This window comes from Megascapheus bottae, chromosome 25 (genome assembly GCF_031878675.1).
Source record: "Megascapheus bottae isolate mThoBot1 chromosome 25, mThoBot2.hap1, whole genome shotgun sequence".
NCBI lineage: Eukaryota > Metazoa > Chordata > Mammalia > Rodentia > Geomyidae > Megascapheus > Megascapheus bottae.
Window position 1 is genome coordinate 5,648,571 of NC_143533.1, and position 71,183 is coordinate 5,719,753.

The 71,183-nt window shown below is 48.9% G+C and overlaps 1 protein-coding gene across 5 annotated transcripts; it reads left to right on the forward strand.

The window, feature by feature from the left end:
* Window positions 1-29,670: 29,670 nt before the first annotated feature.
* Window positions 29,671-49,721, forward strand: Gprc5b (G protein-coupled receptor class C group 5 member B). 5 transcript variants are annotated; one of them, XM_090358089.1, is made up of 5 exons: window positions 29,708-29,791; window positions 38,404-38,462; window positions 38,725-39,755; window positions 45,087-45,274; window positions 48,495-49,721. In XM_090358089.1, the coding sequence occupies exons 2-5, from the start codon at window positions 38,452-38,454 to the stop codon at window positions 48,540-48,542; spliced, it is 1,278 nt and encodes a 425-aa protein (XP_090214215.1). In that variant the 5' UTR covers window positions 29,708-29,791; window positions 38,404-38,451; the 3' UTR covers window positions 48,543-49,721. The 5 variants fall into 5 exon arrangements, with proteins under 5 accessions (XP_090214218.1, XP_090214215.1, XP_090214216.1 ...); XM_090358090.1 differs by lacking the exon at window positions 29,708-29,791 and adding an exon at window positions 37,032-37,796; XM_090358092.1 differs by lacking the exon at window positions 38,404-38,462 and having other exon boundaries at window positions 29,671-29,791.
* Window positions 49,722-71,183: the final 21,462 nt, after the last annotated feature.

The window sequence follows — 71,183 nt, forward strand, 5'->3', positions numbered from 1 at the left end:
TGCTGGCAAATGCTGGCCCGTCCAATGCAAAATGACCCACCAAGGGCAGAGTTCTTAGGGAAGCTATTTAACCCAGACCCTTTGCAAGATGATTTAAAAAAATGTATACGTGTATATTTATTCTTCCTTTGCCTATCCAAGGTAAGAAGAGTTCTAATATGTAATTCATAATAGAGTTGTCCCTGGGAATTCTCATTCATGTGACACACACACACACACACACACACACACACACACACACACACATCTGCATATAGGATTGCGCTCTGTGCCCTGTGAGATGTGTGTTGAAAGGGAAATCTCTGCTGAAGCTCCCTTGTGTTCTGAATTTTGTATTTACCAGTTCCTCCGATTCCCAGTAGTTGAACATATTCCCAGTTTGGGAAGAAATATTCTAAAATGATTTGAGAGTAGCTGCATGCTATTGCCAGGTCCCCAAGCAAACCAACAACAACGAAGCAGACAGCCCACCTGGAACGCTTGCTTCCTTAGGCTGAAATGTTATTACATTTGGTCTCTAAATTGGATGCCATGTCTCTACCTTTTTTTAAAGAATGTTTGCGACAAATGAATGGAGGGGAAATAAAGGAGCCCAGCAAACACAAACCCAAAGTTAAATGCAGCTTTGAGCCACTCCAAGTTTCTACTCTTTTTCTTTTTGTTTTTACGTTGTGCCAGTCCTGGGGCTTGGACTCAAGGCCTAGGTGCTGTCCCTGAGCTTTTTCACTCAAGGCTAGCACTCTACCATTTGAACCACACCTCCATTTCTGGCATTTGGATGGTTCACTGGGGGTAAGAGTCTCATAGGCTTCCCTACCTGGGCTGCCTGAGAACCACGATCCTCAAACCTCAGCTTCCTGAGTAGCTACAACTTCTTACTTCATTGACGTGATTAGAATGGAGAATTGTGAGACCCAAGGATTTGATTCTCAAGTGAAGCAAAAGAGACTATGTGATCAAGCCCAAAGTTCCTCGTGCAAAATCTTCAGGAAGGAGGACCCCCCCCCCGAAAAACCTGAGACAGCATCAAATCTTTCCCCAGCATCAGAACAACTGGCTGATTCTTGAGATGAAGATGAGACACAATGAGCTTGTGTTTAGGTATGGCCTCCTGTGAGGGCAACAGCTCTGAGCCTCTTAGAAGGGCCCTGGTGCAGCACGAAGCCACCACTCACAAGCATAAAGAAGTTTCTGGACTGATGGATGCTCACAATTCCAACCTCCCATCTCATTGGCTCCCTAGACCACAAGTCCAAGGAGACCTCATTCCCCCACAGCCTTCAACCACACTTCTTTCTTTCTCTTCTATTTGTTTTCTGCCAAGCATGTGTGATACAATATATGTTCATTAACTATGTGCTTGGCACAATGCCACCTCATTCCCTTATGAATGAACACTGACCAAAGGCTACTTATTCCGAATATATATATATATATACACACATATATATTTATTTGTTATTTATTTATTTATGTATTAAGACACACACACAGCTCTGAAAAAAAGAAGACAAGTTGGAGCTAGATGTGAAACGAAGCTAAGTGCAATATCTTCGTGTGTGTGTGTGTGTGTGTGTGTGTGTGTGTGTGTGTGTGTGTGTGTGTCTGTGTGTGTGAGACGTGGGGCTTGAGCTCAGGGCCAAGACCTTGTCTCTGAGCTTTTTTGCTCAAGTTTAGCACTTTACCACTTGAGCCTCTAGCTCCACTTCTAGCTTTTTTGATAGTTCATTGGAGATAAGTATCTCGTGGACTTTCCTTGTCTGGACTGGCTTCACATCGTGATCCTCAAACCTCAGCCTCCTGAATAATCGGGATTGCAGGCATAAGCCACTGGCGTCAGGGTTCTATGCAAATATCTTTAAAGGTTGAATCATTCCTCTTTGAGGATGTTTGGAAGATGGAAAAATTAAGTCTGAATTTCAATGCTCTCAGTTCTGTGTCTTGAATTGTACGTTAAAAAAGTAAGGACTGGTGTTCAGAAGGGGAAAAAAAAGAAGTCTTTCTTCAGACATTAATGAGTTCTCTCAAAGGGTAAGGGTAGTAATTCCATCTTTTTCTTTCTGACTATATTTTCTATCTTACAACATAATCTTTAAAAAAAAATGTTCAATTACTGTCCTTGACAGAAAAAATACACGTGAATGTGTACCACATGACATGAATATATGTCTCCTAAAACGTATCTCAGATTGTATCAAGACCTTTAATTTATGATTTATTATTATGCGTATGTGTGTGTGTGCATGTGTGTGCATGTGTGTGCCAGTACTGGAGCTTGAACTCAGGGCCTGGGCATTGTCCTTTTGCTGTCTAGCTCATGGCTGGCACTCTACCACTGGAGCCATATTTCCACTTCTGGCTTTTTGGTGGCTAACTGGAGAGAAGGGTCTCACGGATTTTCCTAGCTGGACTAGCTTTGAACTGGGATCCTCAGATCTCAGCTTTCAGAGCAGCTAGTATTACAAGCATAAGCCACGGGCACTCATCTAATTTATTATTATTTATAGTCATAATTATGAACTGTAATGAAAAGTTGGGTTTTGTTTGTTTGTTTGGGTTTGATCTCAGGGCCTGGGAGCCTTCCCTGAGCTCTTTATTTGGTCAAGGCTACTATTCTACCACTTTGAGCCACAGCTCCACTTGGGGTTTGTTTTGTTTTGAACTTCACATATTTGTAGGCCTTTTCTTTTAGGCCAGTTTTAGAATTGAAGCGAAAACAGCTGCTACTAAGGTCGTGCAGTTACCTTAGCCTGGGTTTCTGTGGTGCCTCCGTGAAAGACTGCTCAGCGACGTCTTCCTTTCTGTGTGGTCTGTGTCCTTGGTTTGCACAATGCAGTGATTCTCACGTGTGTGCTAGGCCTATTTGCTTGAACCACTCCAAGGCTGGTCTCCTGAGGAAGTGAAGGAGAGGATGACAGACTATGGGCCATGAGAAGGCAGGGGAATAGATTGCCAAACACTTCACAACTGGGAAAGATACTTCATCCAGCAAGGGGAGTCTATGTGAAGTAAATCAGTGGCTATGTTAGCTCTTGCAGCTGTAAGGATGGAATAGAAGGACACCACTGAACATTAGTAAATGTTCCTATTTTCTTAAGTAGACCATATATTGTGTTTGTGGACTTGTTTGTATTATAATAAAATCTAATATGGTGCGTACTGGTGTTTGGTTTGTGCATATACATATACATATATATCTGTGTGTGTATATATGTATATATGTATATTCAAGCAATCGCAGACTGCTGACTTTTTTATGAATATTATTTTTAATTGAACAGTTACAATTGTGTACATTTGCAGGGTGCAATGTCATGTTTTGATATATGTACTTAATGTGGAATGATTAAATCAAGATAATTAACCTACTACCACCTCACCAATCATTTATTTGCGATGGAACATTTGGAATTGATTTTCTTGGTTGTTTTGCCATTTACAATATTATTGACCTGTCACTCCACCACACAACCAACTGTAAAACATATCCTCTCATCTGACTGAATCTTTATCCCCTTGGACAGCTGTTCCTGACACCTTCCCTGCCTGTCTTCCTGAGCCTCTCACACCAGGATTCTATATCCTACTTCGATGAGTTCAAAAGTTTTAGATTCTAGCTGGATGCCGGTGGCTCATGCCTGTAATCTTAGCTGCTAGGGTTTGAAGACAGCCTGGGCAAAATAGTCCATGAGACAAAGACAGAAGTGGAGTTGTGACTCAAATGATAGAGTGCTAGCCTTGAGCAAAAAAGAGCTCAAGAACAGTGTCCAGTCCCTGAGTTCAAGCCCCAGTACACACACTCATTTTAGATTCTACATATTATTTAGATCAGGTATGTCTGTCTGTACCTGTCTTGTCACACTTTATAGAATTTCCTCTAAATTTCAGAACACTTTAAAACTCATAAATGGTTTTTCCAATGGGCATTACACTTAACACATTAAGCTGAGAGTTAGAATGAAATCAGAGAACCACCTGCCTCCTGTTTTACCAACTCCATTTTCAAATTTAAGAGCACAGAGCTCTACCTCCTGAAATCCTAAACAGCACCATTCATAGGTACACATGTGGCTTCTCCTCTGATCTGATCCCCTGTACATCTCTGAGACGGTGGGCAGCTGTAATCACAAAGAGAAATCTAGTATCTGCTTGGACTTGGGTGTCCGATTGTCAGTGGTTCAAATTCCAGCATATCCACTGTGATTATGTGTCCTTGAACACGTCCTGGAAGATTTCTGAAGGATTGTCTTCATCTAGAACATTCTGCAAATTCTATTTCTTTCCCCCAGTTACCTGCAAGACAAATAGGTGCCCTCGTGGTCAAATACTGAAGATATTGGCTCCGAGTGTAAGCTGTGTCACCTTTGGAAAGTCTCTTTTTTTATTTTACTTAAAGTAGTTGTATAAAGGGGGTTTCTGCTCAACATGTAAGATTATGAGATACTTGCTAGTATCACCCTCTTAGAATCCTCTCCAATCCCACGCATCCCCTCAAGTTACCTGGCTCCATTTTCACATATTGACAGTGAATCAGTGACTGCATGTGTCCACCCTCAACGTTCTTCATTCCCGAGTTTCAACTTCCACAAAATAGACTGCACGATCATTTCTGTAGGAAACTGGGTGATGACCGGTGGCAGAACTTTTCAAAGCCTCCAACAGTTCCCTGGATATACAGTAAGGATACTGAGTCCAAAGACATGAATGAGTTGTATCCAAAATGAAGCTAAAAATCACTCAACACCTCTCCCTCTCCAACACTTTATTCTACCTCCTCACCAGTTCTGCAAGAGTCTGAGTCATTCTCCAAAAGATCACATTATTTTTATGTCTTTTTAAGAGTTGGGAATAGTGCATCGCTTTGCAACTTTTCAAACCTAGGTCATCCAAGCATGAGATAGATTATAGCAGCATCATAATTAAAACAGTCTGCTTGACCTTTCTCTGTAAGGTAGAACTTTTTTTTTAGTGGGTTCACTCAAACTCACTGTGCGTTTTCCCACACAAGCCATCATCAATCCTGACAGCCACCCACAAACTATCCGTCACAACCCAACCTGGCATCGACTCAGAGACAGAAAGTGACTTGTACATCTAGGGGAAGTACAGAAAAGTAAAGGCATTGCTGAGAGGGTCACAGAGAAGCTGCTGGTCAGGGCCATGAGAATCTTCATTCAGGAAAGACCAGAATTGCTGAGTCCTTGTGACCCAGCAAAACAAGAAAGGGCAGAGCAGGCCAAAGCCAAATGGCATAAAGCTTTGTCAACACTCCTTCACAGCTTGGAGAGAAAGCTTTAGATGTGTCTCAACTAAGGAGCTGGTGAGTTCTCCTTCCCATCTAACTCGTGCCAGCATGTCTGGAAGGAAAGCTGGTGCCTCTGCTTTTCAGATGAGAACACTGAGGGTCATTGGAGAGTCAACTAAACTTGCTCCAGGTAGCCAGGGAAATGACTGATCTTTCATTTAAGCCCAGGGTCACTTCAGCAGATGCCTTCTCTAGGTGTTTATTCGCGTCTCACACAATCTCACCTGAATCAGGAGCTTGGTCCTGGAGCTTTTTCTTTTTTGGTCATCCAAGGTGGATGTTTAGGTTAAAGTCATCCTTTAATTCCATTAATGAGGAATCCAAAATCATCCTGAAGCTGGCTAGACTAGGGGAAACTGAGGCATGGTCAGCAAACAACAAATACAAGAGCTCTTCTGCATGTACTTCCCTTAAGATGAAGGGACCAAGGTCATTTAGGGGAAAAATGAAACATGATAACTTAAGGAAACTGAGGCTTGGTTCAGGCAACTTGGAAATATGGTATTTAGAAACACAGAAGTGCTGTCTTTGTTTCAAAGAGAAACAACAGAATGCATTCCTTCTTGAGGGGTACATTCCTCACCCCAAGAATTAACACTTATCTGACGGGATCCCCACATTTAAAGGGGAACTTCACTAAACCTCACCTCCATCTAGTGACAATCCTGGCATAATATTGCATGGCTCTACTTCAGGACCCAATTTATTTCTTTAAAGAAATAAATTGCTGAATATCACCCAGCAAATCGTAGATCACCTAAGGCAGATTCCTTCCATGAGGTAAATATTTTTCTAAAACTCTCCTACATGAGAGTCATCAAAAATGACTTTAGTGCCATCATTTTGCAAATGCTTTCCTAACACCGAATTGATTCTTGGTCTTTCTTCAGTTTAGGCACTGGCTCTTTAAACACTAGGATCTGTGCCTCTGTCCAAGGTCCTGAAACCATTAGCCCGTGACTTTGATTGAGATCGATCTGTCCTTTCAAAAAAGGTTGTATGTGGACACACAAACTTTGGCTCCTCCTTCCCATAAAAGAAGGATTCAGGTGGCATTGTTTATTGTATAGGAGACTTTGGACAGGCTTTATCACAGAATCAAGTTCTACTGGAATTTTGCATCTCAAATCATAATCAGTGATCAGCAGTTGCCTTACGTATAGATCCCAGCTCCCAATTGACCTCAGTTAAACTTTCTAAAACAATTATCTGTGTTAACCACATCTAGATGAGTTGTTCATCTGTTGAAGTTTGAGTAACTCCCATTGGTGGTTCACTTTAAATGAGCAATTTTGCAGCCTGGGAGAGTGTTATCAATTCTCCAGCCAGTAATTCTCTTTAGCTCCTCTCAAATGATTCCAGTAGACTTGCAAGCTAGAGAATTGTTTATTTCTTCATGTATATCACGCCTATATGTGGGAAGCCAGTTATCTCCCATAGATAGACAGACCAAAGACTGCCATAATTTCTACCACAGACTGTGTCTGAATCTGCTCTCTATTCCTTCTTGATGAAAACAGAATTTGGCAGGCCAGAAGCAGTGGCTTGTGCCTGGAATCCCAGTTGCTTGGGAAATAAATGTTACCAGGTAGAATGTTATTAAGATCTCATCTCAACCACCAAGCCTATTATTGCCTATAATTCCAGCTACACAGGAGGTGAAGGGAGGGTTGGAGTGTAAGACAAGCCCTAATGCCAAAGCCAATTCAGGCAAAAAAAAAGTGAATTAAAAAAAACCCACAAGAAAATAACTAGAGCAAAGAACTAAGAATGTGGCTCAGGGCTGGGAATGTAACTTAATGGTAGACTGCTTGCCTAGCATGCATGAAACTGTGGGTTCGATTCCTCACCACATACACAGAAAAAGGATTCATGGGTTTGAGCCATTATCACACACTGTGTCCTCCAGGACTTCTCTGAGGACCTCGGTCAACTTGTAGTTGATGATGGAGAAGGCCCATCATGCATTGCGGTCTGTCAGTGACAGTCTCTTGAAAAAAATTAAAAGAGCATTCCATCCCCATACTCCATGTTAATACTATGAAATACGGCTCCCAGCTTCCTCCATTCCTTCTCTCAACTAATTTCCATCCATGGCTCCTCTCTAGGCCTGGGAAGGAAATGAGGGACAGTACAGACATTCTGTTGGGGTTACTGTCACCTGGCCACTGTGATCATTATCATTAAAAGAAAGAAAAGAGCCCTGTCAGTGGGTGGGTGTTCCTACAGGTCGTCTGCCTTTACAGGGTCCAGTGCCCCCCCCCCCAGGCTCTGAGACATGGCAGACATATTCCTCAGCTGGAGACAAAGGCTCTTTGTTACTATAAATTGTTCTTAGGAATATCTGGTTTCCAAGAGGCTATAGGATATGTGTGCTTTGTGTGTGGGCCTCTGAGTACATCAGATTGTCTAGGACATCAGGATGATAAGCTGTGACATGTCTTAGGAAGGCCACCATCATGAGGAGAAGGTGCAGCCTCCCCCCCTGTCCAGCAGTTCCATCTGCCTTAAAATTGTGTTTGTTGATATCCAGCTCTGGTCTCAACCTTTAGTCAAGTCCTGTTGAAATAAGTCTACCTTGAACAGACAAGTAAAGGATGTATCCCTCAACTGGGGCTATAGCTCTAGTCCCTCCAATGGGAGAGAGCAGGGTGAAGTTGGATGGGTGTAACCCTTCCTTCAACTACGTGGGCCAGCACTCCCAAACCCACTGGAAGGGACTCTGCTGTAGCTAGCCCGGAACACAAACCTGCTCCTTACACTCATCTTTGATGGCATATTTGTTTTGATGCCACAAGTTAAGCTTTGCCCATGTATCATTTTATGAACGATGCCATGGACTTTGCAAAGGCAATTACTATTGTATTTTATGAAAAGAATAGCATTTCTCCCACCCATAGTCTACATGTTTTACTTTTCTATTCTGGACATTGAACACGTTTTGTTTGTGATTATTTTTTCTTTAAAAAAAATCCTTTCAAAGGCTGTTCAGACAATTAACTAAATTCAGGAAACTGGTTGGTTACTGTGGGAAATCAGTGATGTTTTCTTGAAGGTTTTGGTATTTGGGGAGAGGGGAAAAAATACTCAGTGGGGAGCTTATGAAGTTCCAAAACGTTGTGTTGTTTCCAGAGTGCATAAAAACTTGACTTTTTCAGAGAGTTTTAGGATGAATTATGTCTTCGAGGAACTTCTGCTGGGGGCATTTTCAGAGAGAGATTCCTGACAGCATAAAATACAATGTGGGCATCCACCTCGCTTTGTCACTGCCCTGGGGTCCCAGATATCTGCTCACTGCTTCTTCCTGAAAACTCTGTCCTCTGCCATCAAGCCCTGTCCCCTTCTTGTCACACAGCCCTTGACTTTCCAGTTTGTAACTTCAATAGTGCTGGTCTCACTAATAGAAATTAGGAGGCAGGCACAGTGGTCCCTGAGTGGAATCCCAGCACTCAAGGAACTGAGGCAGGAAAGCTGAATTCTAGGAGAGCTTGGGCTACATGGTGAGATATTTTCTGAGAAAACAAAACAAAGAAAGAGAGAAGGAGAGGAAGGAAGGAGGGGAAAGGAAAGGGGAAAAAGGGAAGGAGGGATATATTTTGTGTGTGTGGCAGTCCCAGGTCTTGAACTCAGGACCTGAGCCACTGTCTTTGGGCTTTCTCAAGGCTAGAGCTCTACCACTTGAGCCTCCACACCACTTCCAGCTGTTTCTATGTTTGTGGTACCCAGGAATTGAACCTGGATCTTTGTGCATGCTAGGCAAGCACTCTACCACTAGGCCAAACTCCAGGCTCGGGAGAGATATTTTTAACTATTAATTTCACAGCAAGAGAGAGCAGAAAAGAGGGTAGGAGGGAGAGGGTGTGGGGAGAAGTCATAATACATAATTATAGCCAGCTAGAAGCATATTTTGGTGTTCTGCTAAGTGATAGGTGGGTATAGTCTATAATAATACATATTTCAAACAGCCAGAAACAAGTATTTTTAATGTTCCTCTAGAAAGACTTGATACATTCAAGGTGATGGGCAGAAAAAAAGAAAAGGTAAGGATAACAAACCTATAAAAGCATGGTTCTTGGGCCGGGGGTTTGGCCTAGTGGTAGAGTGCTTGCCTAGCATGCACGAAAACCCGGGTTCAATTCCTCGGTACCACATACGTAGCAAAAAGCCAGAAGTGGTTCTGTGGCTCAAGTGGTAGAGCTCTAGCCTTGAGAACATCCAGGGACAGTGCTCAGGCCCTGAGCCCAAACCCAAGACTGGCAAAAAAAAAAAAAAAGCATGGTTCTTGTGTGATGTGTGTTGTGTGTTGTTTCACACACCCAGTGTGCAAGTGTGAGGGAAGTGTGTGTTGCCAGTTATGCTACGTGAAACCATGGAAATTCAGGAGGGAAATTAGCGAGAGCTATTCTCATCTTCAAATGTGTACACTCAACATTTGACTCAGCATTCATCTTTCTATAATTGTCGGTGGACCCACAAAGATAGCTCGGCCTTATTTGGTAATGACAAAGTATCATCACTCTCCTGAATTCCTATCAGGTACTTGCTAAACAAGTTATTGTAACCTCTATAAAATAGAATATTGGGCTGGGAGTTTGGCCTAGTGATTAAAGTGCTTGCCTGGCATGCATGAAGACCCGGGTTCGATTCCTCGGTACCACATATAGAAAAAAGCCAGAAGTGGTGCTGAGGCTCCAGTGGTAGAGCTCTAACCTTGAGAAAGTCCAAGGACAGTGCTCAGGCCCTGAGCTCAAGCCCAGGACTGGCAAAAAAAATAGAATATTGCACAGCCAATAGAAAAATGATGAGTTACTTCTCACAGACATGATCATAACTACATTATATAGCATATGTAATATAATCCCATCTTACTTTTAAGGAAAAAATGCAGTGTGTGTGTGTGTGTGTGTGTGTGTGTGTCTGTGTGTGTGTCTGTGTGTGTGTGTGTCTGTGTGTGTCTGTGTGTGTGTGTCTGTGTGTGTGTCTGTGTGTGTGTGTCTGTGTGTGTGTCTCTGTGTGTGTGTGTCTGTGTGTGTGTCTGTGTGTGTCTGTGTGTGTGTCTGTGTGTCTGTGTGTGTGTGTCTGTGTGTGTGTCTGTGTGTGTCTGTGTGTGTGTGTCTGTGTCTGTGTGTGTCTGTGTGTGTGTGTCTGTGTGTGTGTGTCTGTGTGTGTGTGTCTGTGTGTGTGTCTGTGTGTGTGTGTCTGTGTGTCTCTGTGTGTGTGTCTGTGTGTGTGTCTGTGTGTCTGTGTGTGTGTGTCTGTGTGTGTGTCTGTGTGTCTGTGTCTGTGTGTGTGTCTGTGTGTCTGTGTGTGTGTCTGTGTGTGTCTGTGTCTGTGTGTCTGTGTGTGTGTCTGTGTGTGTGTCTGTGTGTGTGTGTCTGTGTGTGTGTCTGTGTGTGTGTGTCTGTGTGTCTGTGTGTGTGTGTCTGTGTGTGTGTCTGTGTGTCTGTGTGTGTGTGTCTGTGTGTGTGTCTGTCTGTGTGTCTGTGTGTGTGTGTCTGTGTGTGTGTGTGTAGGTGGATAGATGCCTACAAACATAATCTCGAAAGAAAACATGAGAAAGTAAAATTATAAAATGTGCTGGTGACTTTCACTATATAAGTCATAAATATCCGAGTTGGTTCATGCGTTTTTCAGTGGTAATGCATCCATTTTATTACCCAAACAACTACACTTACAGTGTGGTTGCTATTTGTTTTTTTAAATATTTTCTTCTGGTTGATTTATGAGTAAGCACAGCTCCTCTTGCCTCTTTTCTTTTCCCAAGGTCTTCCTGGGAAGACCTGGTCTCCTACTCATGTAGAATTTTTCAGGAACTTTCTGCTGCTGAGACTGACAAAGGCCACCAGGAAAAACTTACCCAGGGGATAAAAGTCACATCACATTCCACACAGAGGTGGGAAAACATTTCCTCTCTCAGATCTGGTCACCTTGGCATACAAGAAAATAGAGGGGCCAGGAGGGTAACCTAATGGTAGAATGCTTGCCTAGCATGCATGAAGCCCTGGGTTCAATTCCTTGGTACCACATACACAGAAAAGACCAAAAGTGATACATACGGTGGCTAAAGTGGTAGAGTGCTAGCCTTGAGCAAGCTCAGGCCCCTGAATTCAAGCTCAAGCCCAAGGATTAGAATATATATATGTCGTGAGTGGAAAGAGTAAAGTCATAAGAGGTGAAATCTGGGTGGTTCACACATCTTTATAGAAATAGTATACGAATCCCAATGGAGATACTAAATGCCAAACTTTTGATAGTGATCCCTTATTAGGCAAGAGACAGAAAAATAACATGAGAACAGACACATACGAACGGCAAGTCCACTGGACAGGTTTTATGATTTTAGCAGAACAAAGAAAGTATCAAGATACTATATGTAGGTGAGTGGTCTTTTATTTCTTGTGAATCTCTGTGCACTTACAAATTTTTTTTTACAAAAATGCGGCAGATATATCCTCAGGAACCCCAGAGAAATCTCATACAACAGCCCTCTGCCCCTCAAATGCACATAGAACCAATGACTAGATTGCTTTTAATGGGTGTATGGGGAACGTGTAATGATAATCAGGACAACTGACACATCCATCACCTCGGACGTTTATCATTTCAAAACCATCTCTATGAGCTATTACGAAACAAGTCAATTAGTTATTGTCAGCCATGGTGAATCCTCAGTAGCTAGAGAACATGAGCCGTTTCTCCCCATCCAGCTGCAGCTCTGTACCCATTAACCATCTCCTCTCTATCACCTCCCTCCACACCCTAGCAAGGCTCAGGCAAGTACCCTTCTAGTCTCCCTCTGTAAACTCCCATCTACCAACATTTTGCCTTCTCCATGTAAGTGGAAACGTTAAGTCGTTTGTGACTTCATTCTAACCAGTAGCACAGAGTCCAGGCAAGCATTCCCAGGGCTAGATTATGGCATTAAAGAGGAAGAAGAAGATAGGATGGCCCTCCCATGATTATTTTCTGATTTGTGATTCTCTGCCTTAACAGACTGGATGAAAGACTATTCCTGGCTTTGAAAACTAAGACACCACCTTGTAAGAGGGCCAGGATGCAGGCTACTATCTCCTACAACTTAAGAACTGTCTCCTCGTGAACAGAGGCCAGAAGCCTGGGCCTTCACCCTTATGCGAAAAAGAAATAAACTAGCTGCATCCTGGAATGAAATTTGTCCTCTGGTAAGATGGGCACATGAGAATACCACCCAGCTAAGCCTTCAGTGGCAGCCTGTGTTAGCTTCCCGCTCGTGTGGCCAAAAATAATAATAATAATAATAATAATAATAATAATAATAAATACTGGAGAAAAATTAACTGACAGAAAGAAATATTTTCTTTTGACTGGCACTTCTGGAGATTTCAGGTGGCTGACCCCTGTTTTGAGTGGGCTTCATCTCTCGGTGTCCACATCGTCACCTGGTGTGTGGATTAAAGGGAACGTTAATTCTGCCAAGGGGTGATGGGTTCAAAATGAGATTATACACACAAAGTGCTTGGCACAGTGCTTGGCACCTGGCAGAAAAAGTCCTCGAGGCATGTGACTTATGACTGAGCACAAATGAGGAGTCAGTTTGGCCCCTGTGAATCCTGATGGGGATTTTTCAAACCAGCAAGGGGTTAACCAAAATGCACAAATGCACACGTGCAGGCACAGACGTGCGCACGCGCACACACACACACACACACACACACACACACACACACAACTCAGCATGCTACCCTTTGATCCCGCAGCCAAGGCAAGAACGGAGAAGAAGCCAGCCTACTGCCAGACCCTAATTGCATTTTCTTCTGAAAAAAGGTCTGGAGCAGACGCACCTGCGGTCTCTAGCTACGTGACTGCAAGGCTGTCGCTCCCTGGAACAGCAGAGGCACTGGCAGCATGCAAACTCAGGGACTACAGGGCCTTGGGACTCTCACCCCAGAATCAGAGTCTCCTATACCAGGCTGGGAGCAGCCCAAGATCCGGAGGAGGAAAGAGAACAACACCTAGACATTTTCCTAAGGCTCTGGGAGGCAAAGGACAGGGGTGGGGGGTGTGGCATGGGGAGGGTGGAAAGGCAAAAGCCAGCATCTGAAACTAAGCTCTGATGTCAAGAAGCTGTGTGACCCGGGACAGGAACTTTGCCGTCCTTGAAAACCAGTTGTCTCAGAAGCCAGGCATTCGTGGTTCACGCCTGTCGTCCCAGCTCCTCAGGAGGTTGAGAGCTTAGGATCACTGTTCAAAGCCAGCCTGAGAAGCCAAGTCCATGAGACTCTTGTCTCCAGTGAACCACAAGGAAAACGAAAGTGGAGCTGTGGCTCAAAGTGGTACAGTGTTAGCTGTGAGTGAAAAAGTTCAAGGACAGCCCCCAGGCATTGAGTTCAAGCCACTTGATCAACCACACAAAAAAAGAAAAAGCAAGAATTGTATATTACTTTAATAAAAGATTTCACACTAGCTTCAAGTATAGTTTTTAGTCTTTTATGGCATATGTTTCTGGTCCAAATAATCATGGCATTAATTCTTAACATTGCACGTTACTCAGATTTTATTTGATTACATAGAGCAAAAAATAAAAATAAATAAATAATGATGGGGCTGGGAGTTTGGCCTAGTGGTTAAAGTGCTTGCCTAGCATGCATGAAGGCCCAGGTTCAATTCCTCGGTACCACATACATAGAAAAAAGCTGGAAGTGGTGCTGTGGCTCAAGTGGTAGCGCTCTAGCCTTGAGAAAAGTCCAAAGACAGTGCTCAGGCCCTGAGTTCAAGCCCCGCAACTGGCAAAAAAAAAAAAAAATAATGATGATAGTTTGGATGTACTGGCTGTGTTCTGAGAGAGGGTCTCACTTCCTTTTGCCATATGTGCCTGAACCACAATCTGTATATTTGCATCGGAGCTGGGATGGCTGCAGACACCACCGCACCCTGCTTCTTCTTCTATGGAGTCTGACAGAGCCCTGGCTGGCCTTGAGCCACAGTCCTCTGTATGCCAATCTCCCATGCAACGAAGGTGACAGATGTGTACCTCTAGCACCCAGTTCTGGATTGGGGGGGGGGGAGTGTTCACTTTGAAAAGAAGCCATGACACCAACCATTCCCAGTATCTTAAGCCAGAAAAACTATCTGCCATCTTTTCCATGGGAGATGGCACTTCTCAATAGCAATCAGTCATGACCTCACCTTCCTCTATGGTCCCTAAGTCTGAAACATGAAGTCAAATCATTTGCCATAACATTGATCTTACTTCCCCTCTTCAGTGAGGTGGTTTATGTCCTCCATGGAGACATACTCAAGTCCTAAAACCAAGAACCTGTGACCACGGCCTGCAAAGATTCTGTTTACGAAGATATAAGATAGTGAGGACGGGAAAGCCCGCAACCCAATCGCTTCTGCCACAGGCATGGAAAGAGGGCCCTGCCCACATGAATACAGCAACAGAGATTCATCACAGGCCAGGGAAAGCCAACAATACCAGGCAGCCTCTTCCAAAAGACCCAAAGATGCCTTGATTTAAAGCTCCTAGGCTCCAGAGTTGGGGAAAGATAAATTTCCACTGTTGCGTTGACTGCCAAGTTTGTGGTAGGTAATTTATTACAACAATCCAAGGACGTTATTATCCCACCCCAACAGCCCAGCCACTGTGGGGACCCAAACCACTCACCACCACCACACACTGCTGCCTCTGCTTAGTTCAGGGCGAGGGATGACACGATTCTCATTTCAAAGGTCGAGCGAGCTTTAGGTACTCAGGTCTACACTGGAGTAGAAATTCAGAGGAAGGAAGAAAGGGCTCAATACGAGGAAAAGGAGCCAGGAATTGGTGGTGGCTCTTGCCCCAAATCCTTGCTACTCAAGAGGCTGAGATCTGAGGATCATGGTAAGAAGCCAGCCCAGGCAGGAGTCCCTGAGACTCATCTCCAGTGAACCACCAGAAAACCAGAAGTGGAGCCATGGCTCAAGGTGCCAGAATGCGAGCCTTGAGCAAAAGAACTCAGGGACAACACTCAGAGTTCAAGCCCTAGAACTGACAAAAGAATGTGTTGGGGGGGAGAAGGAGGGAGGGAGGGAGGGAGGGAGGGAGGGAGAGAGAGAGAGAGAGAGAGAGAGAGAGAGAGAGAGAGAGAGAGAGAGAGAGAGAGAGAGAGAGAGAGAGAGAGAGAGTTCTTAAAGGCAGAAAGTCAAGAACTGAGCGGCATTTTGAGATGATGTAGCTGACTTAGCATAGAAGATGCTTAGAGAGAAGAGAGGGCAAATGGGAACCAGGAGACAGATTAGGAGTCACCAGTCATCCAAGCCCCAGGACACACACCCCCACGTCTAAAGGGACATCTTTGGCCATGTAATTGAAGACAGTGGGTTCATGTCCCTCAAATGCTAAGGGCAAGCCCAGACCCCCAGTTTCCCCTGTCCTTGAGAGCTGAAGGCTGGTAGCCCATTAAGGGATGGGAGGGGGTTGCCAATGCAGTGCCCAGAAAGCTTCCAGCAGGACAGAGACGCCCTCAATCACCCCCTACCCCATCCCCCATCCTGGCAAGAGATTATCTTGAGTAATGTCCTAGCCACTTCCACCCCCAGCTCGGCTTGCAGGAATCCTGCAGAGAGCCAAACAGCATGGCTTCCCATCCTGAGTCACCCCTGCAGGAGACAGCTATTTTCCCCAGGAGACAGAGGAGTCAGGCTGCAGTGTGTCCTAGCCAAGCAGGACACCAGTAGAGAAACTGCCAGGAGCTACCAGCCATGGCAAAAGATGAAACAAATGCCCACATCCACCCGTGCCTCTCCTTGCTCACTTCCGCAGTGGCTGAGTGGCGGGTCTGTATCCGAGATGAGATATCCAAGGATACTGACCAGACCAGAGGCAAGAAGATTCAGGGAGCCGTCTTAGGAGTGAGGGCTGGCAAATGAGACAGCTCTTTGCTGAGCCCAGACTCCAGGCTAAAAGCTGCATGGACCACTTTTTATCTTCATCTTCTGCCTAGGGTATTTTAGAGCTATTATCTCACTTAATCAACTACCATGAAACCCTGAGTTCAAGTCCCAGGACCAGTGCCTCTTCTCTGCTAGCTAAGGATCTTAAGACTGTCATCTGTTGGTTTTTAAGTTTAGAAGAAGAAAGCCACCATTCTACATCCTCACACTTTGCACCACCTGACCCTGAGCTCACCCTCCTCCGGCTCCAGGCTTGAGCTCCTTGCCCTGGCTGGGGATTCCTCACCACAAGAGAGTTGACTCAGCCCACAGCAGCGCCTGCTGTGCTGGGGGTTTGTGGGACTGCACCGAAACGCAATTTGAGGAGATGATCCAGGCAGCCTGACCACGGGGAATGGAGTGTTGAGCATCAGACCACAGCTACCTGTCTTCTGTCCCACCCCCAGCCCCATGAGAGCAGGTCCAGCCCAACCCTTTAAAGGTCCCCAAAAGAAGACTTCTGTTCCTCTCTCTGCATGCAACCTCACCTGTTTATGGGCAACTGACAACCACAGGGAAAACTTCACACTCAATCATTTTTCACATCTGTCTGTTTGGCTGCCTGGCCTTTGTCCATTCTGCTCCCTCTACCTGTAATGTCTTGCCATGAAGAGATTGTTTTTTTAACTGAACAATGACACTGTTCTTGCGACAGAATAGAATGCAGCCACCACAGATGATGACAGAAAGCTGAGTGTTGGTGACACACACCTGTGATTCCGGCCACACAGGAGGCAGAGGCAGAAGGGACCCTGAGTTCAAGGCTAGCCTGGACAAAGCTAATGAAGTGCTCAACCTCAAAAACAAAGCAAAAGTGAAGGCCTTGGTACCCTACAGTCATCCATTCTACCAGCGATGCTGCGACTAACGCTGTACCTGTAATCGACTCTACCAAAGGAACCCTTTGGTCAGATTTAATTGTGGAGAAAATGCTTGCTGTAAAGATCGGGACAGAGTTGCATCATGTGGACAGGACCATCCAAATGAAAGAAATCCAAGCTTGTTGTGAGCATATGCAAAGTCATGAAAATTATGCAAATGTATGCACATAACTGTGCCACTCTATCTAAAGGACAGTGCCCCGGAAAGCAGAGAGGGGTCAGCTTTTCTGAAGGCAATCACTGAGCTGGACTTAACAGTCCTTGGAATTGGGGTCACCAAGGAACAAAAGGGGAGTGAAGGCAGCAAGTAAAAGACTTGAGAGGGGAGAGGCTCAGCTCCATTCAATAAATGAGAACGAAGCTGTAAAGAACACTCTTGTTTGCAAACAAGGGCCCAAATTCTTGCCCCAATCAATTAGCAAAAGCTGATTTGGAAACCTATCTTTCCAGCAGCGCACTCTTTCTCCATGTTGGTTGTATGCTAGACTCACCCAGCAACTTTATTTAAAAGCCAGGCTTTGCTGATCCCTCAGAAGGAGGGCAGTGGGAGTCAACCAGGCTAGAAATCTGCTTTTAAAAAAAAAAAAAAAAAAAAAAATATATATATATATATATATATATATATATATATATATATTGGCCGGGAGTTTGGCCTAGTGGTAGAGTGCTTGCCTAGCATTCACAAAGACCCAGGTTCAATTCCTCAGTACCACATACGTTTAAAAAAAGATAGAAATGATACTATGGCTCAAGTGGCAGAGTGCTAGCCTTAAGGAAAAAGCCCAAGGACAGTGCTCTGGCCCTGAGTTCAAGCCTCAGGACCGGCAAAAAAAAAAAAAATATATATATATATATATATATATTGAGATGCTTCTGCAAACTGTCGCTCTAAAAGGGCAATATCTGAGCCAGGTATGGTTGGCTCCTGCCTATATAATCCTAGCTATGCTGGAGGCTGAGATCTGAGAACTAAGGTTCAGAGCCAGCCCTGGCATACAAGTCCAAGAGACTCTTTAATTAACTAGCAAAAACCCAGAAGTGCAGCTGTGGTTCAGATGGAAGAGTGCCAGCCTTGAGCAAAAAAAAAAAAAAAAGCTCAGAGACAGTGCCTGGGTACTGAGTTCAAGTCCCACTCAGATAACCTGTGGTATTATGGGTATTATGATGATCATTCCTAAATGGGTCTCGCTCACCCAGGGTCCAGGATGGCCTGTAAAGCACAGACTTGTGCTGTGGGTAGATAGGTAAGCCTTCCCCTCTCCTCGCTCCTCCCACTGGCACCGCCCCTTGAGAGCTAAATAGTGGATTTGATTGACAGGTTTGCAAGAGTCTGGACCTCATTGCTCCCCTATTTCCTTCTGGTGGAGTTAAGATGTTAGGTCCTTCCCTTCCTTGCTGGTCCTCCCTCCCCCCTCCCCTCTTTTTTCTCTTCTCTCTTCTTCCTCCCTACCTCTCTTCTAAGGAGCACTTCACATTTACAGCAAGGAGGAAATATTGAAGGTCATTAGGGCAAAAAGGCCCAGCCCAGATTGAGCAGCAATTGATTGACTTGCTGTGTCGTTTACTATCTGACTTCTGTGTTTATTCATTTTTCAACTGGGCCAAAACCCAAACAAAAAGAACAAAAGATCTGATCATTTGCTTAATATCCCCCCTACACACACACATACACACACACACACACACACACACACACACACACACACACACACACACACACACACGCTCCTAGAGTATGCCTCAGTGTGTCTGTCCTCACCCCAGAGGACAAATTCCCTCATCACCATTGTCTTACTTGGCCCATTCCCACTGCGGCCAATTATTCGGTCCCGATTAACCGTAACAACCGTACTCACACCCTCATTTCACGGCTGTCAGAGCTTCCTTTCAGGCAGCATCCGGTAGTTGCTTGAAATGTGACTTTTCCTTTTCCCCAACAAATCTTAATCAAGTGGGTGAGTGTGTTTAAAATCAACCAACACAGGACAGCCATCACAAATGACACTTCAGAACAAGGAGCCCCGGTCAGCTCATTAACAATTAATAAGAGGGCTTGGAAGGAGCTTTCAACCATTCCCAATGAAAAGAGCCAGGGCAGGCCGTGTACCCAGTGCCAGGTGTACTTTGTCTTCCGTAATCATGGCATTCCATCCTCACAAAGGACCCATTTGTGGAGGGGACAGCCAGCAGTCACCCAGCCAGGATTTCAACATAGTGGGTTCGCAGAAGATTGTGTCCTTGGGGACCGTATTATGACAAGGGGTCTGCTCCATTCTACTTCCTGTCCACTATGATGTGAGCTGCTCCATATCCTGGTTCTGCTCCACTCTACTTCCTGTCCACTATGATGTGAGCTGCTCCACATCGTGGTTCTGCTCCACTCTACTTCCTGTCCACTATGATGTGAGCTGCTCCACATCCTGGTTCTGCCTCACTCTGCTGCCTAGCCCTCCCAGCCCACCAGGATGGAGTAATATCTCTCAAAATATGGGCAAAATAAATCGTTCTTCTCTTACGTTGTTTCTGTCAGGTCACTACAACGAAGACTCTGAATAGTGTATTCCCTTCTCTTTCCTCCATGCCATGAGCCCCTTGTATTTGAGAACCTGGCTAGTCAGATCCTAACATCTGACTGGTCCTTCTTACTCAAACTCTTAAATTAATCACTGTGCCATCCTCTTGGTTCTTCTGACTGGCTATGCATCCCTGGGTAAGACCTAGGGACCCTGCCTCTCAACAGGGGGGGGTCATAGTTCTTGTCCTAATTATCTTACGGTAATTCCCTGATTTGGGAAATTCCCTGATGCAGTAACTGTGAACACTAAAGCAATGCTATTGTTGTGGTTAGGGCTGTTTTCCAAATGGGTGTACATCTGTGCCAATAAAACTTTATTTAAAAGCAGTCAATAGACAGTATTTGACCTATGACCAACCTTATCGTGGCAGACAGAGGCCATATCTCTCTACTGTACACTACACTTCTCTGAAAAAAGCTGGCGAAAGATGGGAGTGGCAGAAATGTGGCAGTTCAAGAAGAGAGGGAGGCTGTGGGAAAGGCCAGAGTTGTTACCTCATCACAGACTCTGTGTGTGTGTGTGTGTGTGTGTGTGTGTCTGTGTGTGCGCGCGCGCGCGTGTGCGCGCGTGCGCACGAGCCAGTACCAGAGCTTGAATTCATGGGCTTTTGTGCTCAATCAGCTGGCTCACTCATGGCTGGTGCTTTACCACTTGAGTCATGCCTCCTACCTAGCATTGTGTTGGTAAACTGAAGATAGACTCTCATGGAGAGTCTTTGCTGATCCCTCAGAAGTAGGGCAGTGAGAGTCAACCGGGTTGGCTTTGAACTTTGATCCTCCGGGTCTCATACTCATGAGAAGTTAGAATACAGTCATGAGACACCCGAGGCAAGCTGTCTTCCTCTTCAAATAAATATCCATTCAGCAAAGTCTTTGCTATGTGTTTAGGGGACAGGGCCTGGCTGTGCACAACAACAGCCCCTGCCATCTCTGAACACGAGTGTATAAATGCGGTGATATTTATGCTTGGGGCACACCTATCTATAGGGGCTGGGTGTGACAATACCACGAAGAATAGACTGAGATTTGCTTCTTGTTCCTAGGAAGGTAACAGCCCCAGCTGTAGAAAAGGACATGAAATAATAATCACACCGATGAATATTTCATCACAACTTGGGATAAATGCCATGCAGGAAAGAACATGGTGCTGTGAGGGAGAATAACACAGGAGGGAAAAGTCATTTCAATTGGACTAAATCATTTAAAGGCGAGGACTGGTCAAGAAAGAACAGTCTGAACAAATGCTACGTGTCCAGCCAGGAGCAGAGGCTGCTCACCGCTGAGGAGAGGCTCTGACACATGATTTCCACTCGGAAGGATGAGTGGAAAGGTATGAAAAGTCTGGTAACTGGCTCACCCTGGACCGCTGGCTGGGCTGTGTATTGCATAACACCAGGGGATATTTTCCAATAGGCCCAGGGGAATGGCACACTGCAGCATTGCAGACTTGGACACCTGTCTGTGACAACTCTGTGTTGGGAGGGGAAGCTGGTAATGGTTAGAAGCCCTTTAACCTCCCTGACTTAAGTCTCTGTCTGTATCGACACCAATCCAGTGTGTCCACCATGCTTGTCCCGGTGGCTAGGATAACCTGTATGACTGTGTTTTCATTTTACTGCTGGAAAAGCCCATTGACCCATCCCTCTGTATTCTAAGTTCCATTCCCCATCTCCACTGACCGGATGCCAATCACTGCCTGCCATGAGATATTCTAAACCAAGATCCAAACACCTGCGCAGGGATTCAGATAGTTGTGGCAGTGACAGAGCTGGCCTTAGAGAGTGACTATCCTAACTCCATCTCCTGGGATTCAAGGTGTGAATCACTACACCCGCTTGCACCTTGGACCATGATCTTCCTATTTCTATCTCCTGGCTAGCTGGAATTATAAGCGTGATACATCTTGCTCAACCCATATTGCTTTAGCTTTTAACTTGATTTTATCAGATACCGATCCAAGCACTTTTTACACATTGATCCATTAAATCTGAGCCAATGATGCGGTATTATTATTATTATTATTATCTCTTATAGATCTGAAAATGAAGGCATGAAGTGGAGAATTCATCTACGTTCTCTTTGAGCGTACATAGCCAGGCCGGGATTTGAACCCAGGTATCCTGACGCCCAAACTCTCAGCCTAACTGTGGTGTTCTGCTCATCTACCCTCACCCCCGCTGACCTCACCAGGTTGGACAAGTAAGACGTAAGTAAAGCCTGAGCTCTGTGGAGAAAATGGAAAAATCCATATATAAGGTGTAGTTCTGCCCATCTAAAGTCCACCCTCTCTCCTGCGGAAACTCAGGGTGGCTGTACGTGTTCCTGCCTCGGTCAGATACTTATGCCCCAGCATGGAGACAGAATGCCAATTCTTCAAACAACTCCAAACATGCCTGGTCATATTTTTGGGGGGGGGGCTGGGGCATCTATGGGCCAGGCCTGAGTTAAAGGACCGTGCAAGGCGGCCCTACCACTCTGTGAACAGTGTGGACATGGGCTGAATTCACCACACAGCACAGGGGTCTGCGGGCCCCTCCCAGGTGCCAAGTGTACTTAGCATTGTATGCAGGGTGTGTGTGTGTGTGTGTGTGTGTGTGTGTGAAATCAATCCCACCAGCCGTACTGGGCAGATAATGCTGTCATCTGTTACTCTTATCTGATAGATGAGGAAACTGAGGCACAGGGTTCCAAGTGTGGGCCTGACATCACCCAAATGGATCTGCTGCCAGATACAGTGACTCCGGGCTCATGCTGTGTCTCCAGAGACCCCAAGGTTCAGGGCCACGATCCCCTCTCTCACCCCCTTCCCCTCCCAGCTCTTCCCAGGACACCCCACTGCGTCCCCAAAGAGTGGGGGTCTCTGAGCAGGACCAGGCCCAGGCCAACCTCCTTTGCAAGCCAATCCAGCCATTTATTCCCAATTTGTAGCACAGGCTGTCGTCTCTCTGATTTCAAAGAAGACAAATGCCTCGGTCAAATTGGATTAAAAAATTTAATTGAATAAGACAGAAGCAGACAGCTTGATGGAAGACTTTGATGGGATGAAGGGAAAGGAACAGTGTGGTTAGGGCCTCACGCCACCAGGGGGGCTGTCTGGACCTGTCTGGCCTCTTCCCTGGGGCAGAGAGACTGGCTTTGCCAATTAGAGGAAAGGCACCCCGGGACAAGCTGGGAGAAAGAAGCTTCCTGGCGTTTCCCTGAACACTTCACCCCCAAAATGGACCAGCAGTCACCCCATGTCTGCCCATCCCCACCTCCAGCGAACCCTGTCCAACTTCCAGCCTTGAACATCTCCAGAAGGAGATGACAGACAGACAGACCGGGGGGTGCGGGTGGGGGGACATGAAACTAACTACCCACAGGGAAATCCAGGCTAGAGACCTATTCATGTACACTTTCTTTACTGAGGAGTGGAACTCCCTTCTTTTACTTTATTTTGTGTTTTTGTTTATTTTCTTGCTGTGTTCACTTTTGGAGGTGCTGAGGTTTGAACTCGGGACTCCCGCTTGTGAAGCCAGCACAACATGGCTGAGCCACATCCTTTGTTTTCTCAGTGATTATTTTCACCACCGAGTATCCCTTCCCAGGCCAGGCAGAGCTCTGGAAATTTGATCAGCCCGCTCTGGGGATTTCCCTTGTGGCTGAGATGACAGCCTTGAGCCACCATGCCCTGTTCCCTTTTATTGAGATGGAGTCTTTCAGATTTTTCATCCTGAGCTTCTCCGGGCCTGGACCCAGAATTCTCCTGGTTTCAGCCTCCCATAAAGCTGGGGGTGACAGACACTTGGCATTGCACCCAACAGTGGGCTAACAGCTTTGCTCATGAACTTTTCTGTCCAGATGGGCCTAGAGCTTGGATCCTCCTGTTCTGGGCCTCCAGAGTAGGTAAGATGATTTGTTTTCTCCAAAATTCTTTTGAAATGCATATGGTATGGTCACAGAAATGAGGCTAGTGTTTGCGGGAGAACCTTCTAGAGTGCTGTGGCTGATGTATATCAAAGTCAGCATGGCAGACACTCAGGTGTACATTTGTTAAAGCCACGTGGGGCTTGGCATCACTGAGGAGGCCGCCTGGGCAATGGCATCTCAAAAACCAAAAGTGGGGCCCGGGAGTTTGGCCTAGTGGTAGACTGCTTGTCTAGCATGCACGAAGGCCCAGGTTTGATTCCTCGGTAGCACATACATAGAAAAAAGCCGGAAGTGGTGCTGAGGCTCAAGTGGTAGAGCTCTAGCCTTGAGAAAGTCCAAGGACAGTGCTCAGGCCCTGAGCTTAAGCCCAGGACTGGCAAAAAAAAAAAAAGTGAAGTGCACAAGGGGCTTCATATACAAACATGCAGAAGCGAAGCAGGACTGTGAGACCTGCTGAAATCGCTTCAAGTTTAACACGTAAACCACTATTTCTTCAGTGTTGTTCTTAAGGATGCTCAGAAAACAGAAGGAAGGGAGGGAGGGAGAGAGGTTGGTTTGCCTGTCTGTATTCTTACGATGTGTGCAGTTGGGAGAGGGAAGGTGGCGAGCACTCACTGCCCAGACTTATAAGAAACAACACACAGCTCAGCTGGCTGGGCTCTCCAGCTGCACTTACCCAGGACTGGGGACATAGGGCCCTCTCCCCCCCTCCTTCCCCTCCCTCCCCTCCCCCCTCCTCTCTTCCCTACCTCCTCTCCCTCCCCCTCCTCTCTTTCCTCTCCCCTCTCTTCCCAGTCCTTCTCTCCCTTCCTCTTTCCTGCCCTCCTCCTTTCTCCTCCCCCTCCCCTTCCCCCTCCCCTCCTTTGCCCTTCCCTCCTCCCCCTGCCCTCTTCCTGGCCCAGATGAGCTCCAAGCCCCATCCCCCAAGATCTATAAACCTCACTCATGTTCTGCTCTGGCCCCACACTGCCTGCTCCACCCTCCCTCCTCCCCCCCACTCTTCTCTCCCCTCCCTTTTTGTCCCACCCATAGGCGGTGGTGATGAGCAGCTGCTCGCTCTAGGTCATGAGGATCTTCCTCTAACCTCCAGCCTGCCATGGATGCCACAAATCTTTCACCCTGAAATCTGTCTCCACAGGGCTGCGTGATGCCCGTGGACTCTGACTGTGTTAGGGCGAACGTGGCCCAGGGACTCCCTGGAGAATGCAAAGCCAAGAGCCTGGGGCCTGAGAATCTTCGTATCCCAGGGAGGCAGAGGTGCAGACGATCACGGTTTGAGGCCAGCCAGGGCCGAAAGGTTCAAAAGATTCCATGTCCCGAATAACCAACAGCAACTGCAACACCGAAACAGGGGCACAGGGTGGCAGCAAAAAACACCAGGTAGGGGCTGAATGGCAGAATGGCTTTCAGCAGTAATGGTGACGGATCTTGTTTTCTTGACTCAAGCTTTCGACTGGAAATGAGTAATCTTATAGAATAAGCTTTCATTTTGATGGTCGCCTGCCCCCTACACAGTGCTCTGTCCCCCCACACCCCCTTGTGGACCCTCGCGGTGATCACAAGACCGTCAAGAACAGCCAGGGGTCTTGGGGCACACGTCTAACCCCAGCAAAACTGGTGAGGCTGGGACGGGAGGATTGTGAGCTCTAGACACCACCGGCGCTGCATAGGAAGATGGGGAGGGGAAGGGAGGAGAAGGGAAAGGAGTTAAGGATAGCAGCCAGCTCACCAATTCCTCCTTCACCCCTGGGGTGGAAACTGAACACCAGATGACAATAACAAGAAACTCAGACTTTTCTAAAAAGGGCAAAACTAGCCGGGCGCCCGCTGGCTCACACCTGCCATCTCAGCTACTCAGGAGGCGGAGATCTCAACGCCAGGCCAGGCAGGAGAGGCTAGGAGACTCCATGAACCACCAAAATGCTGGATGTGGTGCTGTGGCACAAGTGGAAGAGCACCAGCCTTGAGCAAAAGGAGCTCAAGGACAGTGCCCAGGCCTTGAGTTTAAGCCCCAAGGCTGGCACCAAAAACAAAAGTTAACAATAGGGTCTCTCCCCCCACTTTCTCTCTCTCCCTCCCTTCCTCTCCCTACTCCCTCTCCCCACCCCCGTCTTTTGCCCAGGTCATGGACACTCAGCTGGGCCAGCTCCAAAGCCCACGGGGCAGTAACTTTAATAAAACCACACCAGCCACTGTGTGATCACTGCCATTTATTTATGTCTGCATCGATTTCCCAAGCCTATTTTTATGACCCCTCTTCCCGGCGGCGAGGGTTAGGGTATTTTGAGCTGCATTCCCTCATAAATAAATAAATAACCTGTAGGTAACTAGAAGGAAGAGCTGACGTGTAGCTACTGCCTGGCATGGCACCGTGGATGGTACCCAGGGGGCTCAGCTTCTGTGGTTTTTCCTTCCCAGCCCCCAGCCCAAAGAGGCAGCCCAGGCCCTGGACCTTGTCCAAGTCAGAGAAAAGGAAAGGGGAGCCATTGACTCTTAGGGGGTTTCTTAAGGGGATCCATTTAAATGCTCTGGCATTAACCTCTCTTGGGCCCCAAACTCCAAGGTTTACCACCACTTGGTGAAGTGGGGGGAGCCCCCGAGGTCCCCACCACAGGACCCTCATATGCAAAAAAAAAGAAAAGGCCCTGACACCCCCAAAGCCAGTGCAGCACCTCAGAGCCACACGTGCAGACACTGCCACCGTGTGGCCACTCCGCCCTACTACAGGCACCTTAGACCTCCCCCGCCCCCTGTCCCCCCTGCACATCACTGTAGTGGCTTAGAGCCCGGGCTAGCGTGGGGATGCTGCCACCGTGTGGCCACCCTGCCCCACTACAGGCACTTTAGACCCCACCCCAGCCCCCATGGTCCCTGCACCTCACTGAAGCAGCTTAGACCCGAGGCCAGTTCACTGCAGAAGCCTCGAGGACCTCAGTGAGGCCTTGTCCCAGCCTGGGAGGCCTCTCCACAAAGCCAGCTGGTGCCTCCCTCACCCCTCAATCCAGTGTGTGTGTTTATGCCCATCCTGGGGCTTGAACTCCTAGCCTGGGCACTGTCCCTTAGCTTTTTCCTTCTGGCTTCTTGGTGGTTCACTGGAGATAAGAGTCTCACAGACTTCCCAACTGATTTCCAACTTCGGTCCTCCAGATCTCAGCCTCCTGAGTAGCCAGGATGACAGGCATGAGCCACTGATGGCTCGAGACAGTCTCTTCTTTTGACTCTGAATTCAGAGCCTCACACTTGCTGAGCAGGTGCTCTACCACTTGAGCCACGCACTCAGCCTTGTTTTATGCGGGTTATTTTTAATATAGGTTTGGGGAATTCACCAGGATCTGTCAACATTATACTTCCTGCCAAGCTGGGGTGGTGGGCACATGCCACTGCATCTGGCATCCCTCTATGGAGATGAGATTGCACTGGCTGACCTAGAACTATGATCCTGCCAAAATAAGCTCCCCGTGTGGCTGGGGATGAAAACTGCACCGGGCCACACACAGCTATGGGCGGACGCAGGGTTTTGATTTCTCAGATGCTTCTGCTGTGGCTGGCCTGGAGCCTTCCATCTTCTGCCTCTCATTGGTGTACAATTTTGACCCACAATGAGGATGTTTCTGCTCTGGTTCTCTCAGACCATTCCCTACCCAGCAGCTGGAGCAATTTCCTTACCACAAAGATCACACTGAGCTGGGATCTGCTGCAAGTCCTCAGGTCCCCTTCAGACCCAACCACATCCCAGCCTGACAAGCTCCAACTTGGGCTGCAGTCTATAGCCTTTCTGGCTTTCTTTCTATTTCTCAACCAGGTGAAGCTTATTCCTACCCCAGGGCCTTTGTGCTTGCCATGTGACTCGCATCAGCCAGTGAGACAGCGTTGAGCAGTCCTCGAGGGACAGTCCTCAGTGGTCAGCCGGCAGTCCCAGCCTGGCTCTGTCAGACGCTTCCTCTCTCAGAACCCAGCCAGGGAACCCAGCCTCACACAGATGAGGACAGCCAGTGCCATGTGGAGAGACCTCATCTCAAAATACAAGCAAAAGAGCTGGGGAGTAGCTTGCGTGGTCTGGCCTGGCACAGTCCTGCAACCCTGGGTTGGCTCTCCAGTGCCTCTTCCTGAATAAGGGCCACCTGGCACTCACCTTCGCTGTAAATCTGTTCTTCCTCCCCCACCCACCCATGGCTTCTCTTTCCCTGACTCTCCATCGCAGCCATCCTCACCCCATTATGCAACTGCCCTGTCCCCAGAGCCTTTATGTAACCCAGTCACCTCAGGCTCCCACCTCGGCCTTGTCAGTCCTGTGTAATCACAAGGGTGGGTTGGCTAGGCCCTCAGAGAGAAGGAGAGGGAGAGAGGAGGAAGAGGAGGAGAAGGAAGAGGACGAATAGAAGGGGGACAGAGAGGAAGAAGAGGAGGAGGGGAGGCATAGCAGCCCTAGGCCCTCCTGCTGGGAACACAGGAAGCTTCCTGGTCCTGTCCCCTGGGTCTCATGGCAATGGGGACACCTGCACTCCCCAGGGGCTGCGGGAAGGAGCAGGAGAGCTGTGCTGTTTGTAGAGAGCCTGGCAGAGCTCGAAGCCCTGGGTGTGGGTGCGGTGTCAGGGGTCAGGTGCCTGCCCAGCCAGCCCAAGGTCCCGAGTTCAAACCCCGGGACGTAGGAGGAAGGACAGGGCTTCCTGAGGCCTCTTCTGAATCCTCACCACTGCAGCTGACTCCCCACGGCGTGATGTTTCCAGAAACATCCCTGGAAGAGGAGTGGGGCGACTTCGCCAGGCTGCAGCCCGTCCTGCCCCTGAAGAAAACGACAGAACAATTAAAAGATGGGCCAAGACTTAAGAGGACATAAGAATGGCCTCCAGGCCTGGCCGCGGCGGATGGCAAACGGTGACTCCGCCTCGGGAGATCCGAGCTGCTCCGGACAGCTGTCTGGCGTGGAGTCCCCGGGGGAGAGCACTGACTTGGGAGTCTGAGGGCCCGGAGTGCGTCCTCGCCCAGCCCCACCCTCTGCGACCGGGCGGATGGGGCGGGGACCCGCGGCCCGCGCGACCCGCCGAGCCAACGCCGGTGCCGCCGGCGGCCACCAGGGGGCGGCGCGCGCCCGCCCTGCCGCTCCGCGCGCGGGCGGCGGGAAGGGGGGAGCGGCGGCCCCGACGACCGCGCCGGGGCCCCGGGCCATCTCCAAGGGGCCCGGGGAGGCGGGCCGGGGTCTCGGCGGGGCGGGCTGGACCCCCACCGACGCCGGTCACCACCCCAGAACCGAGCGGGGTCGGGTTCTCCGCCCGGGGTGCCTGCGCGTCTGAGGAACTGGGGTCCACAGGGAACGGGGGGCCCACGCCGACGCCCGCGCGACCCCGCCCCGGAGGGTTAGGATCGGAGGAGGGAGCGGCGGGGAGGCCGCCCGGGGCCCTGGGCACGCCGGCCCCTCCGTGCCCCCCGCGTCACCGCACCAGCCCCGGCACCCCGGGCTCGTGCGCAGACCCAGCGCGCGGGCCACGAGAGGGGCGCGAGGCGGGGACGAGCGCCCGGGGAGGCCGCGGAGGAGCGGGAGCGGCGGAAGGAGAGAGCGCCCGGTACCAACGCTGGAGGGGGCATTGGCGACCGCAGAGCGCGCCGCAGGACCGGGCCCGCGCGCGGAGAAGCGCCGGAGAAACCCGCGCTTAGGAGCCGCGCAGGGGCGCAATGCGGACCTGGGGGCGGACCGGCCGCGACTCCCGGACCCCCGAGGGGGCGGGGCTGGGGCGGGGCTTGGCTGGGGGCGGGGCCTGAGGGACGGGGGCGGGCCCGCCTTCGACGAGGAGGGTCTGTCGGGGAAGGGGCCTCGCTTAGGGGGGCGGGGCCTTGAGGGGCAACGCCGGCGTGCGAGGGGCGGGGCCCGAGTTGAGGGGCGTGTTTTGGAGGGGGAGGCGGGGCCTGGGTGTGAGAGCCGAGGACGTAGCGGGGGCGGGTCCGTGGGCGGGGCCTGAGCGCAGAGGGCCGGGCCTGTGGGCGGGGCGGGGCTGGCGGGGCGGAGCCTCGGGCGCTGCAGCAAGCGCGGGCCGAGCCCGGGGGCGCCTCGCGCGGCAGCTGGACGCAAGGCGATGCGCTGAGCGGGCGAGCAGAGGCCGCGGCGGCGCTGCGGGGATGTGACTCTGGCCGCGGGCCAGCAGGATCGCCGGTGCTGTGGGGCCGCGGGGGTCGGTGAGTGCGAGCTGCGGGGACACGGAGAACGGGTGCGCCGGGGACCCCAGAAACTTTTCCTGCCGTGGGCTCGGGAAGGTGGGAGGGGGCTGCTGCTTCTAGCGCTTGTCTGCGCCCCAGCCGGGAGCTGAGCTGGGGGGGCGATGTGGGGATTGGGCGTCGAGAGGAGCCGCTGGGGGCGGGACGGGAGAACCGGGGACAACGGGCCCCGACCACCGAGTGGAGACCCACGTCTTCGGCGAGGGTGTATGGAGTCACCGCAGCCGAGTCTGAGCGATCGGAGCCCGGGCAGGACGCTGGGACCGTGCGGCGGGGCGGTGCGGGGGGAGGCTGGCGCTGGACCCGGTGGGCCGAGCCGAGCGCCAGGGCCGGACGCGGGAGTCAGCCGCACCTGCCGCAGGGCCTGGGGGCCAAGCCCGCCGCGGGGCCTGGGTGTGGGCAGGGGCGGGGGGCCCGGCGAGGGCAAAGGACGGAGCGGAGATCCGAGCTGGAGGAACGGTTGGGGGTGGCAGGGGGCAGCTGCGTACACTGTGAGAGGGGGTCGTTTCCGTCCCAGATGCCGGGCACCGGAGCCAGGCTGGGGCTGAGCACTCGCCCTCGGTCCTGTTTCCCGCGGGGGGGGGGCAGAGGAGCACTGGGGAGGGAGCCTAGGCCTTCCTAGGGGCGGGGGACCTGGTTAACTCGCGGTGGCGGAGCGGGGGGGGGGGGGACCTAGGACGCCCCAGAGCCGCGAAGTTCATTCCTCTCCAGTCCTCGCTGTGTTACACCCGGGCCTCGCCGAGTCCCCTCTCCTTGTCCCCCTTTTGCTTAAGGGGGGCGGCTGCTTGGAGCGCGGGACAAAGGCCCCTGGAGCGTGGCGGGCTGCAGCATCCCCGCCCGGGGCCCCAACACACGCGCCACATTGGCTGCCGAGGGCTCCGGGATGGGGAGGGAGGGTGCCTTGCCGATCCCGGGGTGGGTGTGGGGGGGGTCCCCCAGCAAAGACGAGGAGCCGGGGGAGGGGCCTGGCACCAAACCCTGGATACTTTCTGGGCCAAGGAATGCGATGTCGAAGTTTCTCCGGCTGGGGACTCGCCGCAGGCGCGGAGTTAAACCGCATGCAAAGGAGATGTAAATGCATGCACGTCGGCGGGCGTGCTCCGGAGCCCTCCTCCCCGAGTTTCCTCCCCGACCTGCGGCGCGAAGCGGGCCTGCGCCGGCCCTGCCCGTCGCCGCGAGTCTGAAACCCAGGGTCAGCCGAGGGCGGGGAAGGAGGCGAGACGGGGGCCCAGGCTGCGAGCCGCTGAGGTTTCCTTAGAAAGAAGGGCTCAGGATCGGACACAGAAGTGGAAGATGGAGGCGGGGATGGCGGGGGGGGGGGAGAAGGTCGTCGAGGCAAGCCTTGTATACATTAGACCTCCCCTCCCCCAAACTCACACCTAGGACAAGAGATGAAAAGGGGCGGGTGGACCCAAAGATAACTGGGCGAGAAGGTAAATACCTGCCCGGATCCAGCATCTGTTTACCACAGGGTGGCCAGGCCAGAGACAGGAGGATGGCCTAGAAAGTGACCCAGAGAGCAACTGGGGGAGGGGGCGGGGAGGGTCTCCAGAGGGAGATCTGTGGCAAGAAAGGCTAGGAGGTGGGAATGAGCTTGTAGGAACAGAACAAAGGCTCTTGTGGCTGGAGCCTGTGGGCAGATTTGGCGGGGGGAGACGGCTGGGGGGGAGGCATCAGCCAGATCTTGCTGTTCTGAACCATGATAATCTAGGGTTTATTCTGCTGGGGGCAGTGATCCCTCGCAGGGCTTTGAGCGGGAAGCCACGGGAACGGATTTTTAGACGATCCTCTGACATGGAGACAAGCAGGCTCCCCTTCCATCCCCGTGAATGGTGAGGCGCCGAGAGGTCCGGCTCCTATCCAGCCCCCATGGGCACTGCTCTGAGCCTGGCCTGCCAACAGGAGAGGTGGCTTCCATCCTAAAGCCCAGTTCCCTACTCCCTGGCAGTTCTGCAGAATTACAACTCCGAAAAGGAACCTTCCACGCAGGAACAAACGGACAGCCAAGGATACAATTTGCATGTAAATGATTGCTTTTATTTACAGGATTGCAGCTGCTTTGCATATTCATGGATATTCTTAGGGTCACAGAGCTGGCATTCTTGCAGCCCTGTTTGCTAACCTAAGGAGAGTTCTTACCGTTGAGATTGGGCCAGCCCCCGTCCCCCACCCCAGGACACCAGGGTCTCAGCGTGGACACACAAAGATTAAGGGATGGAATAACTTGGGAAAGATAACCGGCTGGAGGAGGAGCTTTTCTCTAGGCTGGAAAAGAACTAGTGTCAGGAAACTTTGTAACAGCTCCACTGAGGCAGCTGTTGGGAGAATGGTGAGAATGAGCTAGGGTGGAGTGGGATACTTGGGTGCTATGATGCTCTGGACCTCACCCCAGGCTTCCCCAGGCTTCTGAGGGGGAGGGGGAGGGTTAGAACAGCTGAACTGTGGTGGGATCCACATCTGGGAAAGACAAAGTCTAGTCTCAGGGTGGCCGACGAATCCCAGGAGGCCTCTGGCCAAAGCCACTGGACCTCTCTGTCTCCACTGTCTTGCGCTTGTCTGAACAAGCAGGTAGCCCTGGCTCCTTCTGTGCCAAGCAGCACACAGAGGTCTTCTGTGGGAAGGCAGCATGGTCACTCCCACTGTTCAGGTAGAGAAACTGAGGCTCAGGGTGGTTATGTAAGTGTCACATGGTTCTGGCCTGGCTTCCCACTGCCATCTTTCAAGCCCAGGAGTCTGATGAGAGTGGAAACTGTGTCATTTATTCAGCTGGGTACTGAACGACTAAGAATGCCTGGAGCTAGGAAAGGCTAGGGAAGCTGCACTCCCCCCCCCCCCACACCACACACACAAACACAAATACACATACACACTGACATGACCCTGCTCAGTTTTTCTTCCCCTTCCATTTGCCAGTGGCTGCTGTCACTACCATCTTCAGAAGAGGTGAGGTTAAGATGCCTCTAACACTGCCTCCTGCCCCTCCCCACCCCCACCCAGTGAAGGAGTAGACAGTTCTGGGGCCCACTAGAATGGTGTGCTCACAGCCTGGTTGAGACCCTTTTTCTCCTAGCCTGTGGGTAGCTGAGGAATCCTAACAATTCAGGAGGCTGAGATCTGAGGATCAGGGTTCCAAGCCAGCCCAAGTAGAAAGGGGCCGTGAGACTCTCATCTCCAGTGAACCTCCAGAATACCAGAAGTGGTGCTGTGGCTCCAACTGGTAGAGTTCTGGCCTTGAGCAAAAGATCTCAGGGACAGTGCCTAGACCCTGAGTTCAAGGTTCCCCCCACCCCCATGTGATAGGGAATGGAGTCCCCCAGGGGATACTGCACCTCTCTGGGCCTCTCCCCTTCACACCTCAGGGACTTGTTGCCTGTGATGGGGAAGCTGAGTCATGATGACAAACACCTAGAAGAACCCACCGTGTCCATGGCAACCCCCCCTCCTAGAAAATCAGGGGTGGAAGAATGTAGTGTTTCAATGGCAGATCAGCCTTTTATTCACTTAACAGACACGTTGGCTGAGTATTTACTCTGTAAACTACTATGCAACACCAAATAGTCTTATCGAGTGATGATTGATTTTTTTTTCTTTTTTTCTTTTTTTTGAGACGCAGCTTCAGTAAGTAGACCCAGGCTAGACCTGAAACTAGAGATCTTCCTGCCTGGCTCCTAATTGTTATCCTAATTCCCACCACAAACCCATGGGGGGAGGGGGGACACTAATATCACCCCCTCCCATTTCCCAGATATGAAAACTGAGGCCAGGAAGATGAAGTCTCAGAGTGCTACCAAGTATTCTGGGACAGGTTTTCTTTGGGGTGGGAGGGACCCAGGAACTGGTGGTGACAAGGTAAGCACTAAGCACCACCCCTAATCCAGAGAGGAGGATATGAAACTGGGAAGGCATCTTGGCTAAGAGCTCAGCTGGAAGCCGGCCCTGTGTGTGGCCTCAGGCAGCTTTGCTGTCCTTCATACACAGAGATCCTCCTCTTTTTAGCTACTTCAGGCCTTGGGTAGAGAAATGGAGGGAGGAGACGCTCCACCTGCCAGCTGCTCCTGGCCCTCTGCAGAGTGACTCCATGTCTGTGTGTGTGAGAGTGTGTGTGTATGCGCGCGCGTGCTGTATATTTAAGAACCTCTAAGTGAGTCACATTTCTGGAAGCATGGCTGGCAACGGACGTAATTAGTATGTGAGCTGAGTCTTGCACATTCATTCCCATTTATTCATTATCCCTTTGACGAGCCGCCTGCCTGCATCCCGCGGGTTTGGGGTTGGGGTTTGTTGCTGGGGTGCATGCCATCGCAGGCAGGCCTGTCTCAGGAGTATTCCAAACCCCTAATCTGGTATTGTTCTTCATGGGGGCTCCTGAGGAGCAGGCTGTTGGAGGTGAGGGGACCCCAGGTGGCTGATGGTACAGGATTGGGTTTTCCTGCCCACTGGTATGCTCAAGAGGCGGGCTCTCCTGTGGTGTCATGATCCTGCAGCCTCTGTGTGCCCAATCACACTTCAACTTAAACCTCTGAGACTCTTGATTCCCTCCTCTATGAAAGGGAATGACAACATTGCCTTTCTGGATGTTGTCAGGATTAGAGACTGAATGTAGACACGTACTTCTTTAAGTTCTGGAACAAAACAGACAAGGGTGGCCCAGGCTTCATCACTCATGCCTGTAGGCCCAGCTACTTAAGAGCTGAAGATCAGAAAGAAGACTGAAGCTGTAGGTCAGCCCAGGCCATGAAGTCAGTGAGACTCCATCTCTACCAAACAAGTTGGAGGTGGCAGTACACATCTATCCTCTCAGCTACACGGATGGGGGCAGAGGTAGGAGGGATTGTGGTCTGAGGCCCATTTGGCAAAAATACTATCTGGAAAAATTACAGAAAGTAATAAGAGGCTGGAGGGGGGTGGGCATGCCTAGACTTGGGATCTAGTGGAAACAGATCAAAAGAGTAATAAAATAATGGAAAATTGTGGCACCGGCTACAAAGGCAAAGGTTCTAAACAGTGTCTGGAGGGTTGGAGGACCTGTTTTAGGCTGGCAGGTCTCTCCAAGCAATGTTCCCAGAGTGCCTGACACAGTTGTTAGCCCCTGGCTCTACCCTTTCCCAGCCTAACCTTGGACAGGCTCTGTACCACTGTAAATGGAGACAAGGCAAGGAGTTGCTTTGGGCTAATCGATATAGTCTCTCATGTTGCTGGTACAGCAGGCATCAAAGGGTACTCAGAACATAAGAAGCACTCCATGTGGAAAAAATTTGAAAGCATCTTCGTTTAGCAAGTTCTCATTGGCTTCATTCCCAATAGGGCCTGCTTGGAAGAGCAAAAGACCATACTCAATGTGTTAGGCTTCCAGTCGGCCCATTGGCTGTGTCAGCTTTATTCGCAGACAAGCGCCCCACTCTCCATGGCAAGTTGGTCCCTCTCTACTTTTAGCTTACCAGCTCCAGCAAAACCGCAAGCTGTCTTTCCAGTTATTGGGAACCAAATTCCCAGAGCTGATTCTCATAGGTCTGTTTGGGGCCAGGTGAACCAATTAGTGTGGCCTGATCTAATTGGCTATACCTGGGGTGGTTAGCTTTCTAGAGAAAAAAATCAGATGCTCTCTTTAGAAATGTGAGACTCAGAGGGTTCCACCTTGCAGGGATAAAAGCAGAGAGCCTAAGTGTATCCATTTCCTGTAAGAAAGGAGACGGGACCTAGAAGCCTGGACCCAGCTTCTGAAACTTTGGGCACCATCTTGGTGTTCTCATAACCTAAAGAGCTTGGGCGCCATTTTGGTTTTCTCGTGATGTCTATTGGGGTTGGAAAGTCTGGCGGGCAGGGTAGGAACTGTGAAGTCAGGTCCAGGAAGAGAGCTTCCCTTGAGAAAGAGAGTGATCTGGCTACAAAAGGCCAAGTTCTTGCAAGGCTGTGCCATGGGATACAAGCTCAAGGCTGCCTGGTTTCCTGGCATCAACCCCACCAGCTCTAACTTTAATGTCTAAGTCAGGCTTTTCCAGGTAACACTGTTGCCTTATTGAGCTGGATAATGCTATGTGGTGGGGACTGTCCTTCGAATGATAAAGAATAAATGCCACCCTTGGTTTCCACCCAACAGATGAGAACCTCTCTCCAACTGTGAGAACTAAAAATGTTCTTAGGGACCAGGCATAGCGGTTTATATCTATAATCCCGGCCACTTGGGAGGACTGGAGTTCAAGGTCAAACTGGGCAAAAAGTTAACAAAACCCCATTTCAATCAATAAGCTGAGTGTGGTGGTACAGTGCCTGCAATTTCAATTTTTAGGGGCAGGTAGGAGGATAGAGATCTGAGGCCAGACCCAGGAAAAACGTAAGAGGCTCTATCTATCGAATGGTTGAGTACTTGCCTGTCAAACAAAGTGCTCCTCAACATAGCTAGATATCTCCTGGTGTGAGTGTGTGTGTGTGTGTGTGTGTGTGTGTGTGTGTGTGTGTGTGTGTGTGTAAAATTGCCCTTGGTTAAAAACCACTAGCCTTAGGGTTGTTGGGTGGGAGGTGTTGGGGGTAGGGTACTGGACAAAACTCTAGAGCCCCTGGGAGACCCATGGGCTGCCTTGGGTGTGTTTGCTGAGACTGGCTCTGACACATCTCATTCCCTTCCTGATTCTAGAACTTTGTGATGACCAGTTCTATCAAGAACAACCTTCTTCAGAGGTAGCACGTGATGTGTGCCCAGTGGGTGTGCAACATGAGAGATCACAGAGTGCAGAATGAGACGTGGCAGTGGACAGATTTGGGCATGTTAGGTGTTAAGTGGGTCGATCACAAGGCCTGGCACAGCTGTCTGTGACATACAGCTTATGCGTAGACCATCGAGCCTAATCGTCCTTAACACGTAAGCTGCCTCTGCACCCTTGAGTTTGCCCGAGTAGGATGTCAGGCTCTTGCTGGAGGATCCCTGTCTTCTTGAGTATCTTACATTTCTAGCCTGCCTCCTCCGGTTTGACAGCCCCATGCCACCAGCCATCTTTTGCATTAACAATGATTTATAGTTGGCTCAGGCAGGATCTGAGACACTCATTGGAAGAACTGTGAAGCAGCCCAGTTGGGTCAATACTGAATTTACTTATGGAAGCCCCAAGGGTGCCTGCTGCTGCTGCTGCTGCTGCTGCTGCTGCTGCTGCTGCTGCTGCTGCTGCTTCGGGAGAGTAGGTGGCTTACACGCCACCAAGGGCTGAGTTAGGTGGGAAATGAGCAAGAGCCCAGCTTCCAGGGTTGTGACCTCTCTCATAAGCCAGGCATTGGTGGTGCGGGGACAAAGGCCAGTCATGATGATAACGTTTTGGAAGGATTTATAAAGCATCTATCCCATGCCACTCCATGCCACAAGAGGCATTTGATGATGTCTAGAGACATCTTGGATGAGAGAGGTGACACATCGTCCTGGCAGGCCACACGGAGGGGGCAGGGTGGCCGCTGGCACAGGGCAGGCCCAACAAATGAAGTGCCAGTCTTCCAAGGCTGAGAAAGCCTAGTCCACCGACGAGAACAGATAAGGCCTATCCTGCTTCGTCCCCCATCCCGCCATGCCTTGCAGTGGACAGGGCAGGAAGGGAGGAGAGGACAGGAAGGGGGGGAAAGAAACAGTGAGGTAGCAGAAAGCAGAACAAGCAACAATAACACCAACAACAAAAAGAAAAAATTACAGGCTTGATTAGAGTGAAGAAAGGAGACAAGAGACCGCTGTCTGGGGTGGGGACGAGGTGTTCTTGGCCAGAGTTGACGCTGATGGCCTCAGAGCCAAAGCCTGGGGGAGGAGAGACGGTAGATTTCGTAGCAATCTAGAGACTGCTGTGTCCAGGCAGAGGGGTGCTGGATGCAAAGTGAAGGCTTGGTTGAGGTGTGAGGAGAGAGCAGCTGTGTGGAGGGGCAGCTTGTCTGGGGGCCAAGAGAGGGAGAGGAAGAGAGCCTCAAGGCTGAGGTTCTCCTGGAGAAAGACCAACAGGTAGGAGGAAGAGGCAGGAGCTTCCAGAGATTTGTGGGGGAGGAAGATGGGCAATGTGAGGGAGATGCAGAAACAGGGAACCAAGGATGACGGTGTCTTTTGAACAGAGTTACTTTTCTGTGTCTTGGGGTGGCTGTTCCAGGATGGCTGGATATCCCAGTATCCTGGGTACCCGTATTTGAGGATGCTTAAATCATTTCTAGAGGCTGTTACACATAATATGTTCTAAATGCCAGGTCAATATTTATTTTCTTACTTAGAACAAGGGGAAAAGTGGATATAGTCTCCACCCTCCATCTTCTCCATGCACAGATGGCAAGATTCTACAGTGTGTGAGGTTCCCAGCGGCTGGAGAAGGTCACTTGTAGGACTCCAGGAGGTGTCACCTGAGACCCTGTACAATGGAGGTCACAATAGGACTTTGCCTCACAGGGCATTATGAGGACTGGCTGTGTCCAGTTCTGGGCCCACAGTGAGCTCTGTATAACATGTTTGCTGTTAGGGTTCGGAGATTGATGGTTGGAGGGGATATTTGTGGTGGCTCCAGACCACAGTGCCTGGCCGGTGGCTGTCCTTTTAAAACTTCCTTATTCCCTTATTTTTGAAGAGGTTGGACGTGGCCGGCGAGTATTGAATTGAAAGAATACTTAACGACATGCAGAGAAGGTGAGTTGAGTGTTTGTCTCAGCTAAGTCTCTGGCTCCTCGTGATGGTGACTCAAGAATTGTCACCGGTCCAGGCCTGGGATGCAGATGGGGAGTGAAAGGCTGGGAGAAGATGAGGCACCTTTCTAAAGGGCCAGATGGACTGTGCTTGGTTTGAAATGCAGATCTTCAAGAGGACTGGAAAAGAGGGGGATCCTCACAACGGCTGATCTTTCTCCCTAACCCTTCTCTCCACCCCGCCCCTCCCGCATCCTATTTTCTAGAACATTCCAAGTATCCAAGAGAAAGATGAGAACCCACCAGGTCCTCCCTTTCCTCGTGCTCTTGGTGATCGCCTCTGTGGCCTCTGAAAACGCCAGCACATCCCGAGGCTGTGGGCTGGATCTTCTCCCTCAGTACGTGTCTCTGTGCGACCTGGATGCCATCTGGGGAATCGTGGTGGAGGCGGTGGCCGGGGCAGGCGCCCTGATCACGCTGCTGCTGATGTTGATTCTCCTGGTCCGACTGCCCTTCATTAAGGACAAGGAGAAGAGAAGGCCAGTATGTCTGCACTTCCTCTTCCTCCTGGGAACCCTGGGCCTCTTCGGGCTGACGTTCGCCTTCATCATCCGGATGGACGAGACCATCTGCTCCATCCGCCGCTTCCTCTGGGGCGTGCTCTTCGCGCTCTGCTTCTCCTGCTTGCTGAGCCAGGCGTGGCGCGTGAGGAGGCTGGTACGCCATGGTACCAGCCCGGCGGGCTGGCAGCTGGTGGGCCTGGCGCTGTGCCTGATGCTGGTGCAGGTGATTATTGCCACCGAGTGGCTGGTACTGACCGTGCTTCGTGACACCAAGCCGGCCTGTGCCTACGAACCAATGGATTTCGTCTTGGCCCTCATCTACGACATGGTCCTGTTAGCCATCACGCTGGCCCAGGCGCTCTTCACGCTGTGCGGCAAGTTCAAGAGGTGGAAGCTGAACGGAGCCTTCATCCTCATCACTGCCTTCCTGTCTCTGCTCATCTGGGTGGCCTGGATGACCCTGTATCTCTTCGGTAACATCATGATGCGACAGGGAGATGCCTGGAGCGACGCCACGCTGGCTATCACGCTCACAGCCAGTGGCTGGGTCTTCGTGATCTTCCACGCTATCCCCGAGATCCACTGCATCCTGCTGCCACCCCTGCAGGAAAACCCACCCAACTACTTCGATACATCGCAGCCCAGGATGCGGGAGACGGCGTTCGAGGAGGACTCGCATCTGCCGAGGACCTACATGGAAAACAAGGCCTTCTCCATGGATGAGCACCATGCAGGTAAGCCGGGGAGCATGTGTGAGCGAGTCCGAAATGAAGGAAGCGGGGGATGGGAAAGCAGAGCTGATGGGGACTTTGACACACGGTGTCCCAGTACCCAGGACTGCACTTCCTTGGAGCCCAGGCCCAGACACAAGCTTTGTCGCAGGACCTCCCCGGGGGTCTGGTGCACAGCCCGGCATGTCACGTGAAGGAAGCTGGCTAGGTTCCTACACCTGACATTAAATAAGATAACCTGTCCAGGCACTGGTGGCTCACACCTATAATAACCCAAGCTATCAAGAGGCTGAGATGTGAGGATTGAGGTTCAAAGCCAGTCCGGGTAGGGAAAATTTCTGAGCCTCGTATCTCTAATGGATCACCAAAAAGATGGATGGGGAGGTGTGACAAGTTGGTAGAGTACTAGCCTTGAACACAAAGCTCATAGACGACATCTTAGGCCCTGAATTCAAGGCTCAGGACTAGAACAAAAGCAACAACAAAAAGAAATGCTGAGCAGATACGCACCTGTAACCCAGCTACTCATAAGGCAGAGTTTAGTAGGATTGTAGTCCATACCTAACCTGGGCAAAAGTATGAGATCCCCAACTTAAAAAAAAAAAAAAAGATAAAGCCGGGTGTGGTGGCTCAGGCCTGTCGTCCTTGCTACTCAGGAGTCTGAGGTCTGAGGATTAAGGTTCAAAGCCAGCCTGGGCATTAAAGAACGTGAGACTCTTTTCTCCAATTAATCACTAAAAAAATGGGAAGTGGGGCTGTGGCTCAAGGGGTAAGGAGGTAGCCTTGAGCTGAAGAGCTCGGGGACAGCCCCCAGGCCCAGAGTTCAAGCCCCATGACCAACCCTCCCGCCCCCCAAAAAAGATGAGAAGCAAAAGGATTGGGGCATGGCTCAAGTGGTAGAATGCTGCTTATCTAAGAGGCATAAGGCTTTGAGTTCAATCCAGGGCACAGGACGGGGATGAGACCAGCTAGGAGAGTTGACTGGGCATGTAAATGCACAAGAGTCACCCCAACCTTCGGAAGGCAGAGGCGGGAGGGTGGAGTGTGGGCTCAAGGGCAGCGCTGTCCCCCAGGGTGCTCGGGTCAGAGTTATGGAGGCCACGCCAAGGTCAGGAGCTGCAGGAGCTTTGGGATACTGCAGCTTCCCAGCAGGCACTAGGATTTATTTCCTGAGCTTTTGCGCAGTAAATTCTCTGCTGGCCTCCACATCCCACAGTAGCTGACGCTGTACGGAGCACGATTTGTTTCTTTTCTAGGTTTTGGTCAGTTAACTCCTTGCAGGAAAAAAGAAAGGAAATTCTTGTATCTACACTAAAATGCCTACCCTGAACCCCGGAAAGGTAGTTTTTAGAGAAGTGTGTCCCTCCTCCCTCTCCCCAAACTGGTATTCTATTTAAGTTCTCTCCTCTCCTTCTTGGGTAACCTTGGGTGTTGAACTCAGGGCCTGGGTGCTAGGCTTTAGCTGTTTCTTCTCAAGGCTGACATTCTACCACGGGAACCACAGCTCCACTTCTGGCACCCTGGTGTAGCTCATTGGAGATGTGTCTCGTGGACTTTCCTGCTCGGGCTGGACTCAAAACTCCGATCCTCAGGTCTCAGCCTCCAGCTGCTTCTTCATAGACCTCTTTGGGGGGACATTCCCAATGTATGGCCTTCACTGTGTGGCCTCTACGGTTCCCATGGAGCAGGTAGAGCGGGCGTGGGTAAGGCCCCTTCCCTCTGGAGGTCCACACACACAGAGTAAAGGTGGGAGGCCCCGATGGGCAGTCTTTATTCTAGAAACCCTTGCTTTGCTGGCACACTCTGGGCACACTCCGTTGCCACAGTAGGAACAGCTGCTGGCATCTGTGGCACTGACCTCAGCCAGTTTATATTTTAGGAACCTGGCTCTCAGGCCTTACCCCTGAACTCACACAGGCCTCAGCCTGGGAGTTGAACTTGATCCTGTTTCTCTGGCGTCGGAAACTTCCGGCCAGCCTTTTGGCCTTTCTCCTTGAAGAGTGTGTCTGAGATGAGGGGCAGGGCTGTGGTATGGTGACAGAGGCAAGCCCAAATCTCCCTTCCCCTGCTGGGACCCCAGAAAACTCCTGCTGCACCAGTCTGCTACTTATTAAAAAGAATCCCCAAGGTATGTAATAAAAGATTAAAATACGCCTCAGATCACATGTTAGGAGACATTAACAAGCCAGGTTAAATTTTCACCTTTTAAAGGCTGAAAAAGAACCTTTTAAGGAGCAAGACAATGTGTATTTGAGGCTTTGTGTTTTAAAGATCTCATTAGAAGCCTGGTTGCTCACACCTTAATCCTAGCTACTCGGAAGGCTGAGTTCTGAGGATCACAGTTCAAAGCCAGCCCAAGGGCCAGGAGGATAGCCTAGTGGTAACGTGCTCGCCCAGCATGCATGAAGCCCTGGGTTCGATTCCCCAGAGCCACATGCACAGAAAAAGCTAGAGTAGTGCTGTGGCTCAAGTGGCAGAGTGCTAGTCTTGAGCAAAAAAAGTGTCCAAGGACAGTGCCCAAGCCCTGAGTTCAAGCCCTAGGATTGGCAAAAAAAAAAAAAAAGCCCAAGCAGGAAAGTCTATGAGCCTCTTATGTCGAATTAACGAGCAAAAAACTAGACGTAGAGGTGAGGTTCAAGTGGTAGAGTGCTAGCCTTGATCAAAAAAAGTTAAGGAACAGTGCCCGGGCCCTGAGTTCAAGAACCAGCACACACACACACACACACACACAAGCATAAGCACATGAGATTTCATTAGGGCCAAAGGCTGTTTAGAATTCCAGTCTGAATAGATTAGCATTAAAAAGACAAACAGCAACCTTCCCCCGTCCCCAAAAGGTACGAGGCAGCAGGCTTCAGGAAGGATTAGATCCAGGAAACTCAGGTTACATCAATATTTTCATCTCTCAGTTGCTGGCATCAAGACAACCCATAGCTAGCAGAGTATAGGAAGAGGGATAGATCCCAGAAGGCTGGTGCAAAATCCCAGGGTTAATTTTGATTGGACCTGAAGGCCATTACCTAAACCAATCAGTGTATTTGGAGGAAGAGGGGAATGCTCTGATTGGCTCGACCAAAGTCACATGGCCATCTCCTAAGATAGGGAGAAGTCAACAGGCAGGAGTCCAGGAGGATGGAGGGATATTTGCCAGAGAACCGAAAATAATTACTCCAGAGAGGAGCACCCCATCTCTGGCCGAGGCACCCCAGCAGTGAGCCGGAGACAGGAACCTTTCTGTCTGTGACAAGAATGTGTTTGGAGGTAGAGTCCCTCACATCGTCTGCTGCAGGTTCATTTCCTTTCTGCTCCCTGAGTAGATGTAAGCTAGAGATGAGACTAGAGTCCATAGATGGGCTCTCCCCATTCTGTGCTGTTCCCTGCAACCCTCAAAAGCCCAAGCAGTCTTGTTACATTTTCAGCCAGTAAAGTATCTGTTCTCAGAATATAGAACCGGGCTAGACCCCAGTGCCTCAAGCCTTCTTGGCTTTTTGACTCAGGGTCAGCACTCTACCATTTGAGCTACAGCCCCACTTCTGGCTTTTTGCAGGTTCATAGGGGATAAGACTCTCACAAGCTTTTCTGCTCTGAAGTGCAATTCCCAGATCTCAGCCTCCTGAGTAGTTTTCAGTGGAGATGATGAAGATGGCATCTTCAACATCTGTAGTTGGTAGAATTATTGCTGTTGCTATTGTTGTATATGTTGGACAGTCTGGGGATTCATGCATGCTAGACAAGTTCTCTGTGGCTGAGCCAATCCCCCGAGTCCTAAGAGCCCAGCATATTTTAAGAGTTCTATGCTGCACAGGCCCGTGGGCTTCTGACAAATGCACATCCTTCTATGGCTCCCTATTACACTGTCCTCAGGTGCCACCCCTCCCCACTGAAGACCCTGATAACCAAAAATCTCCCCCTGTTTCTATAGCACTGCCTGTTCTAAAAGACGATATTGTTGGAACCACGCATGACAAGGGTACCAAACACCCTGGCTTTTTTCACTTGGGAGCATGCGCTTCAAGCTTCTCCAAGTCTGTTTGATTGGATTTTTTTTCTTGTCATACAAAGCAAAAACAAACTCAAGCCGAGTTCTGATGGCTCACACCTGTAATCATATCTCCTCAGGAAGCTGAGATCTAAGGATCAGGGTTCAGAGCCAGCCTGGGAAGGAAAATCTATGAGACTCATCTGCAGTTAACCAGCAAAAAAGCCAAAGTGGAGCTCTGCTCGTGTGGTAGAACACCAGCCTGGAACAACAACAAACACTAAGATAATGACCAGGTTGAGTTTCAACCCCAGGACCAGCACGAAAACAAAAATCAAAACAGGAAATCTCATACCCTTAAAGAGTAGAGCAACCTAGCTACTCAGGAGGCTGAGATCTGAGGATCAAGGTTCAAAGCCAGCCTGGGCACAAAAGGACCTGAGACTCTTATTGCCAATTAACCTCTAGAAAATGGGAAGTGGGGCTTGGCTCAAAGGTAAGGTGATAGTCTTGAGCTGAAGAGTTCAGGGACATTGCCCAGACCCAGGGTAGGGTGGTAGACTTGAGCTGAAGAGCTCAGGGACAGCACCCAGGCTGAGTTCAAGCCCCACAACCCACCAAAAAAAAAAAAAGGTAGAGCAACATAACAGCAGGGTCTCTCCTCCATCTGTCAAAGGAAGAATCTCATTCTTACATTTATTTTCCAAACATAGCTATGGGTTTCCTTCAGTAATGAAAGAAAGGGAGAGAATGCTGACTTATTTTGTCCAAGACTGCCTTTTTGTTTTCCTGTTTTGAAAGGAGCCTGTGTACACGGGAGGGTCCCTTTCCCACGAGGACAGGCCCCTATGCACTTGCTGTCTTCTGATCTCAGCTGTCCCCATCTCTGCCCCCTGCATTGAGACAGTGACTGCCTTTGAAAGCCTGCTGCAGAGCTGAGCCCCCTTCCCTCCCCCTAAATGTCCCCATTGTGCAGAGGGCTCTTTTGTTTAGGGAACCTGAGGCTCGCCTATCCCCTCAGCCTGCATGGGGTAGGAAGGGGGGGGGGTCAAGGTCTCCTCCCACCCTACCCTCACCCTGGACTCCACAAACTTTCACAGCTCCACTGAGCCCAGGTCAGGTGGTAGAGAAGCAGAGAACAAAGCTTGTTTGTGACTTCTGAATCAAAGCTTGTGACCAGGGGGAGGAGCCACTGTGGTGGGCAGGCGCTGGGGGTGCCAGATTGGACTGTGTCCCTGATGCAGGAAAAGAAAACCAAATTGTCTCTCTCTCTCTCTCCCCTCCCTTTTTTTTTTTTTTTTTTTTTTGCTTCAATGTTGTCCTACTGCCAACCCCTCCCCTTTCTTCCTCCCCAGCTCTTCGCACGGCAGGGTTTTCCAATGGCAGCTTGGGGAAAAGGTCTGGTGGTGGCAGCATGGGCAAGAAACCCAGTGTCACCACGGGGAAGAAACCAGGTGTTGGCTTGGGAAAACAGCCCAGCGCTCCGTTTAGAAGCAACGTGTATCAGCCCACCGAGATGGCCGTCATGCTCAATGGAGGAACTGTAAGTATCCAGATGTGCACCTCTGTGTCCCATCCTGCTTTTGGTGGCTCAGGTGGGGACAGACAGCCCTGCTAGCCATCTGCATGCAAAGCTTCTGTCTCATCTTCCTCTCTGGCCCCTTTCTCCACACAAAGAACATTTACCTCTGCCCACTCCTTCCTTCTCGAGATTTTTTTTCCCCAGTGAATTTCCTAGCTTCACCTCCTGGGGGAGGTGACGTGAATGAAAAGCCCCTAATGATGAATTCTCCCTCTCAGATTTGGCTGACATCCACCTAGATAAAAGCCCCGCTGTCACCACTGTGGGTATTGTGTCCCAGCTGGGTACGGCCCTCCCCCCCCCCCCCCTCACTGTAAGAGACATCTTGAAGAATTGAAGCAATGACCATTTTTCTTCCTCAAAGACAAGAGCTGTTTACTATCTGATGCCAAACAGATCATCAGCAGAACTGTTGCTCTCTCCGTTTTGCCTCTGTGGAATGACATCATTTTGCTTCTCCAGCAAACCAAAGATGCTCTCTCATTCTTACATTTATTTTCCAAACATAGCTACGTGCTTCTTTCAGTAATGACCCATGAGCCAGTTTACCTGTGTAAATTGGATTTTCCATTCTTTATTTCTCGTGACCATTCCATAACAACCTGAGTTGTGTTGGGGTTTTTGTTTTTGTGTCTGCTGATGGAAGTCAAGGATGGTTTGATCTCTGGGGAGAGGAGCTTTGTCTTTTCTGTCCTTCCAATGGAACCTGCTTGGCCCTTGTTCACATTGGGCTGGAACAAGCACAAAAAAAACCACAATGGAGTCACAGATTTACGTTCTTAAAATCCCTCTGTAACCTACTGAGCTTTCTTATTGTTTTATTAAGGAAAGTCAGGATTCAGGAAGCTTTGGTTTGTGTTATAATAAATATGGCCAGAAAAGGTCACATCCATCACAATTAAGCCCCACTGCTCCTTCAAGGCCAATGTGATGAAAAAAATAAACACCAGGTCTTAGAATGGGATTGAGTTAAAGACTGAGCACATTCCCAGTGGTAGATGCTTGGCCTAGAATGCTCCAAGGTGCTGGATTCCATCTCCAGCACACCAAAAAAGGAGAAGGAAGAAAGGGAGGGAGGGAGGGAGGGAAAGGAGGAAGGAGGGAGGGTCTGGGTAGGGCAGCACATTTCTTAGGAGTGGGAGATTACAGTCCAAGAGATTCACTGCTTTTCTGGGCACATGTTGAGGAAGGAGGTCAGTTTCTGACGCTGTCGTCTTCGCCAACCATAGAGCGTTCTCAGTGTGCTACCCTTGTGTGTCATTCCAGATCCCAACCGCTCCGCCAAGTCACACTGGAAGACACCATTGGTGACAGACTTTTCAGTTCCAGAGAATAAGAATCTTTCTTACCGATTTTATTCCCTGGCCATGTCTTTCTTGAGGGAGAAGTCAGTAACAGTAGCCGACCCCGGCCACCTCGCAGCAAGCCAGGAGATGTGGAAATCCCAGCCAAGGGATTTCGTGTAAATGTGAACCCGGATGAACTGACAAGCTAACACTGACTGCCCTGCCTCCCCCAACACACACACACACACACACACACACACACACACACACACAGCTAAACCAACTGATCTCTACACACTGAAGCAGAGCTCGTTGCAAATCGTGTTAGGGCTCACTCAGAGATGTGGCTGGGAAGAGATGTAGAACAAAAGTGAATTCACAGATTTTGGGGCCATGGAAGTTGATTTAATATGGCGTCGGTGGGTAGGAAGACACCCTCCTCTAGCAAGGGCTGGATCCAGGGAGGACAACTCCCAGCTTGCCTGTGGTTGGCACATTTCAGAGCTTAGGAGGCTGTGTGAGTGATAAACTGAGCCCGAGCAAACCGTGAGGGGAGCTGCATAGCAGTAGTACTGGAGGGATGCCAGCACAGGCCAAAGAGAAAGACGCTTTCTGGGCCTTGAAGTGACCAACTCGCTGAGAACAGTGGTGACTGATCACTGTTCCTTCGATGGGGGTCTCCCTCTAGCACTTAAGGCTAGAAAGGCAAGTCCCTCCCCCTGTCTTATCTGGGTAAGCAGTGGCACCTTCTCCCTTAACCATCTCTCATTTTCCTGCACTTACAGATGCCCTTCTAAGTCCATTCCTTCTTATTCCCATGTCCATGTCAAATGCTCAAATGAGATCACTCAGCTTGACCCTTTGGGGAAAGACAGGCTGAAAGGCTAGGTGCGACAGCAGCCTTTCTGTGATGCTGCCCCATCATTCCCCACCCCACTAAGATGGAGAGGCACGGCACACTGTCCAGCAAGCAGTGAATTGTTTTCCCCGGGGGAGGTTCCAGGGTAGAGTGAGCCATGTGAGGGTTTTTTGGTTTTGGGGGGAGTGGGGAGTGTCTGCACCTTGGGGTTTTGTTTGTTACTGGCTTTTTTTTACTGATTTCATGAAAATGGCTGTCCTCCAAGCCCATTTTGCTTCTGTCGTGGCTCCCATCTGTCCTGAGCAAGTCAATCCTTTGTTATTTGGCATTTCCAACATCCCCAGTCATTAAAAGCCCCGTGTTCTGTGCACTGTTTGGCCAGCATAACTGCCAGCACTCATTCATGGCAATCGAGTTTTTAACCTGACGGCGTGGAATGTATACACAAGGGAGGGGCCTTCTACATCTAATCACTATGTTGCTTTTTCTATCCAACTACCCATAAGCCTTTAACCTTAAAAAGGAAAGGAAAAAAAAAAAAAGGTAGTGTTCCGGGGAAGGAGAGAGGATTTGACTCCTTCAGAAGCCAGTACATCTGAGCTGAGTATGTTTTAATAAACCTGATTTTTTTTTTCCTTAAGACCCTAGTCTTCTACTGCATTCCCTCCCTCCCCAACCCTGTCAGACCTCTGGGGAGATCAAGGCCTGTGTGGCCAGCCACCTGTGGACATCCTGTGGCTTTCCCTAACCGCTAGTATATTTCCATGCATGGGGACAAGAAAGCATGGCACTGACATGTTACCCCCCTGCCCAACCTTCCAGAACCTTCCAAGCATGTGTGTCCTTGTAGAGAGCTCCCTCTGCTCCAGGTCCCACCATGCCGAGCACTGGGGGGGTCTTGGGGAAGGAGGGAGAGCAGCTAGGGTGGGTCAAAGGGAGATGCATGCAGACCCGGCCTTCTGCAAATGTAAACACACTTGGGGGGCCCTGGCCTGGCGAAGGCTGATGGTGCCACCACTACACCTTCTCCTGCCAGGAGATGGTTGCCCAACCCCGCTGTCTGGAGTCCTTTGGAGTTTTCTGATACCATCTGTGACTCAGTCGCCCAGATCCCCTCCTTACAGAAGGGAGGAGTTCACCCCACCACAGCGGAAGTGAGCACGGCACAAATAGTTACCCACAGATCACCTCTGAGCCGTGGGAAATTTCTTGAGACCTTTAAGGGTATTTGTTTTTCTTTTACAAATGTCTTGGTAGCTTAGTGCGCCTCTCAATTGTTTATTTTGGCTTTTATTTTTTTTTTCCTCTCTAGGACCAGGGTGAGCTGAATGTTCTCAGGGTGGGCAGAGGTAGGAATGAGGGAAGAGGGAAGGATGTGCTATTCTAGTGATGAGTTCAAAGCTCAATCTGAGGAGAGCCAGGAGAAGCTTCTCATCACCCAGAGCCTGTGGAAGCAGCATTTCCCCCCCCCCCCAACACCTCCCAACAAAGCTAAAGCACAGACTGGCATGTCTCTTTTAAGATCTGGTGGTGTAAGCAAAATTGGAGGGGAGGGGCGCTAACACAGCAGCATCTGAATAATCCCCAATTGTAAGCACAAATCTCCACACATCCAGTTTGTGACATCTCTTTGGGACCATCATAGCCAGTCCTGTCCCTTTTATGAAGCTTGTTCTATCTTGGGATGCAGGGCCCAGAGAAGGAGCTCAGAGATTTTTACCATTTAACCAACGGGCTCCTGGAAGCATCCTGAGTTGCAGGGTTTTAAATCTCTTGTCGAAAGGTGGGTGTCCAGAGCTTTCTCCACCCCCCCACCCCACACCCAGCACAGATGCAGTCAGAGCTACTGAACAACTATAGAGTAGGAACAGCCTTCCGAGACAGCCAAGACCCAGGCCGAACCCCAAATAAAAGGAGGCTCTGTGGCTTGGATGGGCGAAGATGTGAAGATGCCAGCGGGTGGTGGTTTGCGGCAGGTGCTTTTTCTTAATTGAGCAAGAGCTCAGGCTCGTTTTGATAGATAATATATATTTATGAAGAGCATTCGTGTGTGTTTTATATAATGTTCCTTGATCCCCCCTTTGCTGACTGGCATATTCAGAAAAATAAAAATTGTTCAAGAAGCTTCAAGACAATCAATGTGTACCGTACACGACTGTAATATAAATACTGCAGAGTTCACAGTTGTGAAGCATGGGCAGATAGGTTTTATTTTCAAAATGCTGTGCTTAACCCCAAAATAAAGGCTTTACTATTTACACAAGACCTGTGTGCTAGCTTGTCAACACGCCCCACCCCCGCCCCCGCCCACCGGGCCTTTTACTGATTCTGGGATTTTTCTGAATGGGAGAGTCTTGGTTCTAAGAGCAAATTGTGGAATGAATGAATACAACAAGTTAATTAACCTGTAATAAAAGCGAGACTTGAATACTTGAGGGCCTAGACAAGGGAAATCCCTCATGATCCTTGTCTGGATTTCAGTAAGCCTTACGTTGGGCTGGGAATGTAGCTCCGTGGTCAGGCAACTGCCCGGCATCATAACACACGAACAAAAGACAGATCTGAGACTTCAAGGGTGGGTCTCTCTGAAGGCAGGGAAACGCTGACAAAGCGCCTCTTCTCCAGTGTGGACGAGATTCCATGGTGACCTGATTAGCAGGAGATACTCGGAAGCAGTAAGAAACTACCAGGACGGAGAGAAACACTTGCAGATGGTGCAGCAGGCAAGGTCTTCTCCCTCACTACTTGCATCTGAAGCATGTCTGCCACAGATCCTGTCTGGGTTGCACTGAGCATGTCTTTCTGTTAACCCCAAATGGGACATGGGACATATTCCTGGCCTAGGGTAACTGGTGCCGTGGCCAGGGAGGGAAAGAAGGGGTATAGTTAAGGAGATGAAATTGTGGCTGCGGGTACCTCATCGTCCTCCATTTTACATTTCACTGCAAAGAGATGAAAAGAGAAAAGTCAGGCTGGGTCTCCACATTGGAGGCTAGGGAAGGCTGGACACCCCAATAAACATCTCCGCTGGGGAGGAGCAAAGTCGGTTCCTGCACAATTCCAGCCATTCTTTTTTTTCTTTTTTCTTTTTTGTTTTGTTTTTGCCAGGCCTGAGCCTTGAACTTAAGACCCGAGTGCTGTCACTGAGCTTCTTTGTGCTCAGGTTAGCATTCTACCACTTGAGTCACAGCTCCACTTCCGGCTTTTTCTGAGTAGTTTATTGGAGATAACAGTCTCTCAGAATTTCCTGCCCAGGCTGGCTTCAAACCAGGATCCTCCAGTCTCAGCCTCCTGAGCAGCTAGGATTACAGGGGTGAACCACTGGTACCCAGCTAAGGCCATTCTTAATGCACTGGGAAATGTTTAATCAAACTCAAGACTCTGCTCCAGAGGCACAGAACCAAACTGGAGAAGAGGCTCTAGCAGCCTGCATTTTAACAAGGCCACCGGAGGCTCTGAAGAATGCCAGACAAAAGTTTGAGGCTGGCTATACACCTGGCAATTGACAAGGGTCCCCACTGACAGCATCAAAGCTGTCAGTGCCCAAAGTGCCACCAGGATTAAGAGACCGTGGTTGGTTTTCCCTGTAAGGAAATGTGACTGGGAGACCCTCAGAGGGCCGCACTTCCTGCTGGCTCCCTGCACCAGTGTGTGGGCAGGGCAAGGGGCAGGAGCTGGAGAGGCCCTGAGCTATCGGTGCTCTGTCCAGGCAGAAGCTGAGACCTACCATCCAGCACCGAAAAGCTGGAAAGAAAAGTGGCAGCCAGGTTTCATGTTCCCACGCCTGTGATTCCAGCACTCAGGAGAGTGAAATCTAAGAATTGAGGTACAAAGCCAGCCTGGGAAGGTAAGTCTGTGAGACTCTTATTGCCAATAAACCAGGAAAAAAGTGGAGCTGTGGCTCAAGTGGTAGAGTATTAACCTTGAGCTCGAAAGCCAAGGGACAGCATTCCAGAATCCCAGTAGCAGCACACACACACACACACACACACACACACACACACACACAGTGACAATGTGGCCTGGCACTAGAACCATCCCCAGGCCCAGACCCTGCCCTACACAAAGACATCAGCCTCTGCAGGGACAAGCAATGAAACAGAGCAAAGCAAGGGACTCCAGGCCTGTGGTCCCTACAGCACACAGGACCGCAGAGGCCTGCACACCAGTACCCGGGGGGAAGAATGAGGATGCTCACAGCAGCAGAAACCCCGGAACATCCAAAATGTCCATCAACAGCCCACTGGATAAACACACTGTGGCTCATCTGAGCAAGTCACAAGGCTGTGGGTCTGAACAAGCCCTGACTCAGATTAGCTCAGGGAGACACAGGGTGGATGGAGAAATAATATATAGACTGAGGGGGGGTTCTAGTTCCAGAAGATCTAAATGTTAGGGGTGTGTGGGTGTGTGGGTGTGTGTGTAAAGATAAAGGAAAGAAGAGAAAGATTACCACCAGAAGAATTTGGGTAAGTGGCATCACAACTGGGTCTCGTGGCACATGCCTGCAATCCCAGTATTCAGCAGGCTTAGAAGTAGAAGGATCACAAGTTTGGCTGCAGTGAGGTCAAGGCCAGCCCGGATGAGCTATGTAGCCACATGGTGTCTCAAACAAACTAGCAGAGGCATGGACAATATGTTCTCTTCCTTGGGTGGTAGCTGCTTCGAGCACAATCGCTTGATGTGTTTTATCGTCATTCATGTGTATCTATTTCACCCTCCCCAAAAGATGAAAAGGAAAAATGCCAGCCTGTTTCTTGAAATTAAAACAAAGCCAACCAATAAGCTGGCTACCAGTGGCCCACATCTATGAGCCTAGTTACTCAGGAGGCTGAGAAAAATCTCCGAGATTCTTATCTACAATTAACCAGCAGAAAGCCAGAAGTGGGGCTGGGGCTCAAGTAGCAGAGTGCCAGCCTTGTATGTAAAAGGTAAGAGACAGTGCCCAGGCCCTGAGTCCAATTCCCAGTACTGGCAAACAAACATAACAACAAATACAGAATGGCCAGGCACAGCAGTACCCACTGGTAGGCCCAGTTGTGTAGGACGCTGAGGTGGCAGGGTGGGGAGGATCTTGAAGCCTAGGACTGGGAGGACGAAGAACTCACACACATGTCTAAAAGTTCTGTTTCTACGTTGGCTCAGAGATGTCATCGTGTTTGGCTCTGAACCCCAACCAACAGATGCCTCAGTGCCCCTGAGCTGTCCTTGTCCCCCCCCCCCGTGGCAGGCCGGTGCCCAGCCAGTTCCAGAAGAGCTGGGAGAGTGGAAAATCCCAGAGAGATGCGCCAGCCCTTGGGCTTGCCTGAAAGGCGATGTGCCCGCAGGGCCCTGCATACAGATGAGGCTGGCTGCGGGTCCTGGGCATCCATCCTCCCCTGGGCCTGAAAACTCCCTCCCCAGCTCAGAAAACAGCCTCCCAGCCAGGGCTGGAGATGCCAGGGATCGGGCAGCAGCCCCAGCAGCAGGGGCCACAGGGGCCCAGAAAGTGTCACCTGGGCCAAAATCCAGGCTCTGGGGCCCTGTACACAATCAGGCTGCCTCCAAGAGCAGGGATGGGGGGGAGGTGCTGCCATGGCCCCATGGCCCGATTAGCCCTCCTGGCATGCGGAGTTTGGGGGAGCTCTGTACCAAGTCAAATGCCCCCGGGGGCCCAGGTTAGGGAATGGCCCCTGATTGTAAGGGCTTCAAGAAATGGACCAGAAGTAGTTTGTGCTGCGTCTGATGGGAGTTAAGAGCTGTCTTTATTCTTAGGACATGGCCTTTCCCTCGAAGCAGTGCAACAGACGCTCTTAAGTACTTAGGATGCCCCCAGGCCACAGGGAGAACATACTCCTAGAACATTCCTTTCCACGTGGACTGGACACCATAGAGTGCTAGGGCCTGAGACCCCCCCAGGGGACTGAGCCATGGGCTCAAGTCTGCAGTCTCTATATCAGTCCAGCAAGGCCAGGCATGGTGAGTCATGCCTATAATCCTGCCTACTCCGGAAGCGGAGATCAGGAGCAGCAAGGATGGAAGCCAGACCTCAGCTCCGTCAATCAGCCATGCTGGGGTGCTGCTTCCAGACTTTAATCCCAGTTGGTGGGAAGCAGAAACAGGATTGAGGCCTGAGGCTGGCCCCAGACAAAAAGTACCATATCCTATCCTCAAAAAAATAACCTAAAGCAAAGAGATCTCTGGGCGTGGTTCAACTGGTTAGGGCACCTACTTGAAGCCTTTGGTTCAAACCCTAGGACTGCCAAAAAAGAAAAAAAGAATTTTGTTTACACATCTGTTATTCATTCTGCAGGATTTCAGGTAAATTATGAAAACCCTTCCACAGTTTGGAGGGGGGGGGGGGGGGGTGGTTGTTTTGTTTGCTTGCCAGGCAAATATTCACCCGCTTCATTTCAGCAATGCCCTTAGTCCTTTTTCACGTGAGGTCTTGTTCTCTTTGCCCAGGTTGGCCTCAAATTGTAATCCTCCAGACTCTGCTGCCCAACATTTCTATGGTGTTTACTGAGCCCCTGACACATGTATTAAGTGACAGGGAGGCCAGGGCTGCCCTCCTCAGCACAGAGGTGACCCCTCTAATGGGTCTGGTTGACTTCATCACTGCCACCACCACCCCCCACCCCACTCAAGGCCAAGCCTTCGTAATCAGCAGCAGCAGCTTGGCTGCCAGGGCTCAGGGGATAGAGTCCTCACCCCTTCGCTCTAGCAGAAGGTCCGGATATTAAATGCTGCCTTTCAAACTGGTGAAACGGATACCCTACATGGTTTTTAAGCATATCCTTTGCAAGTATGACCAGTGGATAAATAATGGAGCAGTGATTGTGATTGGTCCTCTGGGATGCTGGGGTGGTTATCTGCTCAGGCTGACACCAGTCGCAGTGAGGACAGTGCTGTGAGGAGACTCAAGGGACTGAGAAAAACTTTCAGACGTTAAGAGATGGGAGTCTCAGGTCTCAGCCTCCTGAGTAGCCAGGATTACAGGTGTGAGCCACGAGCACCTGGCAACGGGAGAACTTTTAAGGTCTGAAAAGAACCAGAGCTAGGGTTCTAAAATGGATCGTCATAAGGGTCCCAGGACATATGTCAATTGATTTGCTTATCTTCTAAGATTTTGGGAAATTGAGAACAACTAGGTAAATGCCCAGTACCTGGGGCACTGATTCCATGGTTTGTGGTTCCACTTATTTAAAAAAGAAGAGGAAGCTGATTACACAGGAGGAGATGTTTTCATATGGAATTACACGAGGAACCCAGGAAAGTAATTACTATGCAAGGTGATCTCACAGATGTAAAAGCAGGACCCAGATGTATTTTCCAAAGAACAAGCCCAGCATGGTGGTCCATGTCTGTAATCCCAGCTACAAGGGAGGGAAAGACAGAGACAGAAGGTCGATGGTAAGCCCTAGGCAAAAACGCAAGGCCTTTTTCAGAAAACAAATGAAAGCAAAAATGGGGTGGGTGCAGCAAGTGTGGGACCCTGTGTTCAATTCGAAGGAGGAGGAGGAGGAGAAGGAGGAAGGAGGAGAAGGAGGAGGAGGGAGGAGGAGGAGGAGGAGGAGGAGGAGAAGGGAGGAGGAGGAGGAGGAGGAAGAGACCCACACTTTTGTGACACTGCCTAAAGACAGACTTTACGACAGTTAATCTTGATTTTAATGAAACTCAAATAAGTTTGTGGTTTAGTTGCCTTTGAGGCAGGGGTGTTTTTGTTGTCTAGTTAAAAGAAGCTTGTGGCTAGAATGTACAGCTAGGAGCAGTGATGGGGGTCCTGAGACACAACACACACACACACACACACACACACACACACACACACACACACACACACACACACCCTGGGACACCAAGAAACAATAGCCAATCATAGGGCACAGACACTGAGATGAGGGCTTGAACTCAGGGCCTTTCGCTCTTGCTTGGTTTATTCATTCAAGGTGGGTCCTCTACCATGTGAGCCACACCCTTGCTTCTGTCTTTTTGCTGGCTCACTGGAGACAAGAGTTTCTGAGAATTTGTCTTTGAACCACAACCGTGATTCTCAGACCTCTGTCTCCTGAGTAGTTAAGATTACAGGCGTGAGCTACTACACCTGGCTTAGGTCTTTCTTTTTAAGGGGCCAGGGTACTATGTAAACAATGACACCATTTAGAATCATGTCTGAAGCATACGAATTCTTACTTTACCAGGAGAGAGAGAATGAAGCACAAAGTTTATATCACCCATCAAAACTCCCGTGGCATGTACAAATTGATGCATCTTCCAATCATAAATTGGTGGCCACATCTACATCAAATATATGCATGTCCTTGAATCCAGCATTCTGTAGCTAAGAATTCGTCCTATAGAAATACTTGTGTGGAGGACAGGAGTGTGGCCTAGTGGTAGAGTGCTTGCCTAGCATGTATGAAGCCCTGGGTTCAATTCCTTGGTTACCATATGCACAGAAAAAGCTGAAAGTGGTGCCGTGGCTCCAGGAGTAGAGAGCTAGCCTTGAGAAAGCTCAAGGATGGTGCCCAGGCACTTACTTCTGTAAGAACAACAATATGTCTACAAAAATGGTTTGGGAGGGCTGGGCACAATGGCACCTGACTATAATTGCAGGCCCACATCTATAATCAGGAAGCAGAGGTAGGAGGATCAAAGTTGGAGGCCAGCTTGGGCAAAGTCAGTATAAGATCTTATGTGGGAAAGAAAAAAAGTAGAAGGAAAAGTTTTGGGAGTATAGCTCAAGTAGTAGAATGCCCATGTGCAAGGCATGAGTTCAAGTCACAGTACAGGAAGGAGACAGGGCGTGGGGGAGGAGGAGGGATGAGTTGGAGATTCAGCTTCCTCTACCCCAAACCCCACTCCCACATAGCAAAGATGGCGTTGCTGCCTTCCCTGTGGTCCCAGACGGGATGGTCTGCTGGGCCAGGGTGCCACAGTGGACACCTGAGCTGGTGACTGGTCCTAAGCAGCCTTTTTGGCATCAGGCAGGCTTGGGTTGAAATCTCTGATCTCTCAGTAAGCAGGGCAGGTCAGGTGCCCTCCCCCAGCTCTGCTCTGCTCCTCTGCCCAGTGGAGATGACAGCATTTCTCAAGGCACAGGGGTGAGGCCCACAGGGAAAACTGGTGCTCAGACTTGTGCCAGGACCCATCTGAGCAATACCCCAGTCACCACAAGTGCCATGGCCTGGGCCAGGAACTTAGCTTAGTTTAAGCACGTGTGTGTGTGTGTGTGTGTGTGTGTGTGTGTGTGTGTGTGTGTGTGTGTCTGCTGGGGGTCAAACCCAGGGGCCTTGTGCATTCTAGGCATACACCCTTTCCCTGAGCTACATCCCTAGCCAGAGAATATCCTTCAAACCCTAGAGAAATCCTAAGCATCAAGATCTGTCATAGACTCTAAACTTAAAGCAGGGAAACGGATGCCTGGTGAACAACTCTTGCTGCTGGGTTTCGTCTTCTCCCCTAGAAGCAAGCAGATGGGGGAAGCCCAGCTGCCACCGGCCACGGGGACCACTCTCTCTCCTCTTTGTGAGGGTGAACCAAGAATCTCAACTCCAGGAAGGCATATGCTTCCAGGAAACCTGTTTCATCTTGAGGACACAATGCACTCTCAACAATCCTCTTTTCTTTACTGCTCTGGCTTCTAGGAAACTCGGAGCCCTATTTCTGTTTATTATAGGAACAGTTTTGACACCACTGCACAACAGATCAGAGAAAGGCCCAATGTTTCCTGAATAACTGGTTTGTCTTTTTTTTTTTTTTTTTGCTTAGAGACATCGTGGTGACTTAGATAGCACTGCATTTCTTCCTTGTCCTGTCTCTTAAAAAAACTTCTGTGTTTGTTAAACGGGGTTGAACTTTTAGGAATGAGACAAATCCGTTCTGGGGATCTAATCGAGGGAGTGGTGGGGTGACTATATAGTCAGCAAAACTGTCTTGTTTACGAGAAGTTGGATAAGAGGGAAGATCATAAATGTCCTCACCCCCTCCCCTTCTCAAATGGTAATGGTAATTACGGGTGATGACTGATGAGGTCATTAATTTGGTTGTGCTGATCATTAAGCAAAACATATTTATATCAATTAGAGCACTGCTTTGTACTCCTTAAAATTATATATGCATATACATATATGTGTCTATATATGTGTGTATATGTATATATATATATATATATATATATATATATATATATATGGATTGAACTCAGGGCCCTGTGCTTGCCAGGCAAGTATTCTACCACTTCCGCCATGCCTACCTATTTATTCCTTCCCAAATCACTGGGGAAAGCAGGAAAGTACCATCTCACTTGGTCATTAGTTGAAACTTTTTTTTTTTTTGCGAGGGGAGACCTGGGGTGGCTTCAAACTGTGATCCCTAATCTCTACCTTGCAAGTAGCTAGGATTATAGGCTTGAGCTGCCACACCCAGCTATATTATTTTTATTTGTGTTAAGTATTTTTAAATCAAAAATAAATCTCTAGCAACTGTAGGGCCTTACAGCATTTTACTAACAGCATTCAGTGCCTTCATTTTTCCCCCCAATCCTAATTTTAAACTCAATAATGATATTTGTCTCAAATACTCTGTCGTGCAGGTTTCTGTAACTGTTACAAATCACTTAAGTAGGGAATAAACAATTAAATTTCTTTTGACCGATTACACACTCCCTGTCTCCGCCTTTCCTTCAAAATAGCAACTGCTAAAGTCACTTAGAGAATCTTTGTACAAGGCCTGGCTGGATGTGGCAGCTCACACCTGTAAGAGGCAGGTCCTTAGACAAAAGTGAGACCTTCTCTGGGGAAAAAAAAAAATAGCATAAAGCAAAAAGGGCTAAAAGTGTGGCTCAAGCTCAAGGCTCTGAGTTCAACCTCAGTTTTGGGGTGGGGGGTGAGGGAGATTATTTGTAAATGTATAAAAATACACACATTATGAGCATTTGCCTGGTCGTCAGGGTGGTGTATGTGGTCTGCAGCTGTGTTACTGGAATAATCTCCATGGTGCATTTCTCCTTGGGCCTGTGAGATCGGAGGCAGGCACCACTGGGGGCAAAGTCCTATGTTAACATACCTTCAAAGCATCCTTTGTTTTATTATTTCAGCTTAAACTTCTGAAGAGGGCCAGCACGCCCAGAATCGATCCTGTCCACCATCTCTATGACTCAGCTGTACACACCCTGAACTGTTCCTGAACTGTTAACTTTTCTAAGGGGACTCTCATGACCTTGAGCTAAGCATGCTGGGTAACTACTCAACGTCTTTCCTTCTTTTTTGTGACCTTCCACTGAGCTTGATGGCATGGGCTCCCCAATAAGCCCTCCGTGTTCCCTGTTCCAGCAATGCTGCTTTGAAAGAGTCCAGTGTCACCTGCTGCAGGTGACAAATCCTTCCCCACACTCCTTTCTTGGCAATGCTTATTTTGGCTCTGGACCCATCAAGATGGGTACAAACACCATTGTGTTCAGATACTGATATTCAGTTACAAAGTACACTACTGAGGAAGGGAGGAACAGAGTCTCAAACTTTTGTGTGTGTTTGTGGGGGGGGGGGGTTGGCTGGCTTCAGACTGTGTTCTCCTCATCTCTACCTCCCAAGTAGCTAGGATTACAGGCTTGAGCCACCACACCCAGATATATTATTTTTGTGTTAAGTATTTCACAACCAAAAATAAATCTCTAGCAATTACCAACTGAAGCTAAAAAAAATACACTGTTGAGATAGAATGTGTGTGTGTGTGTGTGTGTGTGTGTGTGTGTGTGTGTGTGTGTGTGTGTGTGTGTGTGTGTTTGCTGATCCTGGAGCTTGAACTCAGGGTCTTGGCACTATCCCTAAGGCTTTTTCACTCAAGACTAGTGCTCTACTATTTGTGCCACAGCTCTACTTTGAGTTTGTTTCGTAGTTGATTGTACATAAGAGTCTCCTGGACTTTCCTAACCAAACTGGCTTCCAACCTCAATTGTAAAATCTCTGCCTCTTCGGTAGCTAGGATTGCAGGCTGTGAGCCAGCAGCGCCTAGCTGAGACAGAATTGTTTACAAGTTCCCCAACATGACAGACATCTTCTTTTTAATGGCACTGGCTGAAAATTTTAACACACACACTTAAAAATAATCTGTGCATCTGTCCTGATGGCTAGAGTCTGGAGAATAACTTCATACCATTCTGTCCTACAAGAAAATACTGTTTGGGATGGAGCCTGCCTCAGTGTAACCTGAGATTGGTTTTATATGACCAGAATTCTGCCCTGACAGCTGACATTCCTCTTCCTAAGACCACCTGTCTGCACTATCATTGCTCAAAAAACAAACCCCCAAAAACAAAAAAACAGACTTTTTCTAATACAAATACCAGAGTATAATAATAGTAAAACAGTAACAGCTTAAAATGATGTTTGCCTGTTGGATTTGTATGTAGATAAATGTGAGTTTTTGTTTTCTTTTCTTTTCTTTTTTTTTTTTTTTTGCGGGTCCTGGGGTGTAAACTCAGGGTCTGGGCACTGTCCTTGGGCATTCTCAAGACTAGAGCTGCACCACTTGAGCTATCTATACTAGGACTTGAACTCAGTCCCTCAGCTTTTTCTGCTCAAGGCTGGCATTCTACCTCTTGAGCTATAGCTCCACTTCCAGTATTTTGCTGGTTAACTATCGACTTTTCTGCCCAGGCTGGCTTCAAACCATGATCCTCAGATCTCAGCCTCCTTAGTAGCTAGGATTACAGATGTGAGTCATCAGTGCCTTGCTCAGCTCAATGGAACTTTAAGGATGCCCACACTCCTCTGTCACTCAGTTAGCATAGGTCACCCCTACCTCCTGGTCTCAGCCACTGCTGATATAAGTAGAAGAAACCTCCACACCCAGACAATAAGCAGTTCACATTCACGGAAATTCCTGCAAAGGCTGGATCTGTGGGAGAATCCAGGAGAGGTCTGTGGGGTCGGGACATAGCTTAGTGGTATAGCCCTGGATTAGCAAGTATGAGGCTCTGGGTTTCACCCCCCAACACCACAAAAGAACAAGACAGAGTGGCTTGTCCCTGCATCTCTCCTCAATCTGTGTCACAACATGGCACAGAGAAAGGGCAGAGGTGGGGGGCCCAGCCCCAACTTGCCACTGCTGTGTGACCTTGACCTTCCTGGTCCCTTTCATTCTTCTGCAGAATGAATCCCAGAGCTTTATCCCCTTAATCTGTTCATACAGACCACCTGCTCTGGGCCGGATTGTGGAAAGCAGGAAATGGGGGACTGGGATAACAAGATGAACCCCGCCACATAACTCTGCTTGCTCTGAGTCTCTCAGAGGAAACCAACACAAGATTGTTGAAACACACAGCGTAATAACACCGTTGTGACAATGAAAGCACAGAGTGTCTTCTGCATGGTGACTCATGAGAAGACCAGCTCCTGGAATCCTTTAACATCTCGGGACACTGAGGCTTCAGGAGGTTGGCTAGGTCAAGGTCACGGGCACAGACACTATAGTTCAAACACCTGGTCATTGCCCACGCATGCGTGCTAATGTGTGTGTTTGTGCATGCATGCGTGTGTACACAAACTAGGCAACAAGGGCGCTACCACTGAGCTGCACCCCACCCCTGACCTCAGCCTTTGTACTGTTTCTTTTTCTTTTTCTTTTGTGTCCCTGAGCCACTTCCCAGGCTCCCACCAACCTGCAACTACTGAAGACCACACGTTGTGAAGAAAGTCCTGCTCCTGGAGCCCCTGGAAGGTGGTGAGATTGGCCCCTGGCTGGAATGGGACTGCTTCCTCTCTGCCCGCCTCCCCCCCCCCCCCCCCCCCCGCAAGCTGATAACTACATCCAGTCCCTTCCCCTCTTCCTGCTCCAAAGCCAGTCAAATGCATCCCATCAACCTGCAGCACATCAATGCCAAGAACACAGAGGAGTGACCACTGCTGGCCTGTTGCACTTCCTTTGACCTTTCCACTGATTACAGTGCTGAGTGTCTTCCAATTCTCAAGTGAAAGGAAGTGGCAGGTGTGCATGAGGGGACCAGGACTGAACCAGCCAGGCAGCAGTGACTGCTCACGCTGCTGCTGCTGCTTTTTTTTTTTTTTTTTCCAGTCCTGGGTTGAACTCAGGGCCTGGACATTGTCCTTGGGTTTTCTCAAGGCTAGCACTCTACCACTTGAGCAACAGCACCACTTCTGGCTTTTCTATGTATGTGGTATCAAGGAATCCATCCCGGGTCTTCGTGCACGCTAAGCAAGCACTCGACCACTAGGCCAAACTCCCAGCCCTCACGCTGCTTCTTGACAGGGCACAAAGACCACCAATGACTGTTCCTGTCATGTAGCAGGCACTTTCTGCATAGTGGTTGTTTAAACCTCCTAACTCATCCACTCACCCACCCATCCACCATCCATCCTTCCTCTACCTACCCATCTTCTTTCCTCCATCCATCACCTATCATCTCTCCATCCATCATATACCCCACCCATCATCCATCCATCATTCACCTATCAACTATTCATCATCTGTCCATCTGTCCTACACCCACCCATTCATCCATCATCCATCCATCCATCCACTCACCTACCATCCATCCATCCATTCACCCACCCGCCATCCATCCATCCACCTATCCAACGGCCTCCTCACCCAATCATACATTCATCCCCTCAAGCGGGGGGTGGGAGGGGGTGAGCTAGACAAGACTGAAGCTCCCCATGGAGGTTCCACTTGAATAAGATACTCTAGATCAACTATGAACAGGTAAATACACAAACAAGAATTTGCAAGACCTGGCTTGTCAGCTGGAGCTGAAGACCCAGAAGTCTGGTGGAGTCCATGAGACTCTTAGCTCCAATTAACCAGCAAAAAGCTGGAAGTGAAGCTGTTGCTCAAGTGGTAGAGTGCCAACCTGGACTAGAAAAAGACAACAAGAGCAAGAGGTCCTGAGTTCAGATCCCAGTACCTGCACAAAATAAAAAAAGAATGATAGCAAGACATATATGCCTGGCATGGGCAGAGTGCTTACTTTGTTATTCTTTGGGGTGTGTATGTGTGTGTGTGTGTGTGTGTGTTAAATTTCTCAAAGGAGGGAGAGGGTAATTAGGGCTCTCCAGAGAAATAATTAACGAGAGATTACCTGTTTATAATTTATATTAAAGAGGCTGAAGGAAGGAGTATATCAGGTAGAAGAGATTTATTGCCATATGGCACTGGCTCACAATGGAGGCAGGAAGTCCCTCACGGGCTCCCTACATGTCCCGCCCAGGTTTGGAAGCTGAGACATAGGAGCTGCTGCCCTGGCAAAGTCCAGCTCAGATAGGCAACCACTGTCCTGTGTTCCTGCCCTCAGCAGAGTGGATAATGGACCTGGGTGGGGCACCCACTTTATTCAGCACCCCCGCTAAGATTCAAGTTTTGGAAACAGCTTCCCAGGTGTACCCAAAAAGAGCATTTACCAGCTCTCTGGGCATCCTGAGACTCAGTCAAATTGATACATGAAATTAACCAACACAAAGGAAAAGACAAGCACTAAACACTATTTAAATTCAGACACACAACTACTTAGAATAACTACCTATCATGCTGCTAGACACTGTGTTTTCAAAATGATGGGTTAGTTGTGTAGTTTAAAAAGGAAAACAACTTGGGTGGGGTTGTGTAGTTTAAAAAGAAAAACAACCTGGATGGGAGGGAGGGAAAGGGGGACAAAAACATGAGAAGAGGTATCAATGTGTGAGAAGTAATGCACCTACTACCTGACAATGTAACTGTAACCCCCCTATACATTACCCCGACAAAAAAATAAAATCAGCAACCTACAGACACAAGGTGACATCGAGTTGTTCCTGGGAGAGGGACATGGCTAAGCAAAGTGTGTTATGCCAACCATCGTTCTAGAACAGTCCTGTTCTAGAACAACCTTTCCCACACTCACACTGACTTCTGGGCAGACAAACGGCCTGACAAAACCTGCTACCTTCGTGAACCTCTCTGATGAGGGATGGGGCTTTTCACAAACTAAAGATTGGGAACAATGCAACTGACCTTTCTGCTCCTGTTTGGCCCAGAACATCTGCACCCGCTGGCGAATATACTTGTCTTCACGGAGTTTCTTCTGCCACTGACGTAGCTCTTGAATCTCAGGATCACAACGTACCTGCAAAGATCCCCAGAAAAGCGTTAGCACCCCTCTTCATTCTTTTTAAAACCAAGTTCTATACTGTAGCATACTCATATACATGGAAAAACCTTTACACATCCGTCAGATCATATATCATTCATTCATTCGACAGTACTGAGATTTGAACTTGGGGCCTCAAACTTGCTAGGTAGGTACTCTAGCGTTACTTACTTAGTTTGCATTCTGCAGTGCTGAGGAGCAAGCCCAGGGCTCCTTGTGTTTAGCAAGCACTCTTACTGAACTATAACTCCAGCCTCCACTGGATGCTCTTTTGATTCTCAGTGAATCATTGTTCATTAAAATGAATCATTTTAATTCTCAATGAATTATCTACACTGACAAAGCTCACATTATATTTGAGCTTAAGCGAGGTTGTGTGAACATGACGTAAGGGTGGTAACTTGAAACATTGTAGATTGGTGCCACACACACACACACATACACACACACACGCACACACACAATGTTATAAAGGTTTTCACACTACCTTCTGGAATGTTCCATCCATTGCAAAGTGACCCCCACAGTGTGTTCATCAATCCATCTGTTAGTGACCATGGGAACTGTCTATTATTATGAACACTTTCATGCACTTTTTGGGTGCCATGAACAGTTCTGGACACATTGTGTTATAACACCTAGTGGTTATAACACCTGTAGTTGCCTGACTCTCGCTTACCTAAGGAACAGCCAACACACCTGTGTCACCTCCTTGTGACTTTCCTCTGATTGGCCAGAGCCCTTGGCTGTTGCCTGACCTCTTCCCTCACACAGAAGAGCTGGGGAGAGGATACCCAGCCTTGTTAGCTTCTCCCTCACAGAAAAAGCTGGGGCCTGAACTGAAGGCTTTGGGGGCACTCCCTGGAGCTCAGCTAATCTCAGTCATTGTCACCATGATTAGAGAATTCATTTAAATGGCTGTGATTGTGCCAATCAGCAAATACCATAGCATGCAGTGTAATGTTTAACATGTAAACAAGTCCACTGCAAAACAAAAAGATTCTCTTGCCTGAGCTTTACTGCCTTTTATTTATTTATTATTGTGTGGGTCTTGGGGCTTGAACTCTGGACTATTGGTGAGCTGCTTCTTTTTTTTTTTTTTTTTTGCCAGTCCTGGGCTTGAGCTCAGGGCCTGAGCACTGTCCTTGGACTTTCTCAAGGCTACAGCTCTACCACTTGAGCCTCGGCACCACTTCAGCTTTTTTCTGTGTACCAAGGAATCGAACCCGGGTCTTCATGCACGCTAGGCAAGCACTTTAACCACTAGGCCAAACTCCTGGCCCTGAGCTTCTTTTGCTCAAAGTGAGTGCTCTACCACTTGAACAACAGTGCCACTTCTGTTTTTTTTGAGTAGTTTATTGGAGGTAAGAGTCTCAAGAAGTTTTCTCCCTAGGCTGGCTTTGAACTGCAACCCTCATATCTCAGTCTCCTGAGTAGCTAGGATTACAGGTGTGAGCCTTGGGCATCCAGCTCAGTCTTTTTACTTTTTAAATTCCTGGGTGGAAGTCAGCCAATGAAATCATCACTATTCTGAAGATGACAGTTCAAAGCCAGCCTGGGCAGAGAAGTCCATAGCCTGCTTTCCTTCCATCCATCCATCCTTCCTTTCTTTTCTTTCTCTCTTATGACATCTCTGCTATGCCCTGTTTCAACATATGGGAAATACATGCTTGCAAAATCTCTTTCAATCACTTAATAAAATATTCTGCACTTGCTGGACACGGGTGCCTCTCACTTATAATCCTGGCTACTTGGAGGCTGAGATCTAAGAATCATGATTCAAAGCCAGACAAGGCTCTTGTCTCTAATTAACCATCAGAAAACTGGAAGTAGAGCTGTGGCTCAACGTGGGAGAACTCTAGCCTTAAGCAAAATGGTTCACAGCACCCAGCCCCCGAATTCAAGCCCTATGATCATTGACCACCAACAACGACAAAAAAAAAAAAAACAAAAACAAAAAACACAACAAATCTGCACTCACAACTCATTGATGTTTCTCTCTGTAAGGGAGCCTTTCTAAAGATCTTTTTCTTTAGCAAATGCAAAATAAGACCAAAGCGGCTTCTCATTCTGGTGGTTACCAGTGTTTCTTATGGTCTCAAGGAACTCATTTTACAAACCTATAGATAGCACCTGGATCCTGGCCATTGAGCCCAAAATTCACCCACAGACAGACACTATGCCTTTTAAGAGTTGTTTGGGGGATTCAGGGAGGTTTGTTCCCCAGCAGAAGTGGGTGTGAGCCCAGGCTGGGCAGTAAATTCAGTCAGGTGGATGGTTAGGGTGTTCGTTCAACTGAACAGGAACTATCAGTAGATCTTTATCATAAAAACCCTGACAATGAATGTTTTTATTTGTTTGCCTAAAAGTTTGTTTTCTTTTTTTTTTTTTTGCTACTACTAGTGTTAGGCCACCATGTTTAACTCACCCCTTTTCTTGCTTTCCCTCTCTTCCCCCTTCTTTAAACAATGTTGACAGGTATCATTGTTCTATGTACACATATTTGCAAATAACTGTGCAGTCTCCGTTCAATCTGTCTTCCTCTTCCTCAGCCCTCCCCACTTCTGCTGGTACCCACTATCCTCATCTGAGCTTGTTTTATTTTCCTGTCATTCATTTTCGAAGGGTGTAGTAATTGCTAAGGGGCTTCCACATATATTGTATTTTAGTTAGAATAGCTCTCTCTATTGATTTCTCTTTTCCTGACCTTCTTCCCTTAAAGATTGACAGCTAATACTGGGAATGTGGTGTTAGTGGTAGAGTGGTAGCCTTAGGCAAAAAAAAATTCAGGGACAGTACCTAGGTCCTGAGTTCAAGCCCCAGGACTGGCAAAAAATATAGAAATAAATACATAAGACCAACATCTTTTTATCAAAGTGCTTTACTTGCAACTATTTGGGGGATCAGTATGTGTTACCAATACCTCTAACAGAGAAGCAGTTTCATCTTGAAATCCCATCTGAAAATCAGAGGAGAGTTTATTATAATTCAATTTCTATTTTCCTCTCTTGAGCTCTAGTGCATTGGATTTCCTGTATTCCAGTTGCCTCCTTCTGATTTGCTAATATACATTCTACTTTCTTTAATGTTCCAAAAAAATTAAACTGAAGAAGGAATCTGGTCCAGCCTTTCAAACAAGGCAGAGACCTTAGAATGCTTCAACTCTAATCTTGGGTCTCAATTTTCATATTATTGTTGTCTGGTGTTTGGTTTTTCTCATCTTTCTCCCCATCTGATATGTACCTGTTGGGGTCCACTGACTTCCTCTTTCAACAAAGGGTCTTGTACCCCCTCCCTCCTTTCTGATGGATCTGGTTTCCCTCTGATTCCAGTATATCACTTAGTAGATCTTCTAGTGAGAGACATGTCTGAAAAATGCCTTTTATTTATAGCTCCTTCTCCAAATGATGGTTTTGTGGGTGTATAATTCTAGGTTCTGTGTGATTCGCCCTCAGGACTAGGAGATATTACTCTTTGGCTGTCTTCTAGCATATTCTGTTGTTCACAAGTCTGTAATCAGCCTCTTGTTTCTCCTGTGTGGGTGAGCTTTCCTGTAAGATAACTTTAAGATATTTTCTCTGCTTTTGGCATATCCCATAGTTTCACTATGAAGCACTTTAAATTTGTGTGTGTGTGTGTGTGTGTGTGTGTGGCTTTGTCTATATTTAGCTAGTTCAGGATCTGCACGTCTTCAACTTTGGAATATTCTCTCTTATGGTCCCTGGAACAGTTGTTTGTCCTTCTAGGGTTCCTATTACACTTGTGTTGGACTGTCTCCTTCTGACCTCTCCACATTCCCCATCTCTCTGGGTCAGGGTCATTCTCTCCTGAGGAGCTGTCTCCCAGTCTACTAAGCACTGCTTTAGCTGAGCTGATCTGCTAGTTCACCCAACCCCAGGGGTCCATTCCACCTGCTCCCCAGTCACTGAAGGACTACTTCATCCTGTTCACCCAGCTGTGTGCGCCTCTGGGATTTGTACTTAGTCCTTCTCTCTTCTTTTGCCATACTGCCTTCGTCTTTTCAGCAAGGTTTAATTAATTTTCCCACTAAATCTCTATAATCATTGTATTATTTGACAGAATCAAGTTGGGAACCTGAATTTTTGGAGTTGGTTCTATTGACTGACTGATGTATTTATAATGAGCGTATAACTATTGAAGGTTATAGTTCCAATTCTATTTGCCCAGGTCTGAGCTTGTTTCTTATCTAAGGCCAGTAAATGTTTTGTTTTGAAAAGGATCAGATAGGACATATTTCAGTCTTTTGGACCATACAGTCTCCGTCAGACCAACTTTGCCATTATGTCACAAAAGGAAATATAGACAATGTTCAAAATGGGCATGACAGTGTTCTAATAAGGCCTCATTAAAAGACCAGAGAGGGCTTTAGAATGTGGTTTAGTGGTAGAATGTGTGCCTACCAGGCATGGAGACCTGGGTTCCATTCCTCAGAACCACACAAAAAGAAAAAGCTGGAAGTGGTGCTGTGGTTCAAGTAGTAGAGTACTAGCCTTGAGCAAATCAGCTCAGAGACAGTGCCCAGTCCCTGAGCTCATGACAAAACAAAAAACAGGAAGGGACTGAATGTTGCTTTACCCATCAATTATAATTTGCAAAGCCCTACACTTACCCTTGAGTGAACAGTAAAGCTACAGCCCTACCCTCTTCTCTCTTCCCCCTCCTTCTATGTATATTGTGTAAATATTATTAGTGCAACCTTGTCCTAACCCCACCCAATGGCACTGATACCACTTAGGGCACATGTTAAAAACACAGCCCCGGGCCCTAGCCCTGGAGGTTCTCATCCACATACATGAGATGGAAGGAAGCTTTCTTTGGCATGTTCTGCCAGAGCCCCAGGGGACCCTAGTGAGGTCTGTGGGTGTCAGGTTCTCCGGCAAGAAACATTGCCAGACCCCCTCTAACATCTGTAGGGCCTCTGTTTCTGTTTGGGCAGGAATGCCATGTGGCTGACTGCAGATCCTGACCCTCCTAGGCAAGTGGGAATGCTGGGCTGTCAGTGGCTGATCAGGAAGGCACGGCCTGGCTTGGTGACTCACAGCTGTTCTCGGTGGGGAAGTCTTATGCAGTCCTGGGCTGAAAAGGCTTCTCCCAGGAAGCCACACCCATTGGGCACGCACATCCCTTTAATAATAAAGTCAGGTCACAGTACGTACTTGTTCCGAGGAAGAACAGAGTGGAATTTCCCCCAACAGCTTAGTGATGGCAGTTCACATAAAGTTCACCATCTCCTCTGGGCCCCTTTTTGCCCAAAGAATCAGGGAAGGAGGACATTGTAAAGGCATGTAAGGTATTCCATGAACTTTCCACTGATTTGCAAACAGTAAATTATAAAAAAGTATGCTATTAATATTAAAATAAGGTTTTGTGGGTGTTTTTTGTTTGTTTTTGAAAGTTGTTTGTTTGTTGTGCCAGTACTAGGGATTGAACTCAGGACCTGGGCACTGTTCCTTAGATTTTTTTTCCTCACTCAATGCTAGTGTTCATCCACTTGAACCATACCTCCATGTCTGGCTTTTTGTTGGTATTAGAGACAAGAGTATCAGATTTGTCTGCTTGGACAGGCAGGCTCTAAACCAAGATCCTGACATCTCAGCTTACTGAGTAGCTAGGTTAACAGAGGGAGCCACTAGCACCCAGCAATGCACAGTGCCTTGACCCCTGTCTTCCCAGTAGTATTCAGAGGTGGTGTTTACACTGATTTCTACTCGTGCTAGGGCTACTCTGGGAGTTTTTGTTTTTTGCTAGTCCTAGGTCATGAACTCAGGACCTCAGCATTGTACTTGAGCTAGAGCTCTACCATTTGAACTACAGTACTACTTCCAGTTTTTTTGGTGTATGTGGTACCAAGGAATTGAACCTGGGTCTTCATGCATGCTAGGCAAGCACTCTATCACTAGGCCAAACTCCTGGCCCTCTGGGAGTTTTATACATATTAATTGCCTATCAATGGCATAGGCACAATTGCTGTCCTTTTTTTTTTTTTTTTTTTTTGCCAGTCCTGGGCTTGAGCTCAGGGCCTGAGCACTGTCCTTGGACTTTCTCAAGGCTAGAGCTCTACCACTTGAGTCTTACCATCACTTCCGGCTTTTTTCTATGTATGTGGTACCGAGGAATCGAACCTGGGTCTTTGTGCATGCTAGGCAAGCACTCTGCCACTAGGCCAAACTCCCGGCCCTGCTGTCAGGAGATATGCTTTCCCAGACAAACTTCCTGTGGTCCTGAACTTGAATCCCAGCAGTCAGAATCGGAAGTAGTAGTTCTCTGGCTATTAACTGGAGTCCCTTATGCAGATAAATAAAACATCCCTGTGGTTTCATGGACAGCGTCAGAGCTACACAGGAAGTTCAGATGTACCAGTAAGACTGCCAGCCTCAGTTCTAAGTGTACCATGCCACTCCTCTGCCGGGGCTCTCCATGGACAGGTATCATCTGAGAGCTTGTTTGACATGCAGTGTCTCAGGCCCCTCCATACCGGCTGGCCCACATACTCTGGGTGGGTCCTGCAGCCTGTACATGAACAGACCTTCCAGAAGATCCTGATGGGATCCTTTGGGATCAAGGTGAGTCCCACCACCTGCCTTGACCCACAAAAGGTAATAGCAGTGCTGCTCTGCAGGTTCCAGAGTCTGGGCCGTACTGAGGCTGGAAAGTTCTGACTTTGGCCTCCGTCCTTCTGCCATCAGTTGTGAGAACTGGTGAGGCCCATCAGAGCTGAACTTGGCCACAAGTGAAGACAGGGAAGACCAGCAGAGGAACACCCAGCCCAGCCACAGCATCATGGGAAAAAAAAATCAACCGTTCAGTTTTAAGTCACCCAGTATTAGGATAAGGTCTTGCTCTGCCACCTACACCAGTCTTGACTTCATGATGGCCTCGGCCTTCTGAACACTGGGATTATAGGCGTGCACTACCATACCTGGCTAGAAATGCTTACCGACTTTAAGCAAGGGACTCTGCATTTTCACTTTAAACCTGGTCTTTCAAATGATCTGGCCAGTCCTGCCTATGTGTGGTTTTTCTCATTTATTCCTTTTACAAGCCTAGGCACGAGGGTTATTCTCAGTCCTACTTTAAGGGAAGGAAAGGGAGGCTCTGAGGAGTTCCTTGCTGATCCGAGGTCTTGCGCAAGGGAGGTAGGATTGGCGCCCTGGCCTCTCAAGTCCTGAGCTCCGTGGTCAAGCCACAGTGGTGTGTACCATGGGCAAATCTTGGGCTTGATTTATCAGCTTTTCCCCTCACACTTTGTGGGGTACACTGTGACGAAGAAGCTATAGAGGATTGTTGGCAGCTTGGCAAATTGGCCAGTCATTTTCTGGGTGTATCAAGAGCTATGCATTTCTAACTATTAACTCGGAACGTATTTCAACACAAGAGCAGGGGAGGGGGAAGGGAATGGCCTGGCCTGGGAAGCTAAGCTCAGGGCAACCCAAGGCCTCTGTGTGCAGCACTGGCCTAATTCAGGAATCCGGGTGGCCTGGCCATGGCCCTGAGAACTGCGGCTAAGCACTGACCATGGAAACCAGGCGCCGGCCCTCTGGGGTACAGCCAGAATCCTACCAGGCACAGACAAAAGTTCTT

Excerpts from the sequence above, each read along its gene's own strand:
- Gprc5b (XM_090358089.1), top strand. Across the intron at positions 39,756-45,086 it reads CATGGATGAGCACCATGCAG|CTCTTCGCACGGCAGGGTTT; the intron begins GTAAGCCGGGGA and ends CTTCCTCCCCAG. Across the intron at positions 45,275-48,494 it reads TCATGCTCAATGGAGGAACT|GAGATGGTTGCCCAACCCCG; the intron begins GTAAGTATCCAG and ends TTCTCCTGCCAG.